We start from the raw sequence: 68,854 nt of genomic DNA, 5'->3' as shown, positions 1-68,854 counted from the left end.
TGAGATTTGCACAGCTTTTTATTGGCCATCAAATAGAGCTGTCACTGGACGAGCTGCTACCTTAAATCACTGTTTTAGTGCGCACACAAAGGTTTATCAAAGTGAACGAGTCTGCAATTAAACAAAAAAAAATATTTTACCTGAGACGCGTCTCGCCACTTTGAAGTGGCCGAACTGTCGCGTGAAAACTTTTTCATCCTTTTTATGACCGGTAATTTACGAAGACTTTAGCTTGATGAAAATAAAGTAGCTAGCTACTTTTCGAGACTATCTACAACTTTTGCGTTGGCATGTTCTCCCTAAAGTCAGTAAATAAAAGTCAGGCAATCAGTATTTAGAATGAAATAACTTTAGTGAACGGAACAAAACCTGCAGACTGCTGACGGGTCAGACAACTATAAACTCATCGTAGTTTTACTACGATGAGACACACCGTCTTTTTTATGATCATTGATTTAGTTTAGCTATGATATATATCACGGATTAGCTGTGTAGTCTTCAAGTTTAATATTGACGTTTAGGCCGAAGTACGGCTGGAACGTTTATCACAATTGCGTAACATAGCCAAGAATCAACTTTCCAATACGTATTCCCAGTTGAAGACTCGTGTGCTGTTATGTCAAGCCGAAAGGGCAAATGTCACTTCCCAACTTATTATCGCAGGGCTTTGTTTCGGCTTCTACGAGCATAGGAAGCTTATTGACTAATGACAGATTTAGCTAACGATAGTATTCGAGCGCGCTGTGCTTGTCGCAAACAGTAGCAAAGCCACGAAATTATAGTTATATGAACCAGCTAACTATTGCTTTGGCAAATCATGCCGAAATGCGATGGTCGCGTCAGTGCGACTGAGTCACGTGGTCCAAGTCTGCACAAACTGGAAATAGGGGGGGGACAGCAGTAAAAATATCATCGTCAGCCCTCCACTCACTCCATGATTACCCGTTTGGGTAAAAATGTTCTAATTGTAACCAAAAAAAAAAAAAAAAACGTATTTGGTGCACCTGTCGGGACGTTGTCGATACGTTGAGCTTGCATTATACTCACATGATCGACCTTACATTCGCCCTATTTCAATGGCGGCAATCGAATGTATTTTCAAAAGTTAACGCAGCTATAAGTATATTCAGATTAATGCTGTTTTTACATCGCCTAACAGAACAAGCAACCAAAGCTAAGCAAAAAGGAGCGGAAATAAGTTTTTTTTTTAATATTTCACAATGAGACTTACTTTGTTCGTTGGTCGCGAAACACCACATTGCGTAGGCGACGCCTGCAATAGTGACGGTCCAGTGGATTGCTTTTTCTAGGTCCCATCTCCACCTTCGAGAAACGCGTTCATTGTTACGCTTGCATCAGTTCGATACGCAGGCGAGTTTCGTATCGGTCTCGCCATCTTGGGCACCCCGCTAAGAAATAATTCACAATTCACTAAAACATACTTCATACTTTTAAATCAGAGCAAGGCATTAGCAGCTTATCGGTATCGCTCAAGAGGACAGTATACAACAGTTGCATCTTACCTGTACTCACCTATGGGGCTGAAACGTGGAGGCTAACCAAGAGGGTTCTACTTATGTTGAGGACAGCGCAGAGGGCTATGGAACGAAAAATGGTAGGGGTAACATTAAGAGATAGAAAGCGTGCAGAGTGGGTCAGAGAAATAACTCAAGTTACCGACATTCTAGTGGAAATCAAGAAGAAGAAATGGGCATGCATGGGCAGGACATGTATTGCGAAGAGAGGATAATCGATGGTCGCTTAGGGTAAGAAACAGGATTCCAAGGGAAGGAAAGCGTAGCAGGGGGCGGCAGAAAGTTAGGTGGGCGGATGAGGTTAAGAAGTTCGCAGGGGTCAAGTGGATGCAGCTAGCACAGGACAGGGCTAATTAGAGAATTATGGGAGAGGCCTTCGCCCTGCAGTGGGTATAGTCAGGCTGATGATGATGATGATGATGATGATGATGAAGAAGGCATTAGTTGTCCCCTTAGGTGCCACTGTGCGTTTCTTGAGTTCGTAATTTTTCTCGAACTGCTTTTAGGGCAAAATCTTTACTGGCCCAGCAGAAGCGAGCAAAATCACCCAAGCAGCACAATAATCACGGCCCAATATTGGTTCTTTGTTGGTCATGCATTGTTCAGGAGGTGGGCCAATATTGTCAGCGCAGTACCAAGATTGGACCAATGTTTGTGTTGCCTGGGAGCCTTGCACATGCACACGCACTCGCGGCACGCCGAGCCGGTGGCGCTCGCTCCTTCTGCTGCATAGAGCTTTATACTCTTACCTAAAGGGAAAGTTGTGCCGCCATCTATGGTAGTTTGTACAAAGCTTCCTGACGACTAGTTCAGCCACCATGGGCGACCAAAGCATCATGGCGCGAAGAGTTACCGAGTGCAGAACTACAACATTTGGCCAAAAATAACTAAAAAATAAACGTTGTTCTACAGCAAATAATGTCCCAAAATTTCATATTATCACTATAAATTGCAACAAACGAGCGTAACAGCATGCAAGTGTAAAACTTGTCCAAAATAAGCGATAACTTTCTCTCCCTATTGGCTAAGTATTGACCAGCACTGAAACCAATATTTCGCATCCAATTGGCACACATCAAAAAGAAAAAAATGTTTTGAAAATATGTATGGTTGCTCAACCACTTTAGGAAGTTCTTTAGCGGCATTTTGGAAAACAAGAATCTTTTATTGGCGTCGTCTGCTTTTGCGCGTTACTACTGTAGCTTTTGTACTCTACGTTCGCGCCTCGAGATGATGATGGGGATGCTGCTGCTAAAGAGGAGATGTCTTAGTAATGCCACTCTGTGTTCCCGAAAAAAAAATGTCACTATCCAATATCAAGTAGCATACCGGCCCATGATTCTTGGCGTGCCCATGGTGGCTGAAATTCAGCGCCCCCAGCTTTCCCTCTAGGTGAGAGTAAGAAACTTAAGTTTTGCTGCTTCCTTCTTCTACTTCCCGCACCTGCTGTTGCTTGTTCTTCTTCACACACCTGACAAACTTCATTAGTAGAGCTACACATCTCCGCAAATATGCAACATTGCCTCACACAATGCCACACAGCCTTCCAGTCCCCTACTATATCCTTTCCATCCACCCCCACTTCTCTCCACCTGGCTGGCTTCATAGGATCTCGCCCTCCAAATTTCACTCGACACCTTTGCTTCGTCTTGACCAGTCTGTGGTAACCGGTAACAGACATAGAGTAGTCTCGCGCAAGAACCAGTGCTTCGGCTGCGTTTCCTTGAAGTTGGCAGACAGACATTGATGAGTCAACCCAGAGAAAACCATGTCTGACCATGCTTAAATCGAGCTTCCACACACTCTGCACTGCCGGACGATTGTCTTAGTATTTTATAGACTCTGCCACTTTATAGTGATAATATGTTTGATTACTTATTGTTTCTGAACTTTTACCATTCATTGTTAACCATGTTTTCTTTTGTATAATATGAAATCTATTTCTTGACATACATTTGTTAATATCAATTTCATTAAGGAACAATACCACTGGTACGCTGCCAAGTGTAAGGGGGGCCTGCGGCTTTGTCAAGCTGTCACCGATGACAGCGTTTACTGCAGGTCCCCGGTGGCGTATTGCCAAACCATATCCCGTAGGAGCACTCGAGCAGACGACGCTCTGGCGCGTGATTTTGTCGCGTGATCTCGTGGCGCGTGATTTGTCACCAGGTGGCACATGAGTAGCGGAAATATTTTCAAAAGGCATAAGAGCGCATTTAAAGGCAGCCGCTTGTGTCGCTTCTGTGGCGCTTCTGAGTCTTTTAAGGACGTCTTGTCCAGTGCCTCCACGGTATGGCAAACGGTACAATGGTTGGGGAAGCATGATGTCAGTGAGGTCTCTATAGAGTTTCTTCTTGGTGACATTGCACATATATTCATGAGAGAAACGCACATTTAACAACCTATAAGCAAGCATAACTTCACGCAGATATCCAGTCACGGCACCGCACATATTTTGACATGACGACACCACGAACCCTGGAAGGAGTCTGATGAGCTTGACTTGAATCACTGTCCGGAGAAATGGATTGTTTTGGTCGCGTAGATAAATAAAGCGCGATACAACCTGGCGCATAAATAAATGCACAAGCCCTAGTCCTCCCTTCTTGGCAGGAAGGAAAAGATTGGTTCGACTTGTTCTCTCCCATGTCGAAGAGTTAAAAGAATGCCGGTAATATCTTCAGTCAAAACTTTTTTCTTTAAATTGCACACTAACACGCTACCCGTTAAGACATGGCTTCATAGCAAAGGCATCTTCGTACCCTGGACTACCAATTGTTTTTTATGCAAGAAACCTGGAACAATAGAGCATGTTTTTCTTGACTGCTGGGACCCAATATTTCACTGGGATGTTTTACAGCGCACGTTTAAGAAACAGTTACCACTCGATCCATATGGAATAAGGTTCTTGCCGATAGAAACATCACAGGATATACCATATGATTTGATTATGCTTCTGGGCCTGCACTCAATATGGAAAACGAGGATGCAATTTGAACATGCTGATCTTGTCGTGCGTCCTGTTCGCGAGCATTTTGTTGAAAGTGTCGTTTCACTAATACCGAGCACTCCCTGATCCACCAGAATGGATTACCTTGCTTGATGTTTTGGTGTTGCTGAGAGAATTTTAATCCGTGTTTGCCGAAGCCTGGCTTACGCGTTTTATGCACTGTATTTCTGATTTCACTTTCAAATGTCAAAGTCGGCAATAAAGAAAAAAAAAATTCTGTGGCGCTTCTATGGCGCCTTGTGTTAATACTTCATACTGTTTATCTCTGCAGAGAAAGCGTCTGTTCGATTCCCATGAGGGCAATTTTTAAACAATTCACAACATCAAAAATATTACTAACAACTTTTCTGTTTTTTAGGCTGCATTATGTGATTAATTTGGTTCTTAATAGCCTAAACGCCAGCCGTGAACAGAGCAACGAGGTGACGGTATGACAACAGTTAACACTATTAAATTCACTTCACCATTATCATTTTCTGCCTTCAGTGAGTGTGTGTTACCTTTAGGTTGCGTTCAGAGTGAGTGAATCTTACCTTTAGGTTGCGTTCAAGACACTTTTCAGTAATAATCACCGTTTTTACTCACTGAGAGCGCCGTCTACTCCAGTGCTCCTACGGGATATGGTTTGCCAGTACGCTCCCCGGCGTCATATATGTATGTGACGCAAATAAATGCATTATTATTATTATTATTATTATTATTATTATTATTATTATTATTATTATTATTATTATTATTATTATTATTATTATTATTAATATTATTATTATTATTATTATTATTATTATTATTATTATTATTATTATTATTATTATTATTATTATTATTATTATTATTATTATTATTATTATTATTATTATTAATAACAACTAGGTTCAGATCCACGTGAGTCGAACCTGGTTTAGCAATACAAAATAACGAAGCATAAAAAATCCTTCGGTTGTATTGTCGGACTCAGCAGCTAAGCCGTAGTCATATTTCCCCCATTCTACCACGAGGCATTAATTGGAAGCTACCTATTCCAGTCCTTTCTCTTCCTCTGTCGCCCTTCTAAACTTCTGGTGGTAGAAATATATTCTCCATCCCCGTAGCTTCGTTCAGCGCTACCAAAACTTCGATGAGTACAAAGGCAGCGTTCTGATGCGGAAGAAATTAGTGCCGATATAAAATGGCCATAAAAGCACGCGGAAGAACGTGTGCGCAAGGGTGCATTGTGAAATGTTAATTCAAATCGAACCTTAGCGAACGCTCCCGTCACGTAGGCCCTTTCCCGAGTTTAGGGTTCGCGACCAACGCGTAAGATAAAATCGCCTTGTCAACATGGCGGAGCGTTTCGATACATCTCACTTCGGAGTGATCTCGTCGTCCTCGCTGGATTTTTTTTCAGTACGTTCGTTAATCGTAAACTGTGCATCGAGTTTTCGTTTGACCTTATCTCACCGACAGCAGCATCTACAAGCAAAAAAATTATCATAATTTTTATTTAGAATCCTGATTCTGCTTCTCCTGGGCCTAAATAGAAAAGTCGGCTTGTTAAAAAAAAAAAAAAAAAACAGTTTCAGTGCGAAAAGCCACACCTCGACACTAGGCTGAATTTATCGCCAAGGCCTCCTTTGCATATGCTTAAACGAACGCATGTGGCGTGCAGCGTAACGTAACGCAGTATGCTATTCTAAACTTCCGAATGCTCTTCCAGAGTTTGGCAAGTACACAGCGTCTATTTATATTATTTTACAGCCATATCTGCATAACCGCGAGCCGGCGATTTGCAGATCACTCAATGCACTCTCATGGTTGGTTGAAGGGGTCCCCTAGCTTCCATTGTGTTGCAAGCTAGTTATTGGATGGAGAATATTCTATAGCATTATATTGCTAACTCATTTTTTCTCTTAACCTGCCCCTTCCTTCGCTCTATCTTCATCCCTAACCATCCCTCTTCCATCTTTGCGAATTACATGACTGCATAGGGTGAGATATTACAAAAATTAGATGGTTCTGGTGCCCTTTTACTTTTCATTAAAAATGTTCTTTATTTTTTTCCCACTATCACACACCATTACTCACTCGATTTAAGCCCACCTCCGTCTCCCCTGCCACAGCCAGGTGGAGCTTTTCCTTATTTTATATCAGGAAATCTCTCTTCGTTTTTTAATCCCTTTAAGCGCCCAGTGAAAGTCTTGTTTCGAAACTGTTTGCTGCTTTCTGTATGCGACCGGCGTTGTAAGTTTCACACATATTAAGTTCGGGCTATATCTTTTCATGTTATTGGAACTAACTCTACCTTCTTATGCTTTGGTCCACGCTGCCACTATCAAACAGACACGCTGGGAAAAAAATTAAGACCTCAAAAAACACAGAGTGAGCTTCCTACCTTCGGTTGCCATATTCTCTCTTTGCAGATATGTCGCGCTCTTTTGCCACTGCCACAGCCGTCAAACCGGTATCCATTTTGTACAACGTGAGCAGACTCTCTGAACTTCCGAGTGAGACGTGGAATACATGAAGGGCATGTGGCAGGCTTCAGAAGGATCGATCAGTTTCTGCCGTAGCGTCACCGAAATGATGAAATTAACGAGGGCTTCAGCAGATGTCTTATTTCTCTAAAAATGTGTAAGAAAAAAAATCTGTCTCCAGGCTACAAGAAATCGCGTTATCGTTCTAGTTAAAAGCCCAGTCAGGTAATAAACTATGCTGATGGATAGAGCATAGAATATGCGCTGAATAATATTAAGTTAGAAAAATGCAGAGTTCTCTGAAGACGCTAATTTATTACAAAAAAAGAAAAAAGAGAACAATCTTTAGCGTTTCCGTTTGCTGCGGTCATGTTTACTTTAGAATTATGGAAGGCTGTTGTAATAGAAATTATGCCTTTTCTGTCGTTCTGGTACCAGGAAACGAATAATTGAGCTTGTTTTCACATTCTTATTTGGAACAACAGCGCTATGAAAAGACAAAAATGTAGAAGACAGGACCGGAGCTACCAACTGAAGGTCTTATAGAAAGAAATAAAGTATGCTTCTTTTTTTCACAACCAGGAGCGCGTGTGCAATACCAAAATATATATTGTCAAGGGATGACAATGCCTAAGGCAAGCTCCTTGGTTCAACTGCGCTTGCGAATAAAAAAATTGGTATGTTAGGGCTGTAGAGCGCATTCAGTTAACCTAGAAAAATTTGCGCTGATATGAAGATGACCGTGCGGTATCTCCAGTAGATAATGGCGAGGAAGGTTGGAGCCCAGAGCCCGAGCGTGGGTCTGGCCATCGTGGAAGGTGGCATTATCGTTTGTGTACTCCTCCAAAAACCGCTGAATAAAATCACCTTACTGCATATGCAAATAAACTCTATTCACCAGGTAAAGAAAGAGGGAGTAACCTCGTCCTCAATGCTCTCGTTTAACTCAACGCACCCTTAACGTGATAGAGGCTGACAAGGGTTCGATACACATCTAACTACATCGCGAGAAATTGTTTCAGTCACGAAGACTGTGAAGGTAGACAGTGTACTGGAAGACTATAATTGCTACAATACTTCGCAAAATTATTTGTTGCCACATTTGCACGGAGTATCGTCGTTAAAAAATTCCTATCACTGTTTGACTAATGCGTCTTGCGCTAGTATTTTCTTCGTATGCTTTATTTGTGCGCACTGCCGTGGCGTTCAGACCGCAAAACGATAATTACAAAGGCTATTTATCAAGATGTGTTGCGCAGTTGTTGCTTGCGAGCGTTCATCGAACTCCTTGGATTAGGTTCCTAAGACTGGCTTATTGCATCTAAAGTCTTATGTTGTGATTGCTGAAAAGAATGCAGTCAATACTTCAGGGTTCGTGATTAAGCCGTGCACCACATTTCTTTTTTCATGCCGGTACATTGATTGCATTATAAAAGAATGTAGCAGCAGTAGTCGGGTGAAAAGCTAGGGTAATTACATGCAATTCTTCATAGAAGAACAGCGAATCGCAAAAAAAAAAGACGAACGAGGGCACACCAAGTTCCTTTATTTCTTACAGTGTAATAGCCGATGGGCGCAAAAACACTTAAATGACCAATCAATTTATTTAATCGAAATACGATGGCTTCCTTCAATATGTCATCGCAGTAGAACGACAATGAAGATATATCTTAACACTTTATTCATCGATTATATTTATTTGAAGCTACTGGCGTGCTTTTGAAGACGAAATCCCCCCTGCCATCAGCCGTCAATATGAGGGCTGTTTCGCTGCAAAACACGGCGCTGTTCTGCCTCATGTGGCGCTGCGCTGGGATGTTGTACACAACTGCATTCCAATTTAATCTGTTGTCCTTTTCTAACTCTGCGTCATTGGCTCAGGCTAAATGATACGCACCCGCTGCCGCTAGTTTGTACATATTCAACGAGGAGAAAACGAATGCTTCGGTGTCGCTTCAACAGTGATGGAGCATGATAAATACAAAAACAGGGTAAGATTGGGAATGAAATCATTCTATCATCCTCAGCGAGATTCCATTCGCGGCAAAAGGTGCAAAGGTGAGGAATATTTTTGTGTTCCGACGTACGCATGGAAGCACTGAGAGCCGAAAGTGTCCATGAATGCTGATGAGAATGAATTAAATATGAAGACTGGACGGTTTGAGCCGGCTTGAATCGTCAGGCTTTTCTTGACATAGCGATTGATTAAATATGTTTAAGAGGAAGCCTGTTTTCTCCTGGCTGAAGCTGACGCATCCCACTTCGCCGCGTCCATGGAGGTTTGACAGCCGCAATAGAGGAGAACCAGGATAGGTAAAAGAGGCAGTGGAAAACCTGTAAATAAAGAGAAACACACAAGAAAAGAAGAAATTGAGTGCGTTTCGAGAACTTTACTGATTGACAATTACCAGAATAAGTGCGGCAATATTGAAGCGACGGCGTTATAGTTTCCCGTTTAGAGGAACTCCAGCACCGGCTTTGCAGTAGCTGCCGGCGTTGCGAACGAGGTGTCGAAATCATTCCTCGGGCTGGTGTTAGCTTGCAGGTGACATGACGGGAAATGATTGGCAAGCTATTTGTATGACGTCACGAGACCTCACGAGATCGCCCAGTTGGCACGACAGCAAGGAAGTTATTCGTGTCTACGAAATTCTAAAAATAAATAAATCTGATGTAGCTATTAATAAGGGCTAGATACGAAACTGTAACTGCAACCAGGCACCCTTCTGTGACCTTCCTCACCTCATATGTCACTTCAGGAACAATGAGCAGAGGCAGGCGGCCCTGCGCGGAAGGGTCAAATGTCACATGGATCGTGTGCCATGGAGCGATGCGATTTGATGGACGCCGCTGTAGGCACACAGCCGGCACGCGACTTTCGAATTGAGCAAGGAATGGCTGAAGTCTGTTGAGCCATAACGCCACGCGTCGTCTTATATATGTATGGTTATTTCACAACCTCAATGGCTGTTGCTAATAGACAGCTGACAATCTCTAATTGCAACAATGTACCTGCCTGTTGCTATTAAAAGTTAACTATTACAATTCAGTTAACCATTTTGGTAGGCAACAGTTATCACTTTCTTCTGATTCGTTAACACCGGTAATATTTTGGCTAAAAACTCATGTTTTACCTTAAACCCTTTCTATTAAAAAATTATTGCCGGACTTTCCTGAAACGCCTGTATATTAAGCTTTCGAATTATATGATAACAATGACTCATGCATTGAACTTATTTTTTTTACCTAGTTCTGTCGACCACAATGCGCAAAATGTGATGCTAATTTAACACTGAACCCAGTCTGCGCATTTGCCCGCTTAGAAAGGCTCGGTAATTTGTACCACTTGATGGCGTTGTTTTCAGCGTGCTGTTTCATATATAGCTAGTTCAATGACTGAGTGGCATTTGTGTATTTATACACTGCATCAAGCGGCATTACTGTGGGGGAGGGTGTACATAAAAAGAAAACATAAATTAAGTAGTGGCAGCCATGCACGCAAACCATCCCTTTAAGAAAGCAATGACAAAGCAGAAAAAGACAAATCTCACAGTACCTAATACAAGAAGTATCTGAAGGCAATTTGTTCCGATCGCATAATATGTTGAAAAAAAAAAAAAGAAAGAGGACCTAAACACCTCAGTTGTTATTCTGCGAGCATGGATGGACAGACACCGCAGAAAAAAAAAAAAAAGATGCAGTAATGTCTGCGGGGCCGTCTCCACATACCTGTGGCCCTCCTGCAGATCACAAGGACAGTGTCGATTTCGGCCAGATGGAAGAGGCAGGCGCAGATTGTGAGCATAAAGTGAGGGGCGCCTAGTACGGCCGCGGCCACTCGCATCCGGTGAGCTGAAGCCAGGTAGAGACCCTGTCAAAGAATAGAACATACACAAGACCTGCATGCGAGCCTTGCCGTTGCACAGTCGGCTTCATATGTGACAGACATTGTGGCACACGAAGAGATGAGCTCCTGCTGCGCTCAGGTGTACACTAATCAGTAATTACTTCCTTATTACAAATATACTCCGCCATGGGGATCCCCCAACAAGCATTGGACAAAAGTATATACCTCAAATTTCTTGATGGGTTGCCACTTCCTGATTTCGACGAGCAGCACTTCCTGGGCGATGCCGAGTACGCTCAGCGAGCACCAGATGGCGTCTGCTTTCATCATGCTATGCCATGCCCAGGTGAAGCCGAAGGCAACGGCCGTCCCGATGACCATCCTTACGGGGTGTCTTCCTTCGCCGACCGCGGGAATGTAGACGTACCTGCGTGTGCGACGGCATGGTGGCAGAGAAATTTCTTATGAGACTTCTCAAAGTCGATCTGGGACAATCGCCATCAGTACTACTGCCATGACCACTACCACTATTGCCATCGGCATCATCACAAGCTTAATCAGGTACTCTGCAGCAGCCCCTCTAGAACCACCTCCAATAAGCGCTGCCCTGGGCCTGCTGCAGTCGACCGGTATATGCAAAAATCATTTTCTTGATCTTGTCACCCCATTTTATCTTATCTCATATATATTCGATACATATGACCTGTAGTATATGTTAGAGAAGTTTGGGTCGCTTTAAAACGGCATCAAGTTAATATAATTGTTAAACAGATGGTACATGAACGCAATAGAAACATCCATGAAGGAACAAAAATAATAAAAAGAGAGATTAAAGGCAAGCAGTAACACACCAAACATTTCCCAAAGGAATAATAAGGCATAATTTTCTAACGTTATGCTCAAATATAAGCAATATACTTTGTATATTTATGATATCTGAAACAATAGAAAAAACATTGAAAATGTCATTATAGTTTTCCCACTTTTTAAGACAAGGGAACGGTATACGGGAAGAAATAGTCTCTCTCCGCCTTAAAGGCCAACTGGAACTGTTTTTCGCGCTCCGTAAACAGTCTTCGAATAGTACGTGAAGAGAGAGAGAGGAGAATGAGATTACAGAAAATAAAATATGACATTCGTAATTGAACCGAGTGTTTCAGGAATCACTCTCAGCAGCCGTCGTTTTTCTAACCCAAAGTAAATAAACATAGGTCATATTACTGATAGTGGATATGACGAAGAAAGGCGGGCCTCGGGGCGCTGCAGTTGGGGCATTTTAAGGCTTTCTGCTGCTTTTAGAAACCTCCGCAATAGGACACGCATTATGTTCAGATATTGTGAGGGACACGAACGCCCATCTCATGGATTTACAGCACAGAGCACAAATTTTAACCGGAAACACAAATAATTTTTTTTTTATTGGGAATGCGGTGGGTCGAAGGTCAAACATTCTCTACTTACTCCGAAACGAGAGCTCGGCTCAACTGGATCATTTGAATAAATCCCACTTTGTCCCCATGGCTGCCCAGTTCCAATAAACCCTTCCCAAAAACCCAATCTCCTTCGCTTATTCCAAACCCTGCCGCTACTTCAACGGAAATTTTAGGAGAGACTCCCCTGGTCCGCACCCCCGGGCTTGGGTCGCTATTGTATACCTTTTCTCCGCTTTGTCTCACTTGTGGGACTTTCCGCCTTCGACCGTGCCAAATCAAACTCTATCCTCTCTGACCAAATATTTCATATGTCAAATTGAATTACGCACGTTATACGTCGGTAGTGTCGGTTGAAACTTTTTATTCTTGTTCTTCTCCAATTAATAACCTCAACATACAGTGTGCGCTTCTGAAGGGTATGCAACCTGCCTCAGACGACAACACAACGTTCAGGCATGGCTATCGAGGCAGAATTTATGAAAACTTCACCGTGTAACGAACTTAACACCTCCAAGCTACATTTAAAACTCCAAAGGTTTACTGCCCGCCGTAAGTAATCCATTCAGCCATAACCTGACTTGGCTTGACGAGAAAGCGCGTGTGCGCGTTCCTACATTCCGACTAACTTTCCCAATTACGCGACACGCGCCAGACATACACGTCGTCTCCTACATAGTTCCTAAAACGCTTTTAGCGCCAAAATATTTTCTTATAATCATAAAACACCATTACGGCTAGCTTTAGGACTCACCGATCATATAACAGACATTGTAGCCAAAGTGAAATTTTATTTTAACAAAACGTTTTAACAAAATTTTATTGTAGTTGACATTGGCGCTGACGGCTCCAAAACAGTAAATTGTCGATGGGCAGCAAAACATTCGATCCCAAGTATTTATAAAATAACAGATAGCATTTGGTAAAGACATCAGCTCAGAAACAACCTATGATATTTCATGGAAAATGCGCTGTTATATCGCCAGTATTCAGAGCCGCTTAATTGGAGACATTCGCTGTAGAATTTAAAAGGTGCCTTTATTGGTAGACATTATCAGTCGAAAAACTATTCTTGGCTCAGATTCTAAACTATCCCCGCAAGATGATGCGGCAGTCCAAGGAGGAATCAAATGTGACAATATTTTATGAACTGAGTGTAAACATAGAGTGCTATGTTCTCCAAGCGTGCTATTGTATATTTTTTTTCAGAGGGTTCAAGCCGTGCTATTCACATTCTATTTGGTTTCAGAAAAGGGCGATATTCACACAGAATAAATTTTTAGAGCCATTTGAAAGTAGAAAAGGCTACCGATGACTTCTTTTCTACTCAGTTTTGCTGAAACAATAACTAAAACCGCTCTTACCGCCAACGTATGCCTCATGCTACGTTGAGGAGGAATATCTGTCTGATGAATAATTCTGGAATGTTCGCGTTTCGAATGTCATGGAAATTTAAAAAGCAATTTTGCCATTCAGAAGAGCAGCCTGCCCATTAAGGATTACTTGCCAGTCGAAATCGCCTCTTTAGTGCTTATGGGGCTCTGCTTATTTAAAATTTCGAACTGTTAATTAGCTTTCAGGCTATGCTTACCTATTTTCTCCATTTATTTTCATGTTGGATCGCTTCCGATAAGTACTCAGCGGTGTGAAAATATTTTGATAATTGCCTTCCTAAATTAATAAAAAGTGCAGAAGAAATAACAAAAGAAAGGAAAAAAAATCAAAGAGTGAAAAACATAAAACGCTTATGGGTACTCCCCCGCACTTGCACCTGCAGCAAAAAACCATTACATGAAACTGGCGGCTGCATATAGTACACTTAAGCAATGGGTTTGTACTGTTGTCAGCAGTCTTCCTTGCATTTTGCCGTGCATAAGCTCGAGGAACTGTGAAAATGAACCGTTGATGAGTCTATCAGCTGTTTTGGACAACCTTTTACTCCTATATTTTCACATGCGTAAACGTTGCCAGGAAGTATACAACAGACCTCTTTCAACCATCCGTTGCCTCGGCTAAGCTAGGACAACATGTTACAGAGTTTTAACTTAAACCGAGCAGACATGCGAAAGCTGGTTTGTCGCTAAACCACCTGAATGCTGACGTCAATCGGATGCTCATCTAGGGGCGGCATCTAGTACTGGCATTGGGACTTAATTTTCAAAGGTCAGATACTATTCACCAGGGTGGCTCCGGTGCCGGAAGAGGGGGGGGGGGGGAGGGGTCAGGGTATTTTATGCTATACATAGCTTGGCTTCGTTGGTTCCGGAACTATCCGCCTTCAGGAAGCTCTTGGAAGAAGACACTGAACCATCTTTGGGGCCTCGATTCCTGGTTAAGAAAAAGCTAGCCGATTTTGGCCAACTGCACACCAACTTATCGGTGAGGACATTGCCTGAGGAGAGGAACTTTTCGGCAGATTTATCCCAGTTACTCGGCCAAGGAAGACGATGGAGAGAGGAGCGATGTGAATGAATGCCAAGGCCTCGGTCAGCTGAACAAGCGAACTAAGGAGCGTCCCTGACACAACTCAGAAGCGGCGTCCAAGACCAAATCGCTATGATTGTATTGGAAAAGACGAAAAAACGACGAGACAGGCAAATAAAAGAGCCCAGCCCTCGCATCGAGAAGAGATTCCTAGGTGATTCCTGAGCGGCTCCCTAAGCAGCCATCTCAACTCTCAGTTTGTTAGTTTTTGTAACGCTTTAATGTATAAATAAAGTTTTCCTCGATTTTCCTACTCTGTTTTCGGCCTACTTTCCTTCCTCAACCGGCGCAGCACCCCTGTACCCGCATCCTGGTGCAACACGTTATTAGCACTACCACTCGTAACAAGACCCCCTAGTGAATATAAATGCTGCCTCTTTCGACAGGTGCAGCTTTAACTGCGTCCATATTGGCGCCGATGCTAATACTTGAACGTTAGACTCGAGCATTCACTTTGTACAAATTTTCGTGAAGAACGAATCATCCATCGAATACTCAATTCGCATCAGATTCGGTTCTCCTGCTAGTCAATCCTTACTACACTTATTTTCTAACAAAACTTTTAACATTCTATTCAAAATTGAAGCCAGACTATCCAAATTTGTTTTCACTCAAAAATACAAATCACACTACACATTCTTAATCAATGGGTGTTTTAGAGCGTCACAGTAATGTCTCATCAAGGGAGCCATACATTTTATCACACACAGTCTATGCGCCCTTTCCTAAAGCACTAGGAACTAACTGCGTACGTTTCTTACGAGACAATAAGCAATACGTGCGCTTATTAGTGGACGAAGTATTCCGCGAACATGGCTGCATTCAGTAGTTTAGAGATGCGCAGTTCAGATGCATACCTTCTTATCCATAGGTGCATACCCCGATCGAAATGTCTGAAAAAATAAAGAAAAACACGTGACGAGTTTTTTTCTCTCACTGAGTTAAACTGAACTGTATCTTTTTTCTATTATATTCCTTATTCACAATTGCCTGAATTAATTACTGTAGCCGGGCTAAGGACTATATTGGGGCAAAGTGCCGTCATGAATCACTCAGAACTTGCGTCACATTCGTCACCGTCATACACCTTGTAGAAAACACACATTATAGTTGAAGACTCTGTTAGAGAAAAACTCCCCGCTACTCACAAGTGTCGTGGGTCGAAAACACACAGCCCATCACTTTTTCCTGTGGGGCATGCAGTACTTTTCTGCTTTCACAAATATACATTTGGTGCCAAGAGGAGCGTTTTCCGTCGTTGGCGCTAAGATGCCAGGGGAACAATAAGAAGAAGATGCAGTCTAACAGGAATCAATTTCTGCAGGCGTCAAAACCTTTAGGCAGCCCCTTTCTATTGCGTGTATCTATCTCGCACTGTTCTGCGGTCGCATAGGCGGACCGGGTGGACCAAGTGTAAGGGCGAATACTTGTATCGACTGCTAGCTTCTCTTTTTATGCTTCCGACGCTTAGTTCTCTCGTATGAAAGCACCAGTTCACACTTTCCACCTAACAAAACCTGAACACATGACAGGCAGGACTTTTTTTCATTACTGCTCCGAAGCTTTGTATTGTCAGGTTCAGTATAAATTAAAGCGCCACTAGACTACTCAGGACCTAACCCCCAGAGCTGCATGTTTGTGGCACCTCTTAAAACTGTTAGTGCGATTACTTCCACCTTTTCTATAGCCTTTTTAAGTCGACCCTTATTTCGATGTCTACGATGTTTTCGCATAATTGTGAGACACGCTTCAGGTTTTCCTAATGGACACAGTGCAAGATGTGAATGTGAACACCAACCTCCAGAAGAAAGAGCACCGAGACATCCGAGCAATGCATTTCGCCCGCGGCGGGACGTCGAAGCCTTCAGCCCGGCCGAGGGCACCGGGAAATCCGTAGGTGAACAAGTAGCGTACGTAGAAGGTAAACAGTAGAGATAAGGCGAGGCCCAAGACACTGGGGAGGTCCATTGTTGCCACTACCATGGGCCACTTCGACATTGCCGAACTGAAAAAGAAACGACGTATGATGAGAAAAAAAAAGGCGTGAAGGAAGAAGAACGACTCGCAGTCAGCAGAGAAGTTTAAGATCGTTCACAGCACGGCAAAATATAACCGGAATATTGTCGGATACAGCTCAGAAAATTAAAATGAAGCTTTTGCCGACAAATGACTGCTATGCAGCCTATGGTATCGATCTGTACGCTGGAGGTAGTGAATAATCTCGTCGTACCTGCTCGGGTGAGATTTACGATGTCGCCGATGAACGGGGGTTCACAACTGTTTAATCGGATTAATCGTATCGTCACGAAAATGAGTAACAACCATTAGTTGGACGGCCTAGTTCGAGAGACATATGTATATATATACTGAGCAGTATGAGACTTCAGCATTAAAAATGATGCGAGATTCGAGGCTATTTGGAACTTTTTTTTAAGTCACGCATCTTGTATGACAGAGTGACGATCGGCCGTGTAAAGTGACGCTCACGGGCCGCCGTGCAATCACCGTAGGGGCCACGAGGAAATTTTGAGCATATTTAGTTTGACGTGGCTCCGAAGAATGTACAGAAGACTGAACTCGTAATTGGGCGGCTATCTTTTAAAAAGAGTGTTGATACGTTACGGTCGGCTTCGGTACAAAGTAGCTCTTAAATTTGTCAAGGTGGCACCTTTCTCTTGTTTCGCCGTAAATTTGTGAGAAACTGTCCGGAACAACTTCGACGAGAAACGCTGCAACTTAGCTCAATTTTAGCGGGATAACTTAAAAGACCCGTTTCTCCAGAAAATGGGATGTCGGTGTCATTTTTGAGCGAAAAATCATGACACTCGCACATTCGTCAAATGTTACCGGACCCTATGACATGGTCAATCCGGAAATAGCTGCCAACTCGAGTCTTTCTTTTCAGGGGGGAGGGTGGTATCAGAATCGGCCCGCCGGGACCCTTCTATTCTAAATCCGACACGCTGCCTCTAGACTACGCAGGCACATCTGTACGGCTTTGTTAAGCGAGGTTTTACATCTTTCTTGGGTGACCTTTCACTTAAGACTTTATATTCAAGAGTATATGAGATATAGTAGGGAACTAATTTAGGAATTAGTAATTAGATGAGCAGGAATGTTATTGTACGCTAACATGGATCCGTAAGAAAAGTTGGTAAACGGGAGTCACTAGCTCTGTCGCGTAATACTCTTAAAGGCTGGAGCTTAAGTGTATCACCCCCTTCCCGCCTCCTCCCAATATTAGTTATGTGGAACATACGCATTCTTAACACTAATTGATTGCACAGAAACGCATTGTCGCGGGTCAGAAGATGGTCATGTGATGCTACGACTTCCATCACGATCAGGTTAACTATGTTGCAATTATTAATGCCTTAGCATTGTATAGTTATGTAGGCGGGTTTCGCATGCACGTGACCTTGTTGGAGCAGTAAAAGAGGAACTAGTTGGTCTATTCGAAAAAGAATGATATCGTTGAATAGAGCGTGAAGAAAAGGTGTGCAAGTAACCAATTTTTAATGTGGTGTAATTAGGTAAATAACTAAATCCGATTATGTGTGTATTCGGGAGCCAAAATGGCCGCCAGCCATCTTACGGTTTCGGTTCTCAGCTTACGGTCATCTTTCTGAATGGATTCCGCGTGTCGCAGTGGAACGCCCCTTGTCGTTCCTTTGAACGCATCAAAGTTCACCGGCGTTCTATAATTGGTTTATAGGAACGAAAAGGCGCCGTATCTGTCGCCCGCGGAATTCCGCTGACACATCTTGTTAACACAGTAATGCTCAAGCTTACAGATTTCCCCAGTGCAGATCCTGCAGTGATATCGAAAAATTTTGCTACAAAAAAAAAAAAAAGATCTGGTTTTACATGCCCTGCAATCATACACCTGCCCTATTCCGTGGAAGAAGTTGTGCGAGGAAGAAGCTGTGACTGTTCATTGATGATCGTGAAAATGGCCCCCATTAATTAATTGAGATAAGACTTGCAGTTCAAATGCAGCCGGTCCCGTATTCCAGTTCACATCGTTTTCAGAAGTGTAGAGTTCGATTGCACTTTAAGACGGCTGATTGGTGGAAATGCCGGAAGTGGCGGCGCACATTAATTTTATCTGTTTCCTGCAATTTTTTCCTTCCGATAAGAACGGAAAACAGGGAAAACGATACTTCTAGACACGACGCAAACTCGTAGTACGGACCCTTACGTCTAATTCTCTAAATTTCTAATTGTTCTTTCAGCGTTCGACAGCCAGATCAAGTATTATTGTTATTTAAAAGCTTCCTACCAAAAGGGAGTTAGCACGCTTCTGACGGTGGCCGACAAATTATGTCGAGTTATACGCGTAGCGGCTGAAATACGCGACTTGATTTTCTGTGGTCATGAGCGAGGATGTTCATGACCAACCGGGCCTTTGTTTTCGCAGGCTGCCTTGAAAACTACTGACCTGTACAAGTAGTGAGACATGAGCTCCATGAGAAGAAAGTGTGCGCCGCTGCGGAGAAGTCTTGCAATGCAAGTAGCGACCTCTAGCAGTGTACAGCTTGGCCTCGGCTTGTTCATCTGCAGGAACGAATTTCAGAATGCCTCTTTAAAGATAACCTGGAAAGATAGTAGAGTTTTTGCGTAGTGCGATATGCGATCCGTTATCCTAGCCGCGTTTGTATGAATGCTACTGCAGCGCATCGTATTCACTTTCTGGCGTATCGCATTCATGTAAACCGGTATAATGCGCCAGGAAAGCGCATCACATTAATACGCCAGACGAGGGTAGGTCGAGAGAGGGAAGTTGACCTGGACGGTGCATGTAAACAGAGCGGCGCATCCTATTGCGAATAATGAGAAGGCGCGCCAGTGCTCACTTCTGGTGACATACGGCCCTCGTAGACGGCATGGATACGGGCAGACGGCACACAGGATGTCGGCGGACAAGGCGTGCGCTGGACGTGTTCTCTTCTCTTGCGAGGAAACAACAAAATTTTTCGCAATCGTAAGCGAAATTAACATCGGTAAACTACTCGATTCAAGACGGTAGCGCATTTTCAACTCATACAACAGAAAATGAAAGAGTTGGGCGTCAGCGTTCCGGTTGGCCTAAGTGCGTCACATAACCTTCACAGCGCTTCTAACCACTTTTGTTGCTGCGAATTTGGGCAACGCGTACTCCAATGTTACTTGCTATCCCTGGCTAATTGCGACCGATAAGCCGGCACGGCTGTCTTTACGGCTGGTTTGGTTTGGTTTGTGGGGTTTAACGTCCTAAAGCAACTCAGGCAATGAGAGACGCCGTAGTGGAGTACTCCGGAAATTTCGACCACCTGGGGTTCTTTAACGTGCACTATCGCACAGCACACGGGCGCCGTGCTTTGCGCCTCCATCGAAAAGCTGCCGCCGAGGCCGGGATTCGATCCCGCGTCCTTGGGAACAGTAGTCGAGCGCCGTAACCACTGCGCCACTCCGGCGGGGTGCTTTACGGCTGGTGTCTGCCGGCCGGAACGCTACCGTGCGATGCATTACACTTCTGTCGATGGATGGGTGGATACTTGACACCGACGCATTTGTCTAGGGCGCTGAACCAGAAAACTGCTAGTCCCAGAGAAAATGTTTTTAAAGCAGGTTCTATTTAAACCCTTAGCTCACTTCACACCCGCGGGCATTTTTCGAGCGCTCTGGATACCCTTGCTCAAGCCTGCATTGTGTGCTTCCCTTGTTTTAAAATCCATTCGTTGCCCGTTCGCCCTGCAGCAAGTCCAGTAGCACGCAAGGGCGCTTCGCTGCAGGCTGTCTATCCGAGGGCAGCGCTGTAGTTGTTGTGTGTAGGCCATGGTGCAAAGCTGGGACATGGGCATTAATTAGTCCATGCTGCTAAAATAATAAACGTATAAACGAAATGCTGCGGTGGGATGCATGATGCAGGTATATTCCAAATGTAACGCAGGTATGTCAAGACCGACAAGAGGCGCCGGACGCTTCAGCGGTAGGCTACGTGGTCAAGGTATGCCGTGGTGCCGTGGGAGTGCAACCGGAAGAGTGAGTTTGGTTTCGCTCTCACTGACAAATGCGACGCAAAGCAGCGCCACCGACTTGACGCGGCACATGTAGACGATAGCGCATCGTCTTATCGAGGTGCGCTAGGAAATACAGTGCGCTGGCGTCGCATTCATATAAACGCTGCTGCAATCTGCCACCGCGCGTTCTACTGCGCATGCCCAGGTTGACTTGATGGCGATAGATGGCGCCACATGCTGGAAGTCAGCACGCAAATCTGCCGCGTCCGGAGCAAGCAGTCAACGCGTACACATCGGTCGCCCGCGGTAGTGGGTCACGATGACGGATCGCGGATCGCACTGCGTTCTTTTTACGGTCATGACATAATGCAACATATCTACAGAGATAGTCTTTTTGAGTATTGGAGACAATTTAACAGTGGTCTGTTTTGCAATATAATTTGTAAATAAATAAAAATAAGTATTTCCTCTGACCGTCTGGAATCGGGTATGGCGGCACTTCACGAGCGTTCTATGTTACTCTTGCCTTTTCAAGTAAACTAGGCAATCTCGGCGCGTCCTGCTCAGGGGCCAAGCCCAAATGATGCGGACGGGCAGGGACACGCTAGGGAGCACTGCTGACCTGTTTTAGCTTTTTTTCTCAATAATCTGAGTCTGCTGAGTTGAAGAGAAGATAAGGAGTATCCGTTCTGGATCCCCAATGTCCTTAATGCTAGTAGAGGTACCCCAAACATTTGTGGGCTGTGGAGACGAGTGATGAAAAATTCATAATTTGTGCAAGTTTTCCACTTTTCATAAATATATTTTCCTGTCTTTAAATACCCTGCACAGACCTCGAAAGAAGCGTTAGGGTTTGAATATGTTCATGAATTGTAAATGGACTGAACAGTTTATCTGTGAGGGTTACATAAAATCTCGCCTAGAAAAAGGAATCCAAACAGTCGACAGATCGCTGTCACGGACAAATGAAACGCCTTTTCGGTGCCCATGCGGGGCGTTTATTTTCGGGCTATATTTAGTAGACAAAATGAAGGGCTTTATTCCACCATTAATTTTTTCAGCCAAGATGATTTGTTCACCGTACAAAGAAGAGGAGCGACATGTTTACTGTCCGCTTTTAACCTTGTGGAGTTCCCTTTGATCGATTAGAATGCACAAAAGTCCAGTTTTGACGTTTGTATACTTCAGTTATATCGCGTTGTTTTCTGAGTTTGCACGATTTTTTTCTGTTCTCATCATTATTATCATCATTGAAGAGAACCAAGGTGTAACAATGCCCCAGAAAAGTCATTTTTCTCTCTGATGGAGCTGTGGATGCTACGAAGGAAGTCCTCCCGACATTTGGCTTGTTGCGGTGTCAGGCGGAACCTCATACAAGGACATTGGCAGCGAGAAATGGTTTCGACTTTCTATGCGAGCGGTGAAAATGCTTTTGAAAGATAGGAAAGTATACTACAGTTGGTAACAGTTCTAGGCAGCGTTTATGCTCAGTGGAGTCAGAGTAACAGCTTTCAAATAATGAATAGTTCTCAGTAAAGTTGATTTATCTGGCATTCACCGAGTTTGTTGGAATCGGTCCTGCAGAAGAAAATAAAGACGGCAAATGATAGGAAATTGGATGCTAATATTTTCCTGCCCGTCGATTTAAACTCGAAAGTCCGCATCCAGGACTGGTCGCGGCCGTTTTGATTTCAATGGCTGTTAAGAATAGCCCCCGGGATCCACAGGTGAACAGTGTCGGTGCAGGCAGTTTAATTGCGAAATAGGCCGCTGGCGGCGACACGTGTATTTCTTTTTTTTTTGCTCTTTCCTTGCTTTCGAATGACCGTTTTTGTTGGGTGTGATCGACCTATCTTTCGTTAGGAAGTCTATAAACGCCAACATGTACTAAGTGTCGCTACGTCATAGCGGTGTGCTGGCGGCACTGTAATGAATGGCCTATCTGCGCCATTATGGATGAAACATATCAGGCTCATTACTATATGTGAACCTCTGTAAATGAGCAAAGTATCTACATCCTTATTGCGACTCCTGATGGGTTCGTGAGGATATCTGCATCAGCTAACGTTAACGCAACCGCAGGGCAGGCGTGGCATCAGTCAAGGTATATAACAGAAGAGGGAATGTCACAAAATTAGGGGGACATTTAAGCTCCGCCGTTAAAGGTATGAGGCGATAGCTCTTCGTAAACACGGACGATGTGCTTTCACTCATTTAAGTGTTTTTTAAAATCGTTTATACACCGATGCTTTGTATTGTAAATATTGGCTTTTTATTCTCAAGGAGTTTGACACCTTTGAACCCAATTTTTACTTCTCAGTTCTTTCAGTTAACTAACTGATCAATCACACACTCAAAGCGTTCTAAATTAGCATCATCAGGTATTGGCTTTTCATTCTGAGCATTTAGACAACTTTGCAACAACTTTTTCAATTTCGTATTTTTTATTTACATCAAATAATTATTTAATTGATCAATGACACTCTACATTTCTTTATTACGATTATCAAACATTGATATATTATTGTAGCATTTGACACACGTAAACAACTTTTTTCAATTTTGTTTATTTAAAAAAATGGGAAAATTTAATTGATTAATTACACGTTTTACCTTTTTCTAATTAGCATTATCAAGCATTGGTTTTTCATGCTGAACAATTGGATACCTTTGAACACCTTTCTAATTTCTCAAATGTTTTCACTTCTTTAACTGATCAGTTAATAACAGTGATTTCAATAACTCTTCTTCGCCTATCACACACCAGTCAATCATTAATTACTAGAACCACAAATTGCCATGATACAATTATTTTGCGCAGCCCCACTTTTCGACACGCCGACTACTACAACCACTACTGCTACTATGACGCCGACGGCTTTTCAACCGAACAGCTGTATAAGCTTACGCTTGAAAGTCAAGACAGAAATACCGATCGAGCTTTAGAGAGTAAACGAATTAGCTTCTATGTCCTGATCTGGCGTTACGAAGCCTCGAAAGCACTTCTAGCGCGCTAAGCAGAGAAACAAAAAAAAAAAAAAAGAGGAAAAAAAATAAAAATAAATTTGGTGACACGACTTCAAGAGTAACTAGCTATAATTGGAACATGCCTCTACAACCGCACATCATACCTGTGTTAAGAAGTAGTCATAGTTCTGTGGCGGTCCCGTGTAGATCGTGGGCAGGTATAAAGAATAGGCGAGCGTCTCCCAGTAAGGCGGCCACTTCCGGCGGCGGCTTTCGTCAGTCTCGGACCGCTGTGTGCTGATGAAGTCCATGCTGAAGCTTATTCCACGCATTAGGTTCCAGTGGAATGTGACGTAGGCTGCACGGTATGGCATGAGTCCGTACCTGGGATGCATATACTGGGAAAAGGAAGCAGGAATGTTCATCCGACTTAGCGAATCGATCACATGACCCATTGCCAAAAAGACTGTGCAAAGCATTCTGGCTGTCGCACAATGCAACTCAACGGGAAATGTGCCCCGGGTACACGTTTTTGGGGCTTCACAAGCCCCGGCTATGTCATCTAGAAAGCAAGGCCATAAGAACTCCCCTTTCTGGCGTGCTTTAAAGTTGTTTTTCTTAACCTTTATTTTTCTTCATGCCTTTCCGCCCAGCGCCGGGAGCAAACGGGTTTCTTTCTCCCCTCACCAGCGGCTACGAGTAGCGTCAAGCACACACACATGCTTCGTATTCTTCAGATTCAACTTCCAGCTTCTAAGCACTGCAGCGCTGCTGCAGTGCTTTCATTCATTCAGCATCCGTGTACTTCCAACGTGTATGATCCAAGGAAGTTGTATATATAGCTCGCGCTCTAATTTTAGTCATGTGGTGGTTCCATACGGATGTCTATCCTGTCGTCTCTGTCGGTTTGGCTGCATGAGATGATATGCTGTCTTATAAAGCAACGAAAGAATATTAGTAGAGGTAATATTAGTGGCTTAGGACATTAATCGAGGAAAAATGACTGGTATTAGGTGCCGACAGGCCCGGAGAGGAACTTCTGTTATGGAATTCCCAGGTGTTGGCCCGGTTAGTTGTCTTGTAGTCTCGTTTCAGCGTAATAACACTGACCAATATGCTCACCCTTCCTTGGTGGCACATAGTCCAAGGAAGGGTGAGGTATACACTACATGCTGAACTATAAGCGCAGCGATGGAGGTATTGCTAACGCAATTCAACCCGGTTGAACCAGAGCTAAACTACAGCCAATTTTGGTCTTCGTAATGGGCGAAATATATAGGCGTTTCTTCTCTTCATTTTCTTTAACTTTAGCGCAGTGCTGCGTATGAAAGTATTATGAACGAAGAAGAGAAAACAAGGACTGGCTGAACTCACCTCGAGACCATTAAATGGGCTCACAAATTTCTGGAAGTGCATTGCGAATGCGAGAACGTAGCACAGTATGGGCTTCCGAAACCAGGTGATGACGTAGAATGCGGCGTGTTGGCCCAGGAACAAGATCAATACTTCCCAGCCGAAGAGCCAAGCCACAAAAATTGACGAGTAGGTGGCGTAGAACACAGGCAGAAGCTGCAAGGTCAGAAGGGCGATGAGCTTGAAAATAAGAATGCAGTACATTTATTTACTGCGAATCGGCAGAAATCGTTAGCGTGTGAATCTTAATTCAGGAGGTTCAATTAAGATATTCCAGTTTTTCGACATGTGCTCAGGCTTGAAAGCAAGTTCGTTTTTAGTAGTCTGCCACCACCACGCAATGCTGCGATGTAATGTTGTTGTTGTTGTGGCTGTAGGAAGAAGGAAAAGAAAATGCACGGACCTGCTACTGGCTCTGTAGCTGAGCCACCTCCGCTGCCTCGTGCAGATGAAAGAGAATATAGAGAAGAAAGAAAAGCAAGAGGGAAAGAATGATGCGCGCCGCAACAACAGCCGTCGTCCACCACCAGCGGTGGCGTGTGCAATGACGGCCTACAACAGATAAAAATTCGGTGCCAGGCCAGCCCCCGCCGCAAGCAGCGGTGACCCACCTGCACCAGCCCCATCAGGGCTGAGCACCCACATATGAGCGATGTAATGGAATATTGAAGTTACGACTGTTAAAGAAATGCGTGTTTTTTCTTAGATGTGTATCCGTAGAGACAGCAAAGAACTTGTCTAGAGAGCTCGAACAGCACGTTTCGTGTACGCTCGCTTCATACAAGAGCGGCCTAGTGTTCGCAGCTACACTCTGTCACGCATACATATTCGCACAAAGAGTAATTTATTTCTCAAATCTTGAAAAAAATACCTCCAATGGCAGGTGTTGGGTAATGTCCAAGGTCGCTGAAAGAACGCGCCTTCTAGAGCTCTACATGATTATGCTCATAAAATCACTCTGAAAACCAATACTTATCCATGACTGCATGCTTTTAAAGTATTTAAGGAATGAAACATGTGCAATATCATCGAAGTACGATTCAGTGATTACAGTTCAGTATGAGGTGGTTGGTGTGATATGTTTATGACGCAGGTACCTAAAACAATTTATTCAAGGTTTAGGGAAACAAAGTTTATCGGTTTGCTTAAACATGGGGGTACCAATACGTTTCCACTCTGCGCTTCTTGCGCGATGGTTGTGTGCAGGATTTACAGCAGGCGCCCGCCCATATAGACGCCGCTGACGAAGCTGGTGCTAAAAATAGTGGGACACTGTCCCTTTGTTTAAAACAAAAAGTCAATTTCAAGTGCTACATTTTATGCAACTGGTTTGGTTTGTGGGGTTTAACGTCCCAAAGCAGCTAAGGCTATGAGAGACGCCGTAGTGGAGGACTCCGGAAATTTCGACCACCTGGGGCTCTTTAACGTGCACTGACATCGCACAGCACACGGGCGCCTTGCTTTTCGCCTCTATTTTATACAACTGGCCATAATACTTAAACTACTATTCTGCCGCTACCCCCATTAGTTCCACAGCTGCCTGCCACCTTTACTTCTTCCAATGCTACTACTGCCGCTAACCTTATTTTTACAATCAGTACCAGTACAAGTCCTCAACTACTATTACTGATACGCTGCTAAAGCTACTACTTGACATTTGTTTACATTAGGGCATGTTTTTATTTCTCTTGACAGAACGTCGTTTCAAAGAAGTTACCCTCGCGACTCGACTTCTATGTTTCAGGACAAATTTGTCACAATGAATTCAGAAGAAAAGCATTTTCTCCATAGTGTACAAAATAAGCATTGTCGACGCAATAGAGTAGCTTACCGACTCAATGGCAGCTTATCATCGATTGCGGTTGACTAATTGCGGCTGTAGTTTTTCTTCAGCTATCTGAAGAATTACGATAAATACAGGCTGCTGGTTCTATCTTTCATTTTTACGCATATATCGAACTGTTAAGGCACACGATCAGCAAGCCCTCTTGGAAAGGGTGCACACAAGGTCTCACTGCGTGTTTCCCAAGCCAGCTTTAAAGCATTCGACAATTTCAGGTAAAAAAAGGAAGGAAAAGCAGCTACTTCTGCTGCTACTATCACTACTTGGAACGCCCCTAAAGAATTCGCATCAGCTGTTGATATTTTAGGCGCTTATAATAGCGCCGTACTAACCGATGGTGCGTAGAAGGCGGTGGCCCTGGCCAATACTGGATGCAGAAGGTACCATTTCCATGCTTCGTAGAGAACAAACTTCGTTGTACGCCATCCCCAATTCGTCATGTCCTGCACAAAGGAACAAGAACGGCATTATCGGAGATTATGGTTTACTGCAATATGTATCGAGAATATAATGATAAAACATTGTCGTCTTTGATGGCCTCGGGCGCCGAAAGTATGCTACCACCAATGTCCCTAATCACTGATTTCGCTGGTATTTCTCCGAAGCGCGCTTCACCTTCAAAATCGAACCCGGAAACTAAACCTAAGCCGATGCTTATTTTAAAAGCAGCGCTTTGCTTACCTGCAGGTTTCTGAGCCCATACGGACTAGGGGCAAATCCATGCTTCATTTCCCTCAGGAGGCCTGCATCTGAAGGGCAGGGAAAGAGAAAAAGGCAGCAGTGTAGCCATAGTCATGCACAAGTTTCACATGTGAAATCTGGAAGTACTTTAGCCCTAAACAAGCTTTGTTAAGCCTATCAGGCTAAGCAATTCCTAAATAAGCCTAGTTGTAATTACGGCCAATGTGGGTACAGAAAGCAACGTACAACTTAACCTACAGACTAGGCCTTTCAGGCTTAAGTAAACCTAACATGTTCATTTTGCATTAGGAAATAATAATAATAATAATAATAATAATAATAATAATAATAATAATAATAATAATAATAATAATAATAATAATAATAATAATAATAATAATAATAATAATAATAATAATAATAATAATAATAATAATAGGTTCACAGGAAAGGACAGGCGCAGTATTTGTCACACTTGTTCTGTGGTCACCTCAACCGCGTCGTAGGGGAATGAAGGAAGGTGAGAGTGAAAAAGAAAAGAAAGGGGTGCCGTAGTAGAGGGCTCCGAAGTGATTTCGACCACCTCGGGATCTTAACGTGCACTGACGTCGCACAACACATGGACGCCTCTTTGTTTCGCTTCCACCTCCGGCGGTGAGGATGGAATCCGCGAACTCAGTAGTCGGGCATCTTACATCGTGAAATAACTATAGTGACACCTGACCTGGCCGTGTCATAAAAGAAAGGATGAAGGTGAGCTTTAAAGCGGAAGGAAAGGTATGCAGTAGTGGAGGCCTGCGGACTATTTTCGACCACTAGGTATCTTTAACGTGCACTGACATCGCACAGCACATGCATCCTCTCCGTTTCGCCTCCATTGCCTATGTTCGGGTTTGAAGCCTGTTACTCCGGTACAGTAGTCTGGAATCTTAACTATCCCTCCGAGGAGCGACGGGCATTTTTTGTTGAGGTTTGGAGAAAGAAAGGTGTGGTATCTGTCTCAATTTTCGGTAGACACTTACATCTAATTAGGTCAATACAACACCAGATTTTTTTCATACGGCGGTTAGCTTTGGACCTTTTTTTGTAGAGGCAGTTGAGTGTTGGGGAAAGGGAGGTGCGCTATCTGTCACATTTCGAAGGACAACTACAGCTGATTAGGCCAAGGTCACATTGCCTTTTAGTTCCGCTTTTTTCATTTTTTCTTTCAGTTGGTTCTTGAGAGAAGAATTGCACAGCATCTGTTTTCACTCAAGGTCATTTGAACACAACGAGGAGAAATCCAAGGTTGAGCCCCGGGTATAAGATATTTCGCTCTGAAATACCCACATTCACTAGCGAAAGATGATATTGTCCATAGTACACCGACCTGCAACGAATACATGGGAGAAAGGGTAAATGTTTGCATGGCACATGGTATCTATGGTTAGTGTGCATTCTAGAGACGGCGATTAGATGCGATAATCGCGTCATTGTTCCGTGAAATTAGCTTTACCGATAAACATAGTGATCACATCCGGCTAAGGCTTCTTTTCACATCGCAAAAGTAAAACAGGTGAGAAAACTCTAATATTGTACACTCACGGTGCTGGCCCCACAGTTTAGACGCTCCGCTCCCGTCCGGAATATTTCGTCTTTTCAGATGAAAGGGGGATGCACCAGGTGCATTCCTCCTGTGAGGGTACAGACCTAAACCAGAGCCCATTATCATTCTTCGACAACCGTAGGCGAGGCTTCCCTCACAACAGGGGTGGGTGGGGGGTTTACTTCGGGGAGCGGGCTTTTTCCAGCCAAGAGACTCGTGCAATCTGGCTGATCACCGCCGGGGTAACGTCGCAGTGCCAGTGCATCACGTTCACGCCAACCCGACGGGTCAAAGCCTGACCTGAGCAATTCTTCTAACATCTTACTTCGATGTTTCCCTTTTCTTCCTTGAAAATTATCGTGGCGAGTCCCCATTCATCGTAGAACTTTTTCTTGCCGAGTTGGTGTCTTTCGCGTTCAAGATGAAACCACAGCTCCTTCTTAATTTTCTTCACCTCGAGGAGACAAGGTGTTTTCGCGCTGAAGACTGCTCGGCACCTCGCGATCTAAATTTGATAATTTATTTCGACGAGGGTCAGAACGAAATGCTTTCGTGCTTTGCTGGACAACGGGTTGAGATATCGGACGGTGAGGTATGGCATTCCTAGTAGCTCAAACAGTTCTTTCAGGCAATCCAGGAATGAGGTAGGGAGGATGCACTCAACAAAACATGTGTTCCGTGGTGCCCCGCACTCTACAGAAAGGACGCGTTCATGCATGGATCAAGAGATTGCTGGTACAAAAGCTCGGTGGCGGATCGGTAAATGGCGGCGAGCGTAACGCCACATGAACGATGCGCGGTCCGCATCCAGGAAATGCGCTGAGATGCACTGACACATGGGACGCTCGGCGGACGTTAGATCTCTATGTAGATAGTTCGGTAAATGTGGAGCCAGTATACCTCTAGTACTGCCTTTAGTTACGCACACTGAGGCTCTTCCTTTGACTTCTTTTACAGCAGTAGCGAACCCTCCGTACCCATACGATGAAAGATGAGCGGTATCCCAGTGCGACGGGAGGTATGCGACAGGGGCTCCCGAGTAAATGCTGGGAGCCGGTTGACAGGAAGTAGGTGCGAACATCCTTGTCAGTGGAATGTCACACTCCACTGCTCGCGCTGTCCAACTGACATGCAACGCTTTAGACAGGGCCGCGAGGTCTGGGATGCCGAAGCCTCCTCTATGTTTTGTTTGGCAGACGACAGGGCGCCTAACTTTTTCGGGGGCGCCCTTCCACTGGAATCGGAAAACGGCTCTGTCCAGCGTCTTTTTTGTGCTTGTGGGCATGTCCAGGATGCTGGCAGCTTATTGTGGTGATGAGGAGGGAACGGATTATCGTTGCCTGTGCTGTAAGAGGGCAACATAGGAAGTTCAAGTCCGTGCTCCCTTACGAGTTTGTCTTCGGTTCCTTCCCAGTTCGTTGTGAAGGGCCCGTCCTGGTCAAAGAATCCAAGCATCCTAGTTTCACGTACTACTGAGATGTCTGCGACTGCAGCATTACTGCTTTTCATGTGCATGACGGAGCTTTTGCGCTTATTTAGGCGCGCCCCGCTCGCAGTGCAGTATCTGCTGGTAACCTGCGGTACCGGGTCCATTGAATACGTGTCTGGGACAATGAATGTCACATTGTCAGCATAGCCAAAGATAGGCACAGTTGGTGGGCCGACTAGGAGCTTGATTCTTGTCATGGAGGGGTCTGCGGCGAGGCGTTGTAGCAACGGCTCTATCACTATTGTATAGAGCAGCGGGAAAAGAGGGCACCCCTGCCTGACACCACGCGCTACCATAAAATGCTCAGAGACTCGTTCTTGAATAATCACTGGCGAGCGCAGCTCTGCGTACAGAGCTGGCAGCATGCGGACATATTCTTTGTCAATTTTGGCTTGATGCAGCTGGGTGAATATTCATGGCACAGCCTATCAAATGCCTTCTCTTGGTACTGGGATAGTAAGATGCTTTCGAGGTTGCGCGAACGTAGCCAAGCTATGAGGTCAACTCAGTGCGAGACCGTGTAGCTCTAGAGATCGACCGGGCCCAGAGCAAGCCTGGCGCGGCCCGACAACGTTGGCGAGCGCGAGTGTCAGGCGCGATGACAGATATTTAGATAAAATCTCGTAATCTGTGTTCAAAATTATGAGATGCATGACTCTTTTGGTGTTATTTGTACAGTAGAATCAACAGCCCCTCATTCATGCTGTAGCTGAGTTTGCCTTCCTCCAGCAGAACGTTCCATATCTTAGTGAAAGGCCTTTTCAAGAGTGACCAGAATAGTTTTTAAAGGCGGATGGCAGACCATCGGTTCCTGGACTGCTGTTCAATGTTATTGATTTAAGTGTCGCATACAGTTCCTCGTCGATGAGTCACGTCACGTCAACGAGGGGCTTTTCTTCCGGGCTATGGAGGGGAAAGACCCCGGATTGCAGGGTTCAGTGGTATATAGTTCTTTTAACAAGCTGCATGCCTTCTCCATTACTTTTTCTGGGGAGTTGGGAGTTCGAGTTAAGGTTTGAGATGGACCCCTGCACTACCATCAGTGTGTTGCTTTTCGTTGAGAGGCGGCGGCGCAACAAATGTCTTAAACACCATGTCTTGCATTCGCAGCGTTTGGCACGCGCTGTGGCTCGCAGTTAGTCCCACTGCCGTTTGAGCAACTGACGAAGCTCCTTGCGGAATACAGCGAGCGTTGACGCGATACTGGGGCCTTGGGACGTGGGGGGGGGGGGAGGGGGGAGCACAATTATCGCATCCGAAATAATGCAAGTGTGACAGTTACTGCGCCTTTCTTTTCCTGTGAACCAATTTAAATAATGCAGATCTGTTCACGCTCTTGCCATTCGCTTGCCCCACTCACGGAGGCATTCACGCACCGATTTCATCATCTGATCCCACTCTTCAGCACTCATGGATGGAGATATATATTGCTTTATCGTCGAAACTGTGTCCTGTTGTACGTCTTCAATATTGAGAAGGCGCATATTTAGTCTCCAGTACCATTTGGCACGTGGAATGATGTCAGCAGCACACAGACGCAGCACTAGAAGCCGTTGGTCACTAAGAGCTGTCGGGAATGCCCAAATGAACTGTAGTGCTGAAATCATATTGGCTGAGACATATACTCGGTCTATACGGTTTTCTAGACCGCGGCCCGTCCAAGTCAGGCCTGCTCGGCCAGGTTGAAGCAGACGCCAGCTATTTCTTAGAACCAGTTCCTCTAGTAGGTCTCGTGGTTTCGTTCGAGGCGTCTGGGTGTACCGCGAAGGAATCGGAGGTCCTGTATGTGGAGGGCCTTGAGTCGAACCCCTCCGCGGCAGCTGGCCTTTCGATGGAGGCGAAATGCAAAAAGATGTTCGCATGCTTTGCGACGCCAATGCTTGTTGTTGTTGAGACTGTAGGAAGGAGGAAAAGAAAACGCACGGGCCAACCAACTGGCTCTAGCCGAGCCACCACGCGCTGCTTCGTGCGGGAAGATAACAATAGAAAAAGAGAGGAAGAAGAAAGGAAGAAAAAAAGACGCGCGTAGCAGTAGCCATCATCTACCATCGAAGCATATTGAGGATCTACAGGTGGTCGAAATCACTCAAGTTTGGCACGTTTTTCTTTCCTCCTTTTTTCATTTCCGCCACCCTGCCTTCCCTCAAGAGGAGGCTCACAAGTTCACCGAAAAGGCTGACAGACACTACGGCTTTCCTTTCTTTAAAAAGCTAAACAGCAACTAATTGTGGACTGCGTTACTTACTTCGTTCGTTGGTCGCAAACTTCCACAGTCCATAGAAAACAGCTGCGAAGGAGACAGTCCAGTAGACCACTTTTTCCAGGTCAAATCTCCACCTAAAACAAAAAAGAACCTTTGTATTAGGTGAATGTGTTTGGGCTAGCAGTGTATATAACGATTATATACCGATCATGCCGCCTTGTGCACCACCGCATGGCAATGGCACTTCGAGGGTTTTAAAGCTGTAAATCTTGTATATTTATTCCTCGTAGTTTGTTCGTTATGTCCCCCAGGTGTCCATGCATCGCGAGCCTTCAGTTGATTCCGTTTCCACTGCGTATTTTTTGTTCCCCCATCTCGTATATTCATTTCACAAATACCTTTCTTATAGGAATGCATTTTAAAAGGCAGTTTGCTACGGTCTCTCAAGCAAGGCTATAGCCATTCGTTAGAAGTTGCGTCGGCCTCAACGCTGAATCCTACCTCGCTGTCTCGTTTATTTCCTCTCTTTCTCTCTTTCTGTCTCCTTAGCGCCCTCACTTTATTCATCGATGACCCATGAACATCACCTGGGTTAGTCGTTCACTCTCTAGTTTACTAATTCAATCATTCATGTATCTGCTCGCTAACTACCACGTCGCCTTCACCAAGGAGGTCCTATATAGAACAGCTCTAGTGAAATCTGTCTAAATCGGCGCATGTCCGGAGATGAGGCTTAGCAGAGCGTGCAGGGGCCAGCTTGCCACAGGAAGAAAAGACTAGTACATTTATAGCACTTTGGGGCGTGCAAATGTCACCTTAAGACAGATAGATCAAGTGTGCTGGGAAATAATGGAGGCATATTTGATCGCCACATCGAGCATCTCGCGTATTACTAAACCTTCGGTGGCATTATACCCAATAGAAGGGCATTGTCTTCATGGGAATATACTAGTGCAATTTATTTAGCGCACGTGTTGTCTGGCTTTTCCGTTTTGTGTGCGTGTGTTTTCATACATTGTACGCAGGCGCAAGGCAACACTTTAAGCATTTTTAAGCACGAGTTCTTAATAAAAATTCAGTTGATAGTCACCGCTTGGTTTGTTTGTACGTGTTTCTTCCCCGTTCTTTGTTTTCAGGCCTGTGAAAGAAACGCTTAACATGTTGAAGGCTGCCGCCTTCACCCTGGAAAGGAGAGTGTCTGCAAACGCAATCCGCACGACGAACAACCACAGGCCAGTGTGTGCTAACCGCTTTTACTCTCGGCAGCACCAAAATAGTCAAACTCGCGGTTGAAGAAACAAACAAAAAACAAAGAAAACTGCGAAAGGGGGAAACGAACAATTTCCATCAAAGAAAAGAGTCAAAGATAAGGGTACGGTTACCGGGCGTTCCAGCCGAGCGCCCAGAATTTGCGCCGAAAACAGCAGCGAGGGAAAAACGCTCCGCGCTGGTACGCCCAGATCAACGCTCCAAACGCCGGACTAACAAATAAATTAAAGAGCACTGCTGAGTCTTAATTGGAGTAATGCGAAAGCACGGATGCTGCGGTTGGTTACTTCTGGTTGCTTCTAGTTGCTTTATTCACTTGTTGTTTACCCATTTAGTCTTTGGTACTTTCGAATTGCGCGTCAAACACTTCCTATGCCCTTTTTTGGCTCTACTTCCGGATGCGTGGCGTCACATATCCTTGACGTCACATCCACTACTGCACCCCTTTCTCTCTTTCCGTTTTTACTCTCACCTTCCTCCCTTCCCTTACGGTGCAGTTCAAGTGTCCACAGAACAAGTGTGACATATACTGCGCCTTTCCTTTGCTGTGAACCAGTTATTCTAATTAATTAACTAATCACCGTATCTAATTACCTAATTATCTTTCGCAATACATTGCTTACTTTGTTGATCAAAAACCGTAATAAACCTTGCAGTGGCTCGGGCTGTTTTAAACTGTGTCAATTTCAACACTTTCTCGCAGAAGTCTAACGCATCAGCTACTGATGCACTGCAGCGCTTGCACGATAAGCCGCACCTTCATTTTGTGCTTCTCTCATTGAACATGGACATCGGTCAATTTATTACCAAGCCGAAATCCTTCCTCGCGTGCAAAGCATCAAGTGATGTCTTTATGCATGCCCACTTCACGAAATTCCCGTCATTATCAACCATGTGACCTCTGAAAGCTAAAGGAATATAAGTTCAGTCTAACCCAATGGCAGGCGTCTTAAATGGCGCGTACGATCTTAGATAAGTCACTTGGGTTCTTAAAACTTACTGAAAGAGGGCCCACAGCACGACTAGGTCGTGCCCAGAGCTATGTCGCAGCTGGGCACCTAAATATTTCTTCATGCTAAAATGCGATGCAGCATCATGGAACGTCAGCAAGACTACCTCAACTCTAATGGATGCTAACCTATCAATGCATTGCCAGGTAAGCTTAGCCCGATCGGTACTCCCGTGAGAGACAATAAAAAAAAAGCAAACGGGGCACTTCAAGCGCATGCTCAATCCGACTAGCATGTATACACATGCGTTTTCGGGCTCAGGCAGGAGGCTGTCATCTTGTACCTCTATCCCGAAGTCCACGTCGCAGACAACCTTATCTCCGACGCGCTCGACATGACTCCTGGCTGCGATGTGATACACGATCAGGGTATAGTAGCGCTGTTCATTCCGACTTCCGGCAAGCGTTTCTAGAAAAGAGGAAGATTCAGCCGGAAATCTCAGGCCTTCATAAATAGATTTGTATCATTTTATTGGTGCCCCAGTTGATGAAAGAGCGCAGTTGAATTTTGACCAAACCTACTCGTAGGCAGCCGGCGTGTAGACGTGGAGCGTTAGTTAGAGCGAACACACGTAAATCTGCAGGATGCTAGTCTCCGTGTTTCGTTTTTGCCCGGCGGAGCAGCTGTTCAATGCCAGGAGATAAAGCTGCTGTCAAAACTCCAGAGCCCTCCTCAGACAATAGCTTCTGTTCTTTGAGCGACTGGCTCGATCCTCTTTGTCAGCCGTCGTTTGATTTGCTGTAACTGTCTTCGCGCGCCTCTTGAGCTGCATGACATTTCCCTCAGACAAATGCAGCAGTTATAGCGTTGCTTTTTAGGCGAATCTGAAACTGCCTATGCAATGTCGTCGACGTCTTCAATGTTTCCGGCAGCCTCAGAGCCGCTTTGTCTTGGAGGCGGTGGTTTCCTTTTCCCCTGCAATATAAAATCGCAAGCAGTAGTATTTCAAAATATTGGTGTATGCATACTGGACTCGCTTGAGGTCAGACCAAAATATATATGGTCATTTGGAAGAGTTGAAGATTATAAGGTGACAGCTGATCAAAAATAACGACACTAGTGCGAAACGAACTCATATTTTTTTTTTATCGCAGTGATATACATGGGCTAAAACTTACACCTAAACTGCCCATTGCATTTTGTATAATCAGAGCATAAGAAATAGTGAATGACAGCTATCCTGCAGGATTTTAACGTGAAACACTTAAGAAGTTCTTGCCTGTGGTTCACGCCTCCAATCGACATGCGCCTTCGCGCAGTAGTGTTAAAGGCGAGCTTATTAGAGCGAAGAATTGGCTGCTCAATCGAAAACCGAGTTGCACCGAGTTGCATCGAGGTGCACCGAGTTGCACCGAGTTGCAACGAAAATCGAGTTGCACCACTGTCGGCAGTAATGACAGAGAAGTGAAATCTCCGAATGTACTTACCGGTTTTTGAAGGTGCTGTGGACACGTGGGAGCACAGTCGCTAGACTTTCTGGTTTCAGCGGAGTAGTTCGCCCAGTCCAGTGAGGAGACTTCGGAGCGAAATTCTCAAAGCACATAGGATTTGTCTTTTGGCTCCCAGGTTTCGAACGGCTAGCTGCCATAAGCGTCGAATGTATATATTGTTTGGAAACCTATCGACAAAACTGCGCATCTGCATTCACGGTCGCAATCCTAGTAAAAGGTGAAGCACAGCAACAACAGCAGGAAGTGTTTGAATAAAGTTTTGTTGAACTTAAAGTTGGAGTGTAAACCATGAACCTTCCTTCGCTCAATTTGCACATCCATGGGCAACGCAGGATGCCACCAATTTCTCTGGCCATGTCGTCTTGGATATCAAAGCAGCGTAAGTTAGTCAACGCACCAACCACGTTAGGTGAACCAAGTGGACGTTTTGACTATGGCAAAATGGACCTCCACACCAGCAGTTCAATTTATAACCTCCTTGGCCTCCAAAGGCTTTTAGATGCAATTCTTTATTGTACTCAAATCCTCGCCTACACTTTCACTATCTCGAGAAAGATAAAGCACGGAAACTGGCAATTCAGAGGAAAAATGAACAAGCTGCGCTTGTGATGTGTGGTGTCAGTGCATGATAACAATTTGCAGCGTGGTTTCGCCAATATCCGGATATGCCAGTTTAATCAGGTGTACTAAACAAAAATTGGCGGTTTCATTTAAAACTTCAGACAGCTTGCTGAGGGGCTAACACAACTGGCATTTCTCGCATTTTATGACATCTGGTGGACAGAAAATGAAATCGTTTACTGTCTCTGAATGAACCTTTTGGTTCAAGACATTCGAATTTGTATCTGATCATTCTTTGATTAGCATCTTAATAATTCTCCTTGTAAATTAATGGTATGCTGTTTTCTCACATTTTAGCGACCCTTGCAAGATTCCTATACCGAGTTTCGATTGTGGGTAGTGGATGAAATAAATAGCGCAGCATGCAAATAAAGATTTAGCCTTAATGTTATAATAATTTGGGAATACTAAATGGTTAGAAAAATGCAGAAGGAAGAAATTACTTTCGTAGCCCGCATCACGGTATATTGTTATATTTCGCGCGTTCACGTTTGTCATAAGCAATTTTCATTTTCGTCTCAGGACGTGGTGTACAGTAGCTACCATTGCCTACCTTTGCACGGTAGGCAAGAGAGCGATGAGTAATTTTAACCAGCGTAAATGTTCACCAAAATCTAGTCGCGAATGTCCCTCCTATATCTATGCATGGCCTATGTTCTAATTAGCAAATGTCCTGCTCGAGCTCACTCCGCTCGATCAATGAGAGCGAACTGTGGCATTTAAGTGTGCTTTTTGGAATATGCTGCTATTATATAAAAAAGAAAACTCGCAAAACAAAAATTTATGAAAAGGGGGCGCACTTCCTACCTTCCATTGTCAGATTCTTTCTTTGCAGACACTTGTTGCCCTTTCTCCATCACCGGCGCCGACATACCGGCATCCATTATAGTACGATGCGACTGTCCTCTCGGAACTTCAGGCGAGTCGTCATGCATTTATATGCTCGGCGAGGAATAATTTCACGGCTTTGCCCCGAAAGCCCACGTAGCACGCTTAAGAAGGATCACTCACTACCAGCTGTCGCACCGCTACAATGATCAAATAAAAACGCTTGAACGCTTGAAGAAAAAAACGTAAACACCTGATGCGAGGCACCAGGAGTTGTGTTGTTATCTTTTCCCATTGAAATATGATTTCCGGCAAACATTTAGCATCAAAAAATAACCGGTCACATAGAAGGCCGGGCTGCTGGTAATAAGATGTTAAGGAAATCCAATGTTTTGTGAGGGCTTTAATTGGTGTTTTGTTGCGAGCAATGCTTTTAGCTCTACTGACTATCGCGATGCTAGTTTGCTTCCGTCTTTAAATCAGCTGTAAATATTACAAATGAAAACGAAATGCAAAACATTTCACGACGTTTCTTTTCTTCTCAGGTATCCATCCAATATATTGGAAATAGGAGTGAAGGTTATATTCTAGAGAACAGCTTTTAGCGTCCGTTCGTTCTTTGCTTGAACGGCGTCGGTATTCTAATCGGCGTAACCGGCCGGCGACTATAGGGTAGCCCAAGCTGCCAACCTATTACATTTTGCCCTGGGCAACTTGGAGCGCAAGATTCTCCTCGTCCTTCTACAACCCGCCACGGTCATCCAGAGCACAGACGTCCCAGACAATCTAGTGACGGGTGGCGTTGGAATCCTGAGCCCACGTCTTGCTATTAAAAGCGATGCTTAAATGTGCCCAGGATAGGGTAACAGGTTAACCAAAACCGATCTCAAAACATTGCAAGCTATGACGAGTATTGAGAAAAGTACTTCAGTGGCGCCTGGGCAATCATGTCGGACGACGGTGAAGTGTAAGGTGGAGCATAAACTCTTTTAAGCATGACTACACATCACCCTAGCCTCTGGGCCTAAGAGTTGGCGCACTCTGATCTGCACGCATCTCATCCGTGGCGAGACTGAATAGCCAAGCCCCGGTGACGATGTTGTTAAAGGCTCGGATTCGTCACGTGGTCGCTACGTCTTGAAGGAGCTCGGTTGGTCGAAATTTCTGGAGCCCTCTACTACGACGTCTCTCGGCTGAAGGTCAAACCGCGCAAGTTAATAACTTTGGTAGTTGAGGCGCCAGGAAATCAAAATTTCCGGAGCCCTCCACTGTGACCTCTCTCGGCTCAATGTAAATCCTGAGCAAGTCTCTGGCACGTGGGAGTTGGTAGGTCAAATGGATTGCAGGCATGAAATGAAGGTAGTATAAGTTACTACACGTGCGTCCCACTGCCAACATGGCCTCTGTTAGCATCTCGAGATGGCGATAAGAGAATCGAACCAGGCAGGCTTACATCCCGAGTCAGACAACTTTGGGCGACTTGGTTAAAAAGGGGCTTTATATTTATGCTGTAACTGTGGGTAGTTGTTTTTCCATCATCTATGTCTATGTCGGGTGGCCTTGCACATGATGTGAAAGATTACGGCTGTATGCTATGCGTGCTAGAGATCAAGTTTGATTTAATTGGGGCAATAACTGAGTACTTGTTTAGCGAGTAACACTGTGCATGAACGGGAACGTAAGTGCAGAATGATGAGCCGGAAAAGGAACCGTTTAGGCACTTGAATCATGCCCTTAAAGGCGAAGCTTAAGGGTTGCGCAAATTATTTGTGGTGAAATATGTGTTCACAGAGGAGATACGCATCCAAGTCGCCTAAGCGCCGCTCGAGGCGAGGTTGCCGAAGCGCGGAGGCGGCGCCAGCAGGTGTCATGAAAGCTCCCCGCTTTCAACAATCAGAAATGAGCGGAGGATTCAGTTACAATTTAAGAATGGTTACAGAAGAGAGTCTTGAGTAAACTGAAACTGCATGCGCATAAGAATACGTTTATAAAAATACTTTACCTTAGCCTATTAAAAAACTAACATTCGTGGACAGATGCGCTTAAATTTAGCATGACTGAGTATACCGTAACCATCGGCAAATATTCTTTTACCTCTAATTTTCCTAATTATGCAGGCTTTGAGTTGCAAAGCTGAAGAAATATTTGCTGCTTCAAGAATATAGGTATTAGAATAAAGACACGCACTGTATACAATTCTTTGTTGAATGGTCACCCTTCCCGGAAAAAAAGGAATTATAGTATACTTCACGGGTGGTTATAGAGAACAGAAAAAACAACAACAGAGAAATATCACTCATTAGGAAGTGGAGACTGAAAGAGCTAATGCTTTAGGTCTGAAATAATTTGTAAAGAATGAGAAGTAGACAAACAGAGAACAAGATACATCTTTATTATGGGTTTGAGGAATGACCTGCTGGGCGTATGAAACTTTTAGAAGATGCTGCTGACAACTAGCTTAACGCAATCCAGACCGTGCGCTTGTGAGCATCTGCCCTTTTTAGATATGCCAAACTTAAGCGACTCGCAGAGACCGTATGCACCAATTCAAAAGTCTAAAAAGCGGGTCGTCTTCACTCGCATTTACCCGCCATGCATGTTAACTAACCCAGCGTCAAGCAGAAAGGGCACATAGGTTATACGACTGCAGAAATTTCAGATAATAGTGCATTGAGATCGATATTTAAATGGGCAGAAAGATGGTTCTAGAGTGTTAACAGCATATAACCAGAACATGTTTACTCAATGTTTTTCGCGCTTGGGGAGCTCATTTTGCCCACCTTACTGTCGATACTTTAAAACCAGTGCTTCATCAGAGGGGCGAGGAATGTGGTCGTATCATTATTCCCAGCTTTACGCATGACTGAACATGGATAATATAACTGAAGGGAGGTGAAGCAGCTCATACATGTATTAGTTTGCGCGAGTTTGTTATTCATCACATTCGCTAGCTGTAACGATAAATCAGTGCACGGTCATGTTGCTTGGCAAGCAGCCCTTGCCAGAGTCATGCCTCTGGTTTTTCGGTCACATAACCGACAACGCATGATTTTCCCAGAACGGGGCCAATTAAGCTATTGAGATAGATTGGGCGCCCACATTGGCAGCTCCTGGCTATTAGGCCATAACATATGATGTTAGGACGTTGAACAAAAGGAGAGAAATTTGTTGCCCTGACTCTGGGTCAAAAGAAGAGAAATGTCACTGGCCAAGCACCTGTCACTGGAAGTGGTAGCGCGTTTGCCGGAGACGGTCACTTTAGGTCACAATATCTAGTTCAAAATTGTGTTGATTAGGAATGTAAACTTTTATAGTGGTAACAGAACCTGTAAGAGTTTTTGACTTTGCAAGCAAAACATTACAAGTGCGCATATCTAATGTGTTATCACAATGCTTCTGCATTTGGTTGTCTTCTTGCTTTTGTAGCGAAAGCTACCCTAAGCTAGTCAGCGGCGCATGTCAGGTAAGCGTCGATAGTCGCTACTGCGCATGCACCGTAACCATGGCAACAGGTTGCTCCAAGTCACATGCAATTAGTGATAATGGCATTGATGGCATTAGCAATGATAATGACGGAGCATTTAACTGATAGTGATAATTTGAGAAAACGTGGTGTACCGTGTGCACCAACAACGCTCCGGCTTTCGCATTTCTGCAGTATAAAGTCCACAGTACTCTAGGGATTTTTAAATTACATTTCTGATGCTCTTTATCCTCGTTTATAGGTGAAAATATTAAGGCGAAAACGTTATATGCTTCATAAAAGGAAAGTCGAGTGGCATCGACGTGCTGTGTTTAATGGTACAAAAATCACGACCATGCCCTTGGCAAGTGGCATGACAATGTAGGCATGAAGACAATAAGGCCACCTGCCGCATACCGTTTACCAGATGCATGCATAAGTGACCAGGACGAGAAAGACACAGACACATTGGCAGACAAAGGAGTTTGGTCGGATTTGAAGCCACAGTGCTAGCGCACTAGAATGGCATCATAAACCACGCTCCAACAACCACCTTTCTCCGTCAACTGACTGATCCCAATGACAAAGCATAGAAGCCTCATTACAAGGGAGACCCAGAGTCACTCAGTGTGCCATCAAATCTTTCTTCCAACAGCCATCTGTCACATTTTGTTGAATCAATTACTGTAAAACCACTAGATGCCTCACTAGGAAGGGAAACAGACCTCCCTCCAAAAGCGTTAAAATCACGAGGATGCCTCCGGCGGATGGCAGGTGGCTTGGCGGAGATGAGATGGGTCGAATGTTATGAGACTACATGTAACGACCAGATTCATTAGAGCTACCAAACTCGGAAGCTTGTTTGAGAAAGGAATCGAACCCATTGAGATCCTTGGTTATCGAGTCAGAAATGCTCTCCTAGGTCGTGCAGACATGTCCGTACAACTTGTTAAAAGGGGGCTTTATATCTGTGTCGCTCCTGCAGACTTGGGTAGCACTTATCCCTGTCCTGCTCTCGGGTAAAATTTGGCAGGTGACATGTCCGGACATTAAATTCTCGGCCATAGCATGGCCTCAGTGCTTTATAGAGTAACGTATTGTAAGGTGTCGAGTTTCTATAAACATTACGAATATTCATGATACAGAGTAGCAGTCATGCTTCTGAGTTACTTAATTACGTAGCATGACTCAAAGCACAAAGTAACATGATGTAAAGTAGCGTAATGCTTTCGTGTTCCCAAAAGTAATTTTAAGTGTCTGTGCTAAATTTCTAATATCCTTTGCCATGCAATGTTTAGATTATGAAATATTTTTTCTGCGTTTTGCTGAGCGAAAGGCAGACCAGTTTTGTTGCGGGTCTTGCTGAGTCATTATTGGTCATGCTCATTCTTTTGATGATATTTTTAATAAAGCATTTTGTTCTGCTCAGTCATTTCTCATCCCCAGCATTTTGCTGTGTCATGTACACTTTTCTTTTAATCATTTGTAATTATTATTTATCTTACAAAGGGAGCTTATTAATGCAGATTGCTGTGCCAGTTGGCGAAGTGACATGTCCAAGAAAACGTTGCGTGAAAAACGACGAGGTACAAGGGAAGAACACGCATACACATAGATGAGCCGTCGTGTATGTATACGTGTTATACCTTCTGTGTCGTCTTTTGAACAGTTTTCTTGGTTATGTTATAAATGCATTTCTTAGCTTTTTCAGTGGTGACCACCTTCTGATCTCAATATCGTCTCTCCGTCGATAGAGAGGATGGATGTAAAGAGGATATAAGAAGATGACACTGCGCAGACACAAACGACGATGAAGGCTTCTGTGCTTTTCGCCGATCAGCTATTGTGCACACTGGAAGCTCGAGCTGTCTTGGTAGCACCCGATATCGTGCTTCGCATCATGATCCCCTTGAGCCCCATGTCGCCGCCTCTAGTTCTACGGACAACCAAGTAAACCCCTCTTCATTTGGTGGAGGTGCTGGGCCCGATTCGAACACGATCACCGTGCAGCTCCGCAGCCGTACGACAGCCATGACGATAAAAGAGGTAAACCAATAGCCAGTATCTGTTGTCGACCTAGTCAATAATGACACAGCGCTCTGAAGGCGACACACAATAAGGGCGCAGCGAAGAGGTGGTGAAGAGGTGCCGGTGTCGATGTGGGGAACAACAGCGGTCACACTGTCCCAGGAAGTCGTCTAAACGTCAAACGAAGAACGAATCTGGAGAGGAGTGAGCAGTTGCTCATGTTCAGTCGAGTCAAGGTCACCGTCCACGGAGAGGTGTGCGCGAGATCTGTGCGCGAGATATGTCATATTCCGAAAGATTATGCGAGATTTCTTCTGATCTAGCGTTCCGGCCATCTGAAAACATACACTTGAACGCGCGCCAAGGAACGCTACTCGACAATAGCGATGGTGTACCGACCAAACACACTTGCGGGCGAAAATGTGACAGAAACTGCGCCTTTAATTTCCTGTAAAGCAATTACAATTATAAGTAGCACTGCAACAAACATTGATAAGAGGCAAATGATAGGAGAGGAAGAGTAGGCTTTTGCCATTCTACTCTCAAGAGACATCTAAGAGACCCTCTGATTTTTTCTTCCATTTTTTAAAGCTGCGCATGCACTGAAACGATATGACTTATTCTAGCCTACTCGAAGATGATAATTGTTCCCTTGCAACCCCTTTCATTTTGTGGAATTTCCTGCCTTCTTAAGCTAGCTGTATTGCTTGTGCAGTCATTCCAGCGGTTATGCATACGCTCACGCTATGACTGGGTTCAGCACTGTATTTATTGCTTTCTTTTCATAAGGGAAGCCGGACCCCGCCGGGGTGGCGCAGTGGTTACGGCGCTCGACTACTGTTCCCAAGGACGCGGGATCAAATCCCGGCCTCGGCGGCAGCTTTTCGATGGAGGCGAAAAGCAAGGCGCCCGTGTGCTGTGCGATGTCAGTGCACGTTAAAGAACCCCAGGTGGTCGAAATTCCCGGAGTCCTCCACTACGGCGTCTCTCATAGCCTGAGTTGCTTTGGGACGTTAAACCCCATAAACCAAACCAAACCAAACCATAAGGGAAGCCGGACTTTGCCATTTTTTGCTTTTTGAATTATCCTGAGTAGAGTTTCATGCTGTAGAAATATCGAGATATCGCATGAAACGTTATTGTGATTCGAGGTGTTTAGGGCGAGTCTCATTAGAGGTCCGAAAGATCGTCATCTGAGCATGCCAAGTGCTGTGTAATGTACAACAGGCGTTTCCTTGAAAACTGGCTTCGTCTCGGCGCTGACGGGCTAGTTTTGCTTCAGGGCCTGAATAATGTAGTTGCTCTGTTAATGGCAAAGAACCCCTTATATAGAAAGTACGGTATGACATGTTAAGCATGTCTTAACTTCGTGAGGGAATACGTGGAGCGGCTTGGTCGTAACACCGCGGCGATTGCGAATATGTACACATTGCGTGAATATATTCATATTAACGTAAGCTATACATTCACAAACGCAGCCGTGAAATGTAGTTCAAATGGCGTACCAAAATTTTAAATGAGAAGTTTAAAGGAGGTGTTGTGTCCGAGCTAATTTATTGCTCAGAAGGCGTCGGTGTGTCTGCGTTCGCTCCACGGGCATCTCAGCAAGCTTCGTCTGCAGATGCCCACCCGGTCTGCACGCACGCCTCAACAGCCGCTGTCCTCACCCATGGCCATTTCGAAGCGCCGATTTGGTCGCTTTGTGAAGAAACGGCCTGACTTCCCAAGAAGAGCCTGGCCTGTTAATGACCTACAGAGGGGTGGCGGCGGAGCAAGCGACCGTCGTCGGAGCCGCGCGGTGTCGGGTTACGGTACTCGACATCGGACAAAAGCGAAGGGAGAAGCCATCGTCGGCTTCGCGCGAGCTCTGGCCTGCTGGCTGAAGTGTTTGCCGCTGAGGGGGAGACCCACAAGGCGCCGGACCAAACGGACAAAAACAGAGGCAAGCCGTGAGAATAGAACGATGGGGGGTCGCTTGTGAACTGGCGACGTGTTTGTTAAAGTGTATTGGCACACGTGCAAGAATGTGCGGGGCGGGGCTCAGTGATGCAGTGCGCAAACTGTCACCTCGCGCTTTGCGATTGGCCCGGGCCGAATATGAACCAATTCCCTGCCTAGGGACCTAGGGAGACCCAAGAGAAGAAAACCTGGTGTCCAACATCGGGAGGGGGCTTCCTTCTGAAATCTCCAAAGTGTACACATATAATTAAACTACTTGTACTCAGCTCTAATGAAAGCTCCACGTCTCCGCGGTTCCTCGACGCCTCGCCGGTCAACGCTACCTTCGGCTCCGGTCCTGTGCGTCCGGCGTCGCGACAGAGGCTTAACACACGTGGACTTACTTTGTGAATAATTACCCAGAAATGGAGGCTTCTTATGGTGGTGTACCATGCTGGTAATGTCAAAACATGATTCATAGTAGGACAGAGATCCGGCAGTAGCGCTGTGTGCGCATGCTAGCAGGAATTCCTAGAATGACACGCAATATAGGTATGTTAAACAGCGAGAAATTTTTAGAGGTCATAATATCGTCTCTACACACTGTATTCAGTTTACGTCACAATTTTTGTGTAGTTTTTCTTTCAGTTCCTTCAGTCTCACCAGGGACGCATTCATTTTCTCAAATATGTCTGCACTTCATGCTTCCGCTTGTAATCCGTCATAACCTGCCGGATTCATTCTATACATGGGAACTTGAGGCACATATGCTAGGATGTCCCGAATATACCTCAGTTATATCAAGTTAGGACTCTGTATAATTATTTTCCGCTTCTCTGAACTCTTGCAATAGATTCAAAAATATTTGGAAGCACTAGCTTTTATGTTCCCATTTCTGGATGTCTTGTTGACGTAGTAATAAAACTGAACTTAATCAGTGGATGCGTTGTCATGGAAACCGCCGGCGGGGTAGTAAAGAGGAGGGCACCTGTAGTGCGATCTAGCTTGTGCGTGTTATCGCTGGAATCAATTGGAGAGTAGCTACTATGGAAGGATGTTGAGACTTAATCCTGACGCCACTGGAACACGCATTGGTTACGTAGTACGCTGAGTAGTTGAGGATCAGTCACGTCATGATCATGAGTATAGTAATAACACTAATTGAGCGTTATGGAGACGGCACCTGTAAATATGGGGTCGCCTGCCGGGCACAGTTTGGTACCGACTCTAGCTTATGCACCTGACAGGTGATAATCCACCGGCTGAACAACGTTATAGTGGTGACAGCGTAGACAATCATCGTCCTGATTTTATGCCCGTTTCACAAACAAGTAGAAATGCCTGATGGAAAGTGTTTAAAAAGGTTCTGCAAAGAAACTATTACGTTCTAGCGCGCACATCACGACAGTAGAGAGATAGAAACATCGACCAAATCTATGCGTGTGAAACTCCTTACTCCGACTCGATTGTGCGGACTCGGGAATGAGCGAAAAGATGTCGGACATGGAAGCTCACGCTCTATCCATTGCGGACAATAATTTCGATTTATTTTGGTGCAGTAAAATATAATGCGAAATTCGAGCAATCTTCTGCACCCGACAATGCGGCGTGCGTGCACACCTGTACCCTGATAGTATGCATATGAGACATACGCTAAGGTATGAGATTTTGAGAGAGGCCATCTATTGAATTACCCTATTGTAATCTCCGCCGCTACAAATCTGTTGCATGGGAGTAGGAGGCTCTAGTGGGGCATTTGTACTGCGCCTCATTGTGTATGCCTGGACGGATGCATGGAATATAGGAGCGTCCCCTTTGAAACTGGGTGGTAGCAGTAGCTATCATGCTCATTTTTCTTCCTATGTCTTAATTATCGATTTAGATTGGTTAACTAAACCATCATTCTATTTATTAAATTTTTGTTTCTACATTACTGACATTATGTCACTTCTCTGCTTTTAAGCCACCAATCTTCCAGTCGTTTTTTGCTAGTTTCCACCGCCGGTTTATTCACCCGGCCAGTGGTATCTCTACACCACAGAGCTTGAGGAACAGTGACTGCGCCTGCATCAACTTCCGGATGGATACCATTACGTTCGAGTATAATATGGTCAATTGTTTCACTGGAGTTACCACATACAGCACATGTACATGCCGGCAACAGGCACGGTCTCTCCTCTGGCGCGGACAATCTGAACCACTCTGTGTGTTGTGCTACAATGGGAAAATCGATACCCACTCTGGGCAAGTACCTGTGCATGCAGAGTTTGTATCCACAGTAAAGAAGGACGTCAGCATCCGCGAAAAAGGGCTAAACACTTTTCGCTACACGTTCAGGAAACAATCCGGCAGATATCTCGAAGATGTTGGCGCACACGCTGGAAACAATCCTCCCTAGTGCTAATCATGCTCTGGCAGCCTAACCAGGTTCTTTGAAAATCCGAGTGAATTTTCGTGCCGGACCTACCCAAATCCGCAGCAGGTCTCCAAGGTGAACAGCCTCTAGTCTCAAGATCAGTGTAGGTAAGGGAAGTCGGCAAAACAGATTCGTAACCTTGGGAAAAGGATGGGACCTGACGGCTGAGCTGGTCCGGCTGTGGTACAGAAGCAGGAATGGCACTGCACCAGGACTGGCTGATCAAAAGGGCCACATAATGGGATTTTACCGCGCGAGACGGACCTATTGTTGTCCGATGGCGAAAAGAATCACTGTTCCATCCGCGCAACTATTTGGGCCCTATGACCCTTTTCCCAACCTTTTCACCTAAAAAAACTGAGCACTAGGCCGGAGAAAAGTTAGTACCCATTGAAGACCGATGGGTACTCGATGGTACCAGGGATCGAACCTGGTAACTCCCGAATGCGGGACGGATACTCTACCACAAGGCCACCCCTCTACCAGTCTACCACAAGGATACTCTACCACAAGACCACCAAGAAGAGTTACAGCTCGCCAAATGGTATCACTCGGGCTTACATGGAATCGCTGCCACCTCGTTGGTCGTGTTGTGGGTCGCACCCAAGTGCTCGTGCAGGCGTGGTCGCAACACCCGTGTTGCACTTTCATGACGTATACACCTGCCAGACGCCGTAGGGCCCCTGGCATCGGTAACTCTCTTCGTGCCGCACTCCAAGCGAGAGCCCGATTCTACCAAGTTTTGCTAAGCGTCTTGGTTGTGAAACCGGCCCCGTTGCTGGAACCAGGGCCTGCCGCCTATGTACCGGAAGCGCGAGTGGAGGCTTTATCCTCCACTCGTCTGGTCACACAACGGTACTACTCAAAAAGTGTTTGCAGCAGATTTGGTTTCGCTTCGTCTTCACTCTCTTAGGTTACTGAGACGCCCGAGGGCCTCAGCATTTCCCAGGACGTCTCTGATCGGCCGGAGGGGGTGTGAAGACAGTCTCTAATAACGACCCGATGTATCCACGCGGGCTGCGTTACACATGGTTATCCTTACTCCTGAGGGCATAAGTCAGCAGGGGTTCTAATGCGGCGCCTTTACATAAAGACTTAGCCGGCACTCTCCATTCTTAGATTGCACCAGCGGGTGAACCAACTCTTTATTTCCGCCACTTTTGAATGGTAATCACCAACTGCAGCGGCTTCCTCCTTGGATGAAAGGGAGTCAGGAGCACCCCAGCCTTATCCGTAGTTTCGTTTCTTGATAGGGACATCATCGGTAAAGGCTGCAGTTTCAATGTGCCCCGCCGTAGTTTTCCATAAATCCGAGAATCTATCCCACTTTAGTGAGTTAGACTTCCTCAGAGTGCACCAATCTCCGAGGTTCCAGTCTGCCGTCCGGGCATCCCCCAAAGTGGCCTACTGGATTACAGGAGCGCGCAGCAGCTCCTAGCCTTATTCTTCAAGGCATCATCATCAAAGATTGCACCTCGCTCGGTTACAGGAGGACGCAGCCCCTCCCAGTGACCAACCAGAAGTAAATCTATCCATCATCGGAAAAACTGTTTTAGTTTGCTCGTTGCTTGCGACAAATTAATTGCCGCCAGGCTGACCTGTCCCTCTTCAACAGGTTACACCTGAGTCCTGTCCGCTTCCGTGGAGGGCTCTCGGGAGCGGGTTCACCCCTGTTGTGATCCCGCGCCAGCCACCCCGTAGCTTGGAATTGCGGGCTCGCACCATACATGGGCCTTGCTATTGGAGAAAGATATTATGCAACACAACTTCAATGCTTGGGCATCATCTAAGCCTCAGCGCTTAACGTTCCTTCACTTCCAGAACCTAAAAGACAACGAACTCAATGACCACATCATATGAGATGCCTCCGTACGTTGCCTTTCAGGAGAGAGAGAGAGAGAGAGAGAGAGAGAGAGAGAGAGAGAGAGAGAGAGAAAACTTTGTTTGGTTAAAGGAACTGCGTGGGTGATTTCCTCAGTTCAGGATACCATTGGCTAGGGCTGCCTCCCGGGCCCTGGTGAGCAGGCTGCGCTGCTCAGAGAGACCCTTGTAGGCCAGCTGTGCCTCCCACTCCGCCTGGCTGAGTGCTCGAGGTTTATATTTCTCTAATTGCTCTTTGGAGTTCCATATCATGCGCAGGATGTCCGAGACTTCACCGCATGTAGTGCATGTGTTATTTGTGAATTTTTCGGGCCAGATGTTGTGGTACTTTGCTAGGTTTGGGAATGCCTTAAATTATCTCGGAATCAGCAGATTATCAAAACAAAACCATATAAAACCGATACTCTAAGTTTCAAGGCTTATAGAGAGCATAATAGAGTAGCAATAGTGGCCATGTAGTTTAGTGTGCGTGTCTCTGTGGCACTCACCATACTTTGAGGCAAATGAATAGAGTCGTTGATCTTTGGGCCACAAGATACTCCCAAGAGTGCTCGTGGTGGCTGTCTATATTTTCATACACTCACCAATGGTGTCGGAAATTTATCTCCGGCGCAATAAGCACTTATCCATTCACAACAATGTTAGTAGTCCAGCATTTTATAGATGTAGATACTTAAAATGCGGAATGAAAAGGCGATGTGAAGGCCCTTTGCGTCTATTTTTAAGGCGGAGTGTAAACGTCTTCCTAATCTTTTCGTACGTCTGAATCTCTGGTTGGGCCTGGCTTTCGTTGCCCAAGAATGAAACTTATTGTTTACTAAAATGCAATTTTTGGCATGGTGACACGTATCCAGTAGTTTGTGCTCTGCTGTGATGTGCCTGGTTGCACTTCACTTATGTGGCGTTTCGACGGGCTATGGCTGTATTTTGAGGTTTGAAACTGTGTAATGTGTGAGTCGGCGGTGTTATTCACGGGACCTGTTATCACCTTAGTGTTCCCGGAGACTGTGATGGGTTCCGATTGATTAGATTGGGCGAGACACTGATGAAGCGAGCCTGTTAGTTCAGCCACCATGTTTTATTCCATAGTGGCCAGCAGAGTGGTAACATTCCGATTACAAACACTACAATCGCAAGAGACATAAAGGTAAAGGGTTCATGGTGATAAGTAAAACAAGGATTGAGTTTTTATTACTTAGTCTCATGTGCTGTCGCTTGCCTATCAATTCAACCAACTAAGAGGAGGCTTCTTTCCGTCTTGATTTCGCCGCTGCTTCCCACTTCATTATATCTGGTGCAACGAAGCAGCCTGTATAGAGGACTACCAACACCGATACGGGTGGGGATGGGAAGCCTGCAAGTCAAGAAATGCAAAAGTGTAAGCGAAAGGGACGAACCACGACATCGGTATCGGTGTAGAGCAGTGCCGTAAAAAAATTATAGTTTTGCGGTTTTCCTTTTGCCAGATTGCGATGTGGAGTAATAAAGGCATTATAGTAGGCGCTGCTTGTGTATTTCGCTTCTTACAGAAGAAGTTAAGACCCAGGTCATTATCTTCACCCTAGTCTATATGCGCATACCCACCGAGCAAGATCCTTCTGCACAGGATGATGCAAACGTCCATGTCAGCCAGATGGAAGATGCAGGCGCACAGGGTGAGCAGATAGTGGGGAGCCCCCAGCACTGCTTCGGCCACCCGAGTACGTTGTGGCGTAGTGAGGTACTTCAGCTGTAGTGGTTCAGAAAAACAACAACAATAATTTCCCGTTCGTAACTGCATGTTACCTTAACTCATAGCTTTCATTCTTGCAATATGCATATGATTACAAGCCTATATAATCATGCCAAAGAACTATAATCACTATGGATCTGTAAAAGCTACCTAACGTTTGTATTGAGTTTCCACCGTAAACGGCTATATAACGTGAGGCCTTAGCATTTTCAAACGCTGTCAGTCACATGCTACATCAAGAAGAGAGGTAGGTTCATATGATGAGAAAAAAAATGTTCAGAAACAACAGAAAAAAATGAATAATTACAACATCTTGTGCGGTCGCGTAGGTAGTTGATCTGGGGGTAAATATCTATACGATCGCAGCCCGGCGGGATCCCGAACAGTGAACCTTCTCTGTATCTTGACCTGCACCTTTCTGTTGTATTTCAAAAAGAAGAAAACTCTGGCTCTCGTCACTTGTGGCAGCCGTACATATTACTTTGTGAAAACATTCCTGTATAGTCAAATGTGTTGGGAGTCGCCTTCATTTTTGATGTGTTAGTTTTGTTTCTACTTCTCATTTTGTTTCTTTCATGCTGCGAAATTCGACTTAAGGATAGGCTACTTAATCATCACTTAACATAACTATAACTTGCTCTGTAATTGCAGAATTCTTTGTAATTGCAGAAAGTTACAGTGGAGTTACATCACAAATAGCAGAACATTCATTTTGCACGCGAGTCGTGTGAATGTCTCCCACTCCAATTCTTCACCCAAAGAGGTGCTACCTCATAATGCGCTGAGGGGCGTTGAAGAGTAAGGCGTAACATTGTTCAACACAGATATCTGGGCGAGTTGAAAGGAATGCATAGCTAACACCAGCGTATAAACGCGGACAAACAGAGGACATGTAGAGGGAACGTTTGATGTGCTCCTGTGTTCCTGTTTATGCGATAATTTTAGCCATATAAGGCGTAACATAGCTAGTTTCTCACGTCTGCGGCTCCACCTGCTGATCATATTCAGATGTAAGTACCTGTATACTTGCTGAATAAATAGTAACTTAAGTGGTGCCTTTGCAATGTCGCACATGCTCATTAGCACGCAGTCATCCACTACCGCATTAACGGCAAGATCAGCCGATATAGATACAAAATCCCGCCTTAAAAAAGCCGTGCGAATATGCCTGCTTTGCCTAGGGGGCGTGTCACAACTCAGGCTTCAAACATGCTGGATTCCATTTGTACCTAGCCTCTCTTCTCAAAAGAGCTACCCAATGTGGGAGCTCCAGATGACGTGGCCTTGCCATGTAGTTTAATGACCTCAACCAAACCACCTACCAACAGTGTTCGGCCCTGTCACTTTTCACTTGCCAACACCCCCTGATTTTCTTTCTTTTTCTGATTTTGTTTTACAGAACGGGATCTTTAACATTCTCGCGTTAATATTATTGTTGTACTACAGGAGGCACACTTTGTGTTTCCGGGACACTTGAGCTATAAGTGATGTAGTAGGCTGGTCTGTTTTTCTATCGAATTCATCTTGTCAGCTAATGTAAAAAAAGTAGCCATGTTAAAAAGATTCACCGTGTTTGAAGTAAGAGAAAGCAAGCGATTATTAGTGACCCTAACACTCGAAGCAGGTAAGGGCTCTCGATTTATGCCAATTTCCCTTAGCAAAAAATGAACAAGCGGTCATTGGCACCTGAAATATTACGCGCACCTCAAAGTTCCTGACGGGCCTCGTCTTCCATGCTTCTGCCGCGAGAATCTCCGTTGCGATGCCGGCGATGCTCAACACGGACCATATGGTAGCCACTTCGTCCATGCCGTGCCATAGCCAGCTGAAGCCGAACGCAGTGGCTGTCCCAAACAGCATCCAGAAGGCTCCTTTCCTTTCGCCGACCAAGGCATTGTAAACGTACCTGCGAGCGCAGCGTTTTGTTGGCGGCGCATGGTGATAGTAACGAGAAACTATTGACAACTGAGTGGTCGAATTCATTGCACGTGCACTCTTGTGGGAATATGAAATTCAGCGATAACTGAGAAATCAGTGTTTAATAATTGCTGGGGGTAGAGTGTTAGCCGTTTTAACTTTATGCCTTTGTACTAGCACCAAGGGCATGGACTTGCGATCTTCTCCTGATGAGTGCCGAAGTGTAGTTGTGCGCTGTAGGAAGTCGTGGGAGTGAGTGACGTGAGTGACTATCTGAGTGCGACCAATGTGTCATATACAGCTCATCTGTAAAATGCGCATTGTCTTACCGGGCTGGAAATATTGCAGATCAAAATGCAAAGGCGCAATCATAACTTAGGTATGGTGCAAGTGCTGTGAGTGGAAAGCTCTCGACCACGTGTTACTGCGCTTGAATGGCGCCCAATACTTTTTCTGGAACCGCGCGCCTTTGCGGTGGCTTCACAAGACCACAGTTTCGCGATGACTCAAAATCCAGTAACTCCTCGTTTGGTAAAGGTCGCATGTAAGGCGATCGGCAAGGAAGCTTTGAAATAAATCGAATTAGACGTCATTTCATCGAGCGAGGTCGGCAGCGAGACATGGGAAACGGGCAAGCTGGCTGCAGGCATCGTTGTGGGAACGACAGAAGAGCTGAAACCTGAGAGCGGAGGGTGCAAGCATAAAACGCCGGAAGCCTCGCAAGGACTATACAGTTTGGCATTGCGAGCCAAGAAAGTTTGAGCAAAGCTCAAGAAATGAGCTTGTGCAGCGCGCTACGCCTCGAGTTTAGCTAAAAAGCCGCGATAGGCGAATGCGACTACAAGTTGTCAGCGAGAAGGCCAATGTATCAGATGCCCCTACGGGACGGCTAGTCAACTTTCAAGAGATAATATTGATCCGTGGGAGAAGCAATACTGAGGGAGCAGGAAACGACAGCACTATACTTCATGTCGCAATGTGACGGGCAACAAAATGATCCCCATAGACTGTGATTACGCAGGACACAGTGTCGGTCAATGTGGAAGATGTTCGTTGCCAAAGTTGGGGCCGAGAGTGACGCATAGGAAAAAAGCTGAGAGCTCAAGGAGGCTTGAGTAATGATTTGCGGTCAACTTTGAATCTTAGCTGTTATTTGTGAAAGCAGTTCCTCTAAAGAGCAGTCGTGCCACAACGGATATTACAACCCTTGTGACATTCGCTATCGTTAAGCAGGTATCATTGCACTGCCCTTTCGACGGATTGAGATCTTTAGGATACATCTCCTGAGATGTACTGCAGAGCCGTGTGATTAGCTCATCGTATAAGCTTAGTTCTTTCCACTGTCTCCTATTCCGATTGCTGTTTATTTTTCCTGTTAATTTAACCTGTTTATTTCTCACACTTTGTAAGCTATACCTGCTCCGTAACAGTACGGTATAATACAGTAAAATTGAAGCTAATAATGGTGTCTTTGTAGCCACCAATATTGTGCGGTATGTCTGGCCTCCTTAAAATACGCGGCATTTCCCGTGCAGCCTTTGCAGCATTTGTCATGTTTACTCTCACAATATGCTCGGATTCAGCACTGTGTCTATTGTTTTCATTACTTAAGCGAAGCCTGACATTGCCATTTCCTCATCCTGAGTTATCCTGAGCAGAGTTTCGTGCTTTAGCAATATCGACATATCACATGAACGGAATGGGGGACGAGCGGCTGAGGACAGGCCTGCGGAAAAATCTGTGAGAAAGCTTTGAGATGTCAATAAATTCATACATGATTTCTCATACCTAACAGATAGCAATTTTATATGATCTCATACAAATATCCTTCACCATATGATGAGTATACGAGTTATTATGACATTTTTATGAGTTTGTTTTGAGAAAATATGTAGGAGGGTATTGTGATTCGTGGCGCTTTTTTAGTAGGGAAATGTCACAGGTAATGTCGAACAGGTTTAAAAAGCAGCAGAATGCTTACTTCCTGATCCACAAGTGCATGCCACGGTCGAAGTACCTGAAAGTAAAGGACAAAATGCACGGCTATTAGATGAGCCTTAATTGAGGAAACCTCATGAAATATTTTCTCCCCCTGTGCTCGTACGCTTAGGGACAGAGGGACCTCCATGTGACAATAAATTTCTCTTACTACTTTTGGCAGCCTAGTAGCAGAGATTAAAATCTTTAATACGTGTAATTGGACATTTTATTACTCAGAGGAAGTCTCTGAATTCATGACTATAAAAGAGTACAATGTTATTGCCTTAGTCTGAAGAGGAATTATGGTTTTCATGACCTTCTGTCCAGCGCTGCGTACATATTTCGGCATCTATACCAGCCGTTATGACGTCCGCCGAGTAATAAACTCACTTTAAACACGAGGGTTTCATTTTATTGTATAAAATATGGCTGCTAATAAATAGCGGCAAACATATCGAAGTACGGCAAAATGATAAACATCAACGCGCCGTATGGTCGTACTAATTTTTAAGTACTTTAAAGGGACCAGGAGACCGTTATGAGTCAACAATGTTTCAATGCGAGCAAGCGATAATGGTTTTCAGGGAGTTTTCTGTAACAAACGTTGCTGTCTATATTTCTGGAACATATTGCGCCCCAGTAGAGCAAAAATGACACACACACACACACACACACACACACACACACACACACACACACACACACACACACACACACACACACACACACACACACACACACACACACACACACACACACACACACACACACACACACACACACACACACACACACACACACACACACACACACACACACACACACACACACACACACACACACACACACGCACGCACGCACGCACGCACGCACGCACGCACGCACACACACACACACACACACACACACACACACACACACACACACACACACACACACGCACACGCACACGCACACGCACACACACACACACACACACACACACACACACACACACACACACACACACACACACACACACACACACACACACACACACACACACACACACACACACGCACGCACGCACGCACACACACACACAAAAGCCAAGCATTTGAAGCGAAATTCCTCACAACAACAAATTCATTCCCGGGTTTGCACAGATTTCATCGGTCAACTACTGATGCATCACTTCGTTATTAAGCCCTAAACGTTCCGAAGTTCATCCCCTGCCCAACTGACGGTATAGACCACTTAAAAGTACGCTATTCACAAGGCGTTCTCACGGTCCTTTTCCTTCTTCCTACGCATTTGTTTTTGTTTTTTTCAGCATAAGACCAGCCTCATCTTTGCAGGCATTGGTGTGATGATGCTAAGTCATTGCCTTCCAGCCGGTATCGAGATAGTCCACTTCCTCTGATCTCAACCACGCAATGCGTCCTCCATCTACAGTACCCTGTCGCCTAATCTCTTGCTTTTGCTTGCTAACTAGGGAGTGGGATGGGTCAGGCACTCCCTGTTGAGCCAGGCGAATTCGATGGTCGCGGTCTCCTCTGTATAGTCACTACATACATCAAGTGGATTATGTAAGTTTTCGGGCAGAATCATAAGCACGCATCATTCATTTAACATTTCTTCGAACCATAGATTACCCAACCAATAATTGATTTTTCAGCATCTCTAACAGTCTTTTCCCCGTTCTACTACTTTGCCAATTAATCACACCGGTCCTTTCAGGCTTTCTTACAGTGTTCAGTGAGTGCTGTTCCCGCGAAGATTTAGTATTCGGCAATAATCACTACATACGTCAAGTGGATATGAAAGATTTCCGATGACGTTACACTAAAGGGTTGGCGAACACTCACCTCCAGAAGTGCGAGCACCGATGCATTCTTGCGATGCATTTTGAGTGGGGTGGCAGTTCTACGCCTTCGGCACGAGCCAGGGAGCCGGCGAATCCGTAGCAAAACACATAGCGCAAAAAGAAGAAAAAGTACAGAGCCAGTCCATAGCCCAGAAGGCTGCTCACGCTCAGTTTTTCGACCTTCGATGTCCGGTGGGACAAAGCCGAACTGCGTGCAGGAGAAGAGAGTAAAGGCCTTGCAAGGTTACTGCTCTTGTGGACTCATCTTATGTAACCTAAAAAGAATCATGAATGAACAACGCTGCACAGAACTGCGACACAGAGTTCCTTTTTACTTTGGTGGCAGTGCGAGTGCCATTGAGTGGCCTGGCACACGATTTAGGGCCGAGAATTGCCTTGAAGGGTCAGTGAAGTGAATCACTCATATCTTGACGTTGATATTGCATCTCCCGGCTACACTTTAAAAACGGCATCTCCTACCCATACACCCAGATATGAAAAATAGAACTGCATGTAAAAGTGCCTTACAAAAAGCGAAGAAATTGCCACGGAAAATAGCAAGACTTACGCGGTGACCGCTACGCTGCAGCTGCAAAGCTAACATGTGTATCCGCCCTAAATAAATAAATTCGAATATCTGTACATTCCTTCGCGACCGACCTCAGTTACTAACGCTGGATCATTTGCGTTACAAACTGAAATGTGTACTTTTTATTCATTTTATTGTAAAGACTTGGTAATATTTTCATCATGATTATGGCTATTTTAATACAAAAATGCAGTAGAGTGTAGTTGTTCATTGACAGTAGATGCATGTAGCCTTTCTTCACGGAAAGAAGCAAAATTGAAAAGAAGCAACCCTACGAATGCCAATCGCAAGACGCCATCTTTCCATTTCAATCCACCCCTCTTCATGCTTCATCATTTATCCTCGCCTTCGCTCATGTTCATTTGGTTTCCTTCTGAGACTCTCTCATTGATGCTTGATTAAATTTCATTTCATTTACTAGCTTTAACCAATGCAAATAATCCAGGCTGCGAGAGTCGCCGTAGGGTAGGACTCCGGATAATTTCGTCCACCTGGGCTCCTTTAACGTTGCCGCCTCATAATGCGAAATAATCGTGTGCCCTCCTAGGCCCCCAGATCGGGTCTCTCGAAACATGCCATGCGTGGAAAACTCGCCGTAATTAAACTATCAAGTGACAAAAGAGGACTGTCAGTTCCTGGCCAGATAATGGCTCGCAGCGACGGATTCACAAACAACAAAGCTTTACACAGCCAGGCCAATGCACAGAAGAATTAGGCAATAATATTCAGCACATGTACAAAGCGTTCAGCACAGCAAACCAAAGCAAAGCACTAAACCCTCAACACAGAAGTGGCTCTAACGTAGAGGTGTCCGGCAACAAATGCACGCAGGGAAGCGAGAGAGGCAAACACATAACAGACTGTCCAGCGACGCCTGGAAAGTCGTGTTATTGGCGTCGCGAAGACAGAGTGCGTTCCCTCGCTCGCAGATTCGTGGCTGGTAGAGTAGCGTGCTCGCCCCAGGAGACGTGCAGTACAACCTCGATAGGAGTCAACTGGTGCTCGAATTGATTCCTCACGCTACGCAACCTTCGTTAAGGTCTCGCTGAGTCTATTATTTACATCTCGCCTAGACAGACGCTCACACAGTGTCGTTTATAGCGCAAACGTCCTCTAACCCTGACGACAAGAAGCGAATCGCCATTGGTCAGGAGCAGAAAGTTTTTCTGGAAACTCCGAGTTGCTTTTCCGATCGTTGCCGTCGTTTCCGATGAAGGATTTACAGGGCACTGCTTAGAGCGCCGATGGCTATGTGTTGTCAACCCGTAAACGATGTGCTTTTTCTGCAAGAATTTGTAACTGCCATTGAGCCTAATAAATTTTACAAACTGATATCTGGTTGGTTTGTGGGGTTTAACGTCCCAAAGCGACTCAGGCTATGAGAGACGCCGTGGATGAGGACTCCGGAAATTTCGACCACCTGGGGTTCTTTAACGTGCACGGACATCGCGCTGACAGCACACGGGCGCCTTGCTTTTCGCCTCCATCTAAAAGCGGCCGCCGAGGCAGGGATTCGATCCCGCACTCTTGGGAACAATAGTCCAGCGCCGTAACCACTGCGCCACCCCGGCGGGGCTACAAACTGATATCTGCCATAATTACTTCTTTTGTTCGCGTTGATTGTTGTCGATTCATCAGGTCTTCTCGCTCTGTCGTTTTATGACTTTGTGTTGTATTAGTTTTGGTGTTGTTTCCATGAAGTTTCATAGCTAGTATTACTTTTTTTGCTGTCTTTTTCTGTGTTGAAATGTTGCTTGTTTTTCTTTTTTCCCGTAAGCTTAATTGTGAATCATAACTATTTCATTTCAAAGTTATATGCTACTTTTTATTTTCGTGACTTTATTTTTGACCATTTACCTATAACCCCCCTTCCCTTTCCTCCCCTATGTAATACTCTCAGCAGTGAGGGGTTTTAGGAGTATTTTGTATAAATAAATAAAATAAAACTCTCGACGCCATTCTTGGAGAGATTTGTTTCTCGACCGAGTTGGTTTCTTTAATATGCGCTTATTGCGTCGCAAACATGCCCTGACAATATACATGGGAGCCTGGCTTCGAGCATCTATCTAAAAGTAGTCGCCACAGATGGGCCCATAATGAGGTCTGCCGGCTGAATAGTCCAGCGCCCTAACCCCTAAGTCACTGTGGTGGGGTTGCTTTTTCGGTTACTTCATCGAGCGATGCTTTAATGCTGGAGTTTTCTCGTTTTCTTGCGGTTTGAGTAATACACTGTGCACGAAAGAATGATGTTACGGATACTGAGGCACTTTTAAAACACACTATTTTCCTACTTTTCAGATACTACTGAAGTTTCATGTTGCATAAAAAAATCTGAAAAAGAGATTATAACGAGCTTTATTGTAAGGCGAGCTCGTTTGCTAGGACTAGGTCGAGGTTTGCAGGTAGGCGCTTGCAAGGTAGGCGCCAGCTCGATCAACTAGTGCTCGCGTCTCGTGCCAGCGCGCTGGCGCCAGGTCATCTTCTTCTTTACAATCACCCCCCAGGAGAAAAGGGAAAAGGTCTGGCGAAGGCGTGACGAGCTCAACAATCTAATTGACGGGTGAGGTGCGCTGAAGGACGCGGTAGGGTCCTTGGTATATCGGCAGTAGCTTGGATGTGAGGCCAGGTGACGCACAAGGCACACGTAGCCAAACACGGGCTTGCGGAAGAAAGCTATCGGCGGTGTGAGCTGTGTCAAAACGATATTTCTGTCGGCCCTGGTCGGAAGACGTGAGTGAACGGGCGAGCTTCCTGCACTCCTCAGCGTATCTCGAGGCTTCAGACACGGTGGTGGCTTCAGAAGGATCGGGCCGGTAAGGAAGTATGGTATCGAGTGGTGAAGATGGCTCATGTACATATAATAGGAAAAATGGCGAGAATCCCGTAGTGGTCTGCGTAGCGGTGTTTTAGGCATACGAGACGAAGGGTAGCAATGCATTCCGGTTGGAATGGTCGTCAGCTACGTACATCGACAACATGTCGCCTAGGGTTCGGTCGAATCTTTCAGTCAGACCATTTGTCTGCGAGTGGTAGGCCGTAATAGTACGATGGATAACGTTACATTGCTGCTGGAGGGATGAAACCACTTCAGATAAGAATACATGACCACGATCGCTCAGCAGTTCCCGTGGCGCTCCGTGACGAAGGATGAAGTGGTGTAAGATGAAGGCAGCAACAACGCGTGCCATAGTAGCAGCTAGAGCGGCGGTTTCGGCATAGCGGGTGAGATGATCTACCGCTACAACGACCCAGTGGTTTCCGGTTGCAGTGTAGGGAAGCGGGCCATAAGGGTCAATGCCTACTCGGTCGAAAGGTCTTGATGGGCAAGTAAGAGGCTTCATGGGGTCGGTAGAATGGCGATGGGTGACTTTCCGGCGTTGGAAATCAAGGCATGAGCGAACGAACTTGCCGACATAGGTGTACATTCCGCGCAAGATATTTAGGCAAAAATGAGTGCTTTGGTTCATGTATGGGTCGTACTGTCTTCTTCCAGTTTTCAAATCGATCTATACGACATTGTAAGCATACTACTGTTTTTTTTTTATTCCTGTTCTTATGGACCGAAGGTCTGACCACCGATAATTACCTGCCATGCACTAAAGTGCACAAAGTGCATTGGAAATGCCGGTTTAGGTTTTCCTTTATGTTTTAGCTTGCTACGGCCATGCGTAAGTGCGAGCAATGGGTAAGGGTATAAACAGGTCCCGGCAGATGATGTGAGCGCGCTCACTTGTGCTGATAATTTCTTCGTTTCGGCCACTTGTCCAGGGGAAAGTTCTATCGCTGTACAATTTATCCAAAGAGAGAGAGAGAGAAAGATATATAGAAGGAAGAATTAGGATAAGCAAACCGCTCCCGGGAAAAGGCACCATACTATTTCTCCACTGCTATCGCCTTGCTCTCCTTAGTTCGCAATTCGCTACACTCTTGTACAGTTTCTTTCGTCCATGGCCAAAAAGCCTGCTGCATAAAAGTTGCGCATATCAATCTTCCCACCATAGGCTTGTTTTTCTGCCGCACAGTACAGCTTTCGCACAACGGCTTGGCTGCAGAAAGTGTTACCGAAAAATGCTATAGAAATATTTTACTGAATGGGGAAGGTTGTCGCCTTCCTAAAATATTTAGGTTTCATGGTGCCATGCGTGCCTATTACATTGCTTCTACCCCTATTTCACGGCACACCTCTGAGACCTTTCAAGCGAATATGCTTTTTTTTTTCGCCAAAGAGCAACCCTGAAGGAGCTAAGACGCATTTAATGTTGCAACCCTTCATAAGGTGATAGACGTCGTTGAGCTTGAGCACCCATTGTTATATATGAGGGACTGAAGTGAGAGTTTAAAAATAAAGCTTTTAATTTGAAAATCCGAGTGGTTGCTTTCATTTACGTCATTTAAGTCATCGCTTGACGATTTTGACCGGCCTTTAGGTGCCAGGCAAGCTGCGCGTTTGGAGCACGGATCACCACCCCAAACTATTAACGGAGACATGAATCTAGACACAGTGATCCCAACATCGGCTTTTGTCAAACCCAGTGTTGGGGCTCGACGTAGGTTTGCATATGCACGTCGGACGCACTTGTGCAGAAAAACACAAATACGTAATATATTAAGTGGAGTATTATGTGCAGTCCTAAAGGTTAAAAACTTTTCTGATATTGCTTCCCCTAAAAATGCCTGGAGTGTTCATCACGAGCAGCTACAGCAGCAGGCTTTTTCTATCGTCGTGGATTCCATGGGCACTATGCGATAAGTTTATTACTGCTGTATTTTCCCTGCCTAGAGATATAAGTATGAAATAGAAAGTTCGATCAAGAAAGTAGAACCAGAAGTGTCTTATTAAAATTAAATATGTTATAGTTATAAAGACTACAATTACAAAATCTTTTCGATCACTGTTAACTACTAAGATAATTTCTGCTTTGCTATTACGTTTCTGCACTGGAGGAGGCAGCGATCGCACATGTCCGAAGGCTGCTCCTTTGCGCACCAATGTTCCCGGATGGGTGCCGTCACCTCCAAGGCTTTAAGCGGCCAAGGCGCAACCGTAGGTCTTGTAGAACCTCCACGATGCATCTTTAAATACCATGACCTGTTCTTCTAAAGCCTTTGTGGCTCTCATCTGAAAGGATATTCACTAGTCAAACCACTAGTCTTAACAAGACCGCCGAAGACAAAAATATCTAATAAGCCTGGAAAGTGATTAACATCGGTAAGTGTCATGTTGTTCGGCGAAGGCATCATTTAACTAACACAGAGTAATGAACGGAAGAGTGAATTCACCCCATACGCAGAGTTGACCTTGATAGTGCGGCTAAGAACTGAGATGCCGGGTTTGTTTATGACTTAAACATCCTAGAAAAGTTTTGCTTTGACTGCTGCCGTGTTTAAAGTAGGATATTATCGAAAGAAGCAAAAGCGGAAAATTTGCCTTTGATCATACTAGATAAAGCTGTGAGGCTGGCCAAATGAACAAGTAGTGCAGAACGATGGCGCAACCTGTAGAAGTAATGAGTGAATCCCTCCACGAGAAGAAAGTGGATGCCACTCCGGGTCAGCCTTCCCAAGACGGCAGCTATCTCCCACAGCGTGCAGTTAGGCCTCGGTTTTTCAACCTGAAAATAAAAAAAAAAAGATATTCTTCGGACACTACACGTCATGACACAACGGTCAGCCGAGCTCTGCTTCTTGCTGAAAGCCGAGGAATGCTTTCTGAGCAGTTTCGGTAGAATAATGTTGCACACTCTTATCAAAATGCGTGCCTAGCGTTCAAAAAGTGTAAGTGTTTCGTGATGCATTAATGATTCCTGCCGTCCAGCATGGCATGTTTTTTGGTGAATTTATCGTGAAATCCACAGTGAATGACAATCTGTGTGCCCAGACATACATTACGCCAAGATTTACGTTCCGTTTAAGAGGGCTATCTTGCACTGAGTGCGATATACCTGGGATTCGAACTCGCTGTAGTTCTGCATTGGCCCAAGGTAGAGAGGCGGTAGATATAAGACGTACGCCAACGTCTTCCAGTACGGGGGTCCTGGGGCTGTTTGGTGGCGAGCTTTGCAGCCTGCGTAGATGAAGTCCAGGCTGAAGCTGAGACACCTCAGTAAGGTCCACTGGACGATGGCCATGATCACCACATATCCAAGGGTGCCGTACCGGAAGTACAGGAGCTGAATACCGAAAGGGAAAATACGCGGCAACGATTTCACATAGTTGTTGGCATGAATGCATGAAGAACAATCCGATTCTTAACCAAGATTTGAGTACAAGAGCACACGTTGTTTACATAACACTGCGTCTGACTGCCAAGGTATAGCCCATGCAACTCATTATTCATTGCTGTGTTGTTCGAAAATAGAACGAAGTTTTACATCACGCTGCTAACTTTCCTGATGGACTGTCGACCAAGGCAGGTGTGTTTGATTTCTTTCCCTCGCAAAAATTGTGTGAGTAAAAATACGTACATAACCATCTGTGTCGCAAGAGATATTCGACTATTTTAAAAAAGAAAGCTCCACAATATAACTCCGGTGCAGCTTTGTCGCTCTCGGCTCTCTCTTTTTTTATGAAGTGGTTGAGATATGAAGTCAATATCAAATCGAAACGTTTTGCTCTGAAACTGGGAGCCATACACAGTTCGAATTGCTTACTAATAATGACCATGGATTTTTAGGACAACGATGTCATGATTTCTGCCTTACAGTCAAGACCACAACCTTCCATGGCCAAACTTTACGTTCTTATTTGGGATGCTGTGGTAAAACCTCTGGCAGATATGACAAAAATATACCACTGTCTCTAAACTAGCTGCCAGTGCTTCAGGTTACTTTGGCTAAAGCTGCTTACTGCGCTTGCCACGCGCGTTTTGTAGCGTATACAGTAAATATTTCCAAGCTTTATTCCTTGGGACGACAACATTCGCTACGTGGCTTCCATAAGCTTTATTGCCTGCACATCAAGTAGACTCAGCTTCATGCGCTTTGTTACAAAATTAATAGTGTATAAGTATTAAAGCGATTAGCTAAGGCGCCTTAAAGGGGCTGCGTGTAAATACAAATGAGTTTTCCTCACCTGTCTGAAGCTGTCAGACATTGAGAACTTGAGGAGAAGGACCACAAGAGCCGCAGCGTAGCAGAGAATAGGTGCACGCAAGCTAGCCACAATGATGAACAAGGCGTGCAGGATGACGATGACGGCCGCCACTTCCACGCCCAGGAGCGCTGTCACGAAGAGCGCTGAGTATACGGTGTAGAAGATGGGCAGCAACTACATAGTGGGGAGGGAAAGCGTCATGTATGTTTCCTTAGGGGCTTAAAACTTCCTCGTAAAAATGATTTCAGCTCTTATACTTGGCTGCGGAAGCAGCTCAACTTGTGTAACTAGAAACCAGGGAAGAGTATTTAAGATACCTAGAGGGAAATAAGATGATGTTCAAAGCGGCATGGAAATCAATAAAACCGCTCTTCAGAGGGACAGCTCAACTTGTGCAACTAGAAACCAGGGAAGAGTATTTAAGATACCTAGAGGGAAATAAGATGATGTTCAAAGCTGCATGGAAATCAATAAAATCGCTCTTCAGAGGGAAAGATTTGGATTTAGGTACATCATGCATACGACAAAAGAAGCTGATGAGAATTATGAGTCGTTTATAAGAAAGACGGGTTCAAATGAATTCATACAGGGGTCTTGGGGTATGCCAGGAGAGAAATTTACGTAGTGCACATGTATGAAGATCGGGCGCTATCAGTGATCACCACTTCAATTTCGACTTTCTCTTCGTGTGGACATATTTTCTAGAACTGCTGAAGGCACTGTTTGAGGGAGATCGTTAAGGGACTGTGTTTCGGAATGACGCAGACTTCATTCCATCAGACAACACGGGCATTTTCACGATGTGCCACGGTGACTGCTATCAGAGCAGAAGAGTGCAACGTTTGTCAGTCAAGGTGAAGTTGCAGTGATGGTAGTATAATGCAAGATAGTACCATAGTATAGGGAACGATTTGGTATTGCATATTAAAGGAGGAAACAGCGTAACTTAAACAAGAGACCGTGGAAAAAATAACACGTACATGTACCGCACGCGCCCTTTCGTTCCCTGGTCCTTTGTTTAAGCTGCACAATGTTGTTCTTTATAATGCAAGTCGTTTGAGGTTTTGAGGATCGCTTTTCCAGCTAGCCCGAATAAGACGACTTGTAATTTTGAAGACGAATTCTCTTTCAAAATCTTGCAAACATATTAACACAACTTTTGTTCAGATTCTTTCCCAACTAGGATTTTACCTCTGCAAAAGACGAGATTACTACAGGAGTTAAGAGTTTTCTGTGGCAGCTTTTGCAAAGGAAAGTTTTAGCCAACTCTATCGAACTAATAGAACGACCTGCTTTAATATTGGTAGTGAAGCCAGGGTACTGCTGCGAAGCAACCATGGTGAGTTGTGCCTGCCGAAGCTAAAAATTGTGGCGAGGGACTTTTAATTACAGCCTTTAAAGGGCCTATATGAAAAGCTATTTACTCAAATTACGAAATGCGCACGAGAAATAGGTATTCTATTAGTCCATTCTGCAGCGCAAAAAGATGTTTAGTCTAGCTTTACTGGCACCGAACATGAGGGCGATCGCAAATGAAACTCGGCCCAAGTCGGCGCGCAAGAAAAAGAGAAGAAAACAAGTCGCGACGGCGTCCCACCGGGCCCCGTCCCGCCCATGTAACTTGGGGACGTCTAATCAGCGGGCGTGCCGAACTGCCCCACTGACGTCAGTGGGGAGGTTTGCACGCGGAAATGTGTCGCCCCAATCTCTTGAGAGCGGTCACCAGGAGCATTAAAAATTATTTGCAAATTATCGGCTCCACGCAATGCCCCCAAATTTGGCTCGAATACTCACAAATATTACCTCTATGAATTTATGGCATTAGAATTTTACCGCAAGTAGCATTTCAGGAACCCTTAAGGGCACGACGCAGCAGCCTTAATGGCTTCCGTTTGCTAACTCTTATCGCAGATCCTCGTTGGCGTACACGACATGCACTTTGCTACTCGTATAGCACTAATATTTTAATTTTGCCTCAAATATCCCGCACATACCAATTAGCAGAGTTCTAAGCTAACAGACTACAAGGAAGGTCTCTGGATGTCTAGGTAAAAAGTCTCGCTTTAACCACGCTGTAAGAGCACACTTGTGTGACCTACGGGCACTGCGTGTGTCTCGAAAGTCAAAAGCCCTGGAATTCTCCCTTCCGATCTCACCTTCACAGCTGCATTTCGAAGCCAGAGTTGTAAACGCCTACTGAACCTGTCATGTCTTGTGGTCACGTGACGTCACACAATCAGTCGGTGCATGGTCATGTCACCTGCCAACTACCACCTGCCAGTCACGCTTGTGACTTTTTGCTCACAACATCGATGCAAACAACTTCGATGCCGAGTTTTATGGGGACGGGGAATTCAACGCTTACACCTTAAAATCCAGAAAAAAGGGTTCTCGGCTATGAATACAACTTTGCTCCTGTCTGCTGACTGTAAGCTGATTCAAATGACCAGTTCATAAATCATGAAATACCCGGGAGCGTTTGTGATACGAGTTGCCGAGGCCATTATGAAGATTTCAAAATTCAATCTGCCCCAATTATTCCCGGCTTCTTCGTGCCGACTTCCTTTCCTATGGTTTGCAGGGCTTTTTCTCTGTGCACGTTCACATGTACGTTAGTTAACAAAGACATGTTTTGAAAATTTATATATGTGTAACATACGGATCTACTACATCTGAACGTATTTTGGTGCAATAATTTCGTTTGATTCTTCCAGAACTAGTTTAGGCCGAAACTATCTCATTTTGTTTCGTTTTCTACGTTTATTTCTTCAAAGGCGCTTTTAGGAGCATTCGCTTTTCCGCTTTTTCTAAATTATTGCATAATTGCTAAATTTCAATTAATATGTTTGACGTCTACTTGTATAAATGCACATTTTTTATAAGCGATGGGCAGGGTTTAAAATCACTACAACGTTTCAAGTGGTAAATATCCTCGGCCATTGCTATACTCTAATGTAGTGCACACAAAACAAAAACACAGGAGGTAGGCTGTGCAAGAGCTTTCCTCCTCCTGGGTTTTTGTTTTATGTGCGCTGTAATACAGTATAGCAATGAACTACATAGACCCACCAGCACGAATCGCTATCCTCCATCAATCTCCGGCCACACACCAGTGTTTTTCAGAGTGACGCATTTCGAAGATTTGCAAGCTTTGACGCTATAAAGACTCAGAGTTGGTCTATTTTTTTAAATCTTTGATCCTCGGCAAAGGCCAAATTGACAAACTGAGTTGCCGAAAAAACATTTTTTTTTTTGCAGCAGCGAATAAAGCTCACGACCCTCGCTTGCCAACACTTACGAAGTTCTTTCCCCGGTGCCAAGGTCAAGAGCAGCCCTATGGACTGTGAAACGTCAAACGCCATGTGCTGAGTAAAAAGAATGAAGCGCAGCTCAATACCACCCGACCCGCGAAAGAAATCGTGATTCCAGGATAATAAAGGCAAGTGAACACCTTGTGTGGAAATGTGGACTATGAATTATTGTGATGCTGTTAGATCAATCGAAGTTATTGCGCATGAAAATGATAGGATTCATTGTATACTGTGCCCCAACACACTTTATTGAAACCTTGCTATCAAGTTTCGATGTCTAACCATAGAGGCGGTAACTTTACTACATAGGACTGGTTCTCCTTCCGTGGAGGTGTCCTCCTTCGCCACACTTAAAGTGTAATGAGTAAAAACGTTTATAATAAAAATTGCTAAATATAAAAGGTCCAGATATGCAACCATCTGGGCTTCGGATATGCGTTTAAAACGAACGTTGACCCAAAACACTCTGTTATTCTTGTAAGAAATTGGTAGGAAAGGAGGCTTGACCTCATGAAGTGGATAAACCAGTCTGCTGAAAGT

General features: G+C 44.9%; 2 protein-coding genes across 2 annotated transcripts in view; both read right to left on the bottom strand.

Annotated features, from left to right (window-relative positions):
• Window positions 1–8,530: 8,530 nt before the first annotated feature.
• Window positions 8,531–38,251, bottom strand: LOC146175807 (protein-cysteine N-palmitoyltransferase HHAT-like). Its single transcript, XM_084582165.1, has 12 exons — window positions 38,101–38,251; window positions 32,985–33,076; window positions 27,666–27,733; window positions 27,317–27,427; window positions 25,103–25,297; window positions 23,893–24,126; window positions 19,201–19,316; window positions 16,558–16,764; window positions 15,617–15,652; window positions 11,071–11,272; window positions 10,728–10,869; window positions 8,531–9,332 (listed from the first exon to the last, which is right to left on the bottom strand). The coding sequence occupies exons 1-12, from the start codon at window positions 38,226–38,228 to the stop codon at window positions 9,214–9,216; spliced, it is 1,650 nt and encodes a 549-aa protein (XP_084438291.1). The 5' UTR covers window positions 38,229–38,251; the 3' UTR covers window positions 8,531–9,213.
• Window positions 38,252–51,082: 12,831 nt separating this feature from the next.
• Window positions 51,083–68,854, bottom strand: part of LOC146175806 (protein-cysteine N-palmitoyltransferase HHAT-like) — a 23,832-nt gene continuing 6,060 nt past the window's right edge. The window contains exons 6-13 of the mRNA XM_084581208.1: window positions 64,983–65,177; window positions 63,854–64,081; window positions 63,408–63,523; window positions 57,324–57,530; window positions 55,478–55,513; window positions 53,284–53,485; window positions 51,432–51,576; window positions 51,083–51,201 (exon numbers count right to left, since the gene is read on the bottom strand). Coding sequence (XP_084437334.1) covers window positions 51,083–51,201; window positions 51,432–51,576; window positions 53,284–53,485; window positions 55,478–55,513; window positions 57,324–57,530; window positions 63,408–63,523; window positions 63,854–64,081; window positions 64,983–65,177 — 1,248 coding nt within the window. The remainder of the gene's footprint in view (window positions 51,202–51,431; window positions 51,577–53,283; window positions 53,486–55,477; window positions 55,514–57,323; window positions 57,531–63,407; window positions 63,524–63,853; window positions 64,082–64,982; window positions 65,178–68,854) is intronic.

Source organism: Amblyomma maculatum, chromosome 10, assembly GCF_055883805.1.
Source record: "Amblyomma maculatum isolate TAMU_Amacu chromosome 10, ASM5588380v1, whole genome shotgun sequence".
Classification (NCBI taxonomy): domain Eukaryota; kingdom Metazoa; phylum Arthropoda; class Arachnida; order Ixodida; family Ixodidae; genus Amblyomma; species Amblyomma maculatum.
Note: the sequence above shows the minus strand (reverse complement) of the source record. Positions and strands in the feature narration are given on the sequence as shown.

What these genes read in the sequence shown, in the direction of transcription:
- LOC146175807 (XM_084582165.1), bottom strand. Translation starts at nt 38,228, where the DNA reads ATGCATGACGACTCGCCTGAAGTTCCGAGAGGACAGTCGCATCGTACT. An exon ending in GTTTGCGACCAACGAACGAA is followed by an intron (nt 27,734 to 32,984) that starts GTAAGTAACGCA and finishes CCTGCCCTTCAG; the next exon opens with ATGCAGGCCTCCTGAGGGAA. An exon ending in AACCCATCAAGAAATTTGAG is followed by an intron (nt 10,870 to 11,070) that starts GTATATACTTTT and finishes ATTCTTTGACAG; the next exon opens with GGTCTCTACCTGGCTTCAGC.